The sequence below is a fragment of the Coenobita brevimanus genome, chromosome 62 (genome assembly GCF_032717465.1).
Source record: "Coenobita brevimanus isolate Jiangsu-jjx chromosome 62, ASM3271746v2, whole genome shotgun sequence".
Lineage (NCBI taxonomy): Eukaryota > Metazoa > Arthropoda > Malacostraca > Decapoda > Coenobitidae > Coenobita > Coenobita brevimanus.
The window spans coordinates 114681-186769 of NC_137015.1; the positions used below are offsets into that span (position 1 = coordinate 114681).

The following is a 72089-nucleotide window of genomic DNA, read 5'->3' on the forward strand; positions in this document are numbered from 1 at the left end:
GGGAGGAAGGATGGGGCTGGAGTGTATTGGTGTTGTGATGAGTAGATTGAGATGGTTTGGGAGGAAGGATGGGGCTGGAGTGTATTGGTGCTGTGATGCAGAGAGGTAGTTTGAGATGGTTTGGGAGGAAGGATGGAACTGGAGTGTATTGGTGCTGTGATGAAGAGAGGTAGATTGAGATGGTTTGGGAGGAAGGATGGGGCTGGAGTGTATTGGTGTTGTGATGAGTAGATTGAGATGGTTTGGGAGGAAGGATGGGGGCTGGAGTATATTGGTGCTGTGATGAAGAGAGGGAGATTGAGATGGTTTGGGAGGAAGGATGGGGCTGGAGTGTACTGGTGTTGTGATGAGGAACGGTAGTTTGAGATGGTTTGGGAGGAAGGATGGGGGCTGGAGTGTATTGGTGCTGTGATGAAGAGAGGTAGATTGAGATGGTTTGAGAGGAAGGATGGGGCTGGAGTGTACTGGTGTTGTGATGAGGAGCGGTAGATTGAGATGGTTTGGGCATGTGGAGAGGCTGGAGGATGACAGCTGGGTGCGGAAAGTGAAAAGTGTAAAGGTCGGGGGCAGGCAGACCGAAAAAGACCTGGGACGAGGTCATAGAGGCTGCCAGAGATCGAGCAACGTGAAGAGCGTGGGTGACCAAGGCCGACACATGCAAGCATACTGGAGCCTTTATAAACGATACGGTATGAACGATACAATAAGAAATATCTCATGGAATTGATGGATTTAACCTAATTATACGTATAACTTGTGTGTTTTCATCTGACGGGACTGGGTAACCCGCCACACCTTTAATACTAAGTGGTGGTTGCAGGATATACGATGAGTAGTGGTTATGAGGGACAGGTGACTGTCCTTGATTACTATAGTCTATTTGATTGACCTGTGCACTTGAGATGTATGGGGCAAGTAGGGTGTTTTTGTTTCGCGCCTGCAGATTGGCCGCAGATGATGTCACCGAAGTAAATGCATTCATGTATTGTAGTGCAACATGCGGACGTGGGTGTACACCTTGGGTGGATATTATAGTGCAACATGCGGACGTGGATGTACACCTTGGGTGGATATTATAGTGCAACGGACGGCTCAGTCTCATCCGATGGCTCAGCGGGGGCGGCTTTTGCTTTGACTTTTCCTTTTGGACCATACACTGAATCCTGGCGCATCTCCACGGGGGTCTCAGCCTTCCAGGCGGAGCTGGTGGCTCTTCTCGGTGCCTTGCGTCATGCTTACCGGCATCAGGATCAGCGAGTCGTTCTGCACACTGACTCACTCTCTGCCCTTCAGTGTCTGGAGTCTCTCGCGCTTACATCTCACCGTTTCCTACTAACGGCTATATATACTGTTGCGTCTTTCATTGAGCAGCGTGGTGGCTCAGTGATTTTTCACTGGGTCCCTGGACATGTTGGCGTTTGGGGGAATGAACTGGCAGATACAACTGCACGTGCGGCTTGCACCCTCCCTGCTGTCACATTTCCGCTTCGCCCCTGTGCCACCCGTGTCCTCTCAGAGGTGTATGCCACTATCTACAGGCGTACCAGGGATGAGCATGAACTCTGTATTGCCGAGGGATCACGCTCGGCTGCCTGGTATGCGGCGGCCACATCTTATTCACCTCTTCCAATACCAACTGGATTACCCAACTTTATTCTAGTTAGGATTAGGCGTCTCCGCTTAGGTTTCCTGTGCTACCGCCAGGTTGCCGGCTTGGAGCCTGACCCGTGCCCCCATTGCTATGCATGGTCCGCCGATCCTTTATCCCATTACTTACTAGACTGTCCGGCCACAGCGCTGCTTCTTGTAGGTCCTGGCGGAGGCTTCCCTCGTACTGGGGATGATGTCTTTGATGCAGCTAGGGTTTTTGGCAATGCATCTTTTCAGAGAATTTTGCGCACTGTGCGGGACTACCCTCCTCCTCGGTAATTCTCTCAGGCCACGTTGAGTACACCGCTTCCCGTCCGATCAGCGAAGTTAAGCAACGTTGGGTCTGGTTAGTACTTGGATGGGTGACCGCCTGGGAGCACCAGATGCTGTTGGCATCCCTACGTCAAGTGGGGTTGGTGGAGGATTAGTGCCCCTCCCTGTAAAACAATTAACTCTTAAGCCCTTGGCCACCCTGTCTGGGATACATGGCGTCTGGCAATGAATGAATGAAAAAATTGATCCTGCTTTTTTTTTTTTTTTTTTTTTTTTTTTTTTTTTAAGGCTTTTCTCTGACGGGCTCTTAGTTTGCCCGTGCCCCACCAAGTGTGGGTAAATATCAAACAACAACAATAGTGCAACATGCGGACGTAGGTGTACCCCTTGTGGATATTATAGTGCAACATGCGGACGTAGATGTACACCATGGTTGGATGCAGTGCAACTTCGGACGTGGGTGTAGGCCGTGGGTAGATATTTTGATTCAAACATCACTCATCGTTTTATAAAACTTTATAATCAAATTTAATTTTCTTTGACAACAGCAAATACGAATGTATGTGAGCGAGGTGGACGGGGAGACCAAGAATGAGATGGAGGGATTGAGTGGCGAGAATGGAGAGTGAGAGACTAACTAGGAGTGTATGTGAATGTGGTGGAGGGGGAGACCAGGGATGAGATTGTAAATATTTGCCCCACAACAGAGGTGGGGACACGGGCAAACATGAGAGCCCGTCAGAGAAATGGGCAGGAAAACTAAGCTCCCGAATGAGAGCAAAACACGGGCGACAGTGGCGGACGAGGAAGAGCGGTGATGGCAGGAGAAAGATCGTAAGGCAGCTGCTGAATAAAGGGTGTAAGGGGCAACTAGCGCGAGGACATTGATTCATCATCGACAGTCTTCTCCCAGCACTTGCAGCAGTAACATCTCTTCCCCAGTCCCCTGGTAGTCAAACTTGGAATCACATCTCCCAAGCCTTTCGCGCTATCTAGGCGAACTTGCAGTTAACTTCAGTCATATGCCTAACCCTATCAATGAGTATTCTACCATATATTTTACCAGTCACACTAAGAAGGCAAATACCCCTATGGTTACCACATACTTCTCTCTCCCCTTTTCCTTTGTATAAAGGAACAATTATACCTGATTTCCAGTCCTCTGGAACCCTTCCCTATTCCCAAGCCAATCTACACAACTTGCATATCCATTCCACAACAATCTCACCCCCATACCTCAGCATTTCACCACACACTTCATCAATCCCTGGGGCCTTTCCCATCTTGATCTTCTTCATTGCTTCCACTACTTCCGCCCTACTGATCTCTTCCTCCCTCCTCTCCTCTCTCCTTCTCCCAGCCATTCCCCAACCACTTATACTCGCACTGTTGTCACCCTTTACATTCAACAAATCCTCAAAGTGCTCCTTCCATCTCCTCACTGTAGTGGCAGGGTAATGTAATGTGTGTGTGTGTGTGTCTGTGTGTCTGTGTATGTGTGTGTGTGTGTCTGTGTATGTGTGTGTGTGTGTCTGTGTATGTGTGTGGGAGAGAGAAAGAGAGAGGTGGGGGAGTTGATGAAATGATGTGGAAAAATACTACATGTCTTGTAATCACTCACCTGCATTGCCAAAATTCTGGTGTGCATCTCCCCCTGCCTTCGACCTCCATTTTTCTAACGCTGTGTGTCCAGGTACAGCATGGTCTTGACGTTGGCTTGCTTGTTTGACTATCTTGCGTTTGTGTTCAGCCTTTGGTTCCTTTTCTCTGAAAAATGAAATAGTGTTAGTATATTGTATTGCTAGCACTTACTGTTAGGAATTTGGCGGAGAGGAACACGCAGAGAACATCAGGAAAATGGTAATGAAAATAAAAAAGATAAGAAAACTGTATAAATAAATGAGGGAAACCTGTCATAGAGGTATCCAGGAAAAATGGCCTTGGGTTCATTCTTCCTTGCATAAAAAAAAAATACACAGAAATAATACAGACTCCTCAATACTTCGTCTTAATTTAGTTCTTAATCTTAAAACTATGAGACCAAAGGAGAATTAAAGACTTCAGTTTTTGACGGTCACTAATGTAAGACTAGCAGGGATCAGATTTATTAGCCTGCATGCCACATTTTGAGTTCCTAATTAAGATATCATACAGGTAAAATCATCAAATCAATCTATCTATCTATCTATATACCTAGGCTGCTTCCCCCAAGGAAAGGGAGGTAGCCGAGACAGGACGACACACTCCCCATTTACTCATCCATCAGTACAGGTGCATAATATCAGTGATGGTTTTATGTGAAAATTTTTTACTCATTCAACATCATGACACCTTCTTCTTCTTCTTCTTCTTCTTATTATTATTATTATTTAACTGGTACAACCTGATGATTATAATTGGGTCAGGTGTGAACTTTGCAGGTAACTGGTTTGTCAACAGTCTCCTCTACTCCTGCCAGCGTCTAGAGATTTCTCCTGAGATGGGTGAAGCTCTACTGAAGGGAAGAGGCTGTGTGTGTGTGTGTGTGTGTGTGTGTGTGTGTGTGTGTGTGTGTGTGTGTGTGTGTGTGTGTGTGTGTGTGTGTGTGTGTGTGTGTGTGTGTGTGTGTGTGTGTGTGTGTGTGTGTGTGTGGAGGTGTGGCTGTGTATGAAGGTGTGCCTGTGTATGGAGGTGTGGCTGTGTGTCTCTGTAGGATATTACACAAACCATCTCCATAACATGGTGTCTAAATATGTATATCAACATTTCGTAAAGCCTCTTATTTCCTAAGTACAGAATCACCCACCGTCTATCAATAAAGATAATATATACTTACATATATTCACACCATATTACTTCTACCAATGACATACACACACTCTGACACATAAACATAACCAATACTTTACAACATTTCCACTTTCAAAAACATCACACTCCCTACACACCCATCCCATTCCAAGATGTACTTTGCCAGCATGTGGTAGTTAATTCTGCCTTTCACTCTCCCTCATATTTCTCCACTTTCATATGCATCATCCCTCCTACGGACACCCATCTCCCACTGGCACCTCGTCAGCATGGGAGTTAATTCTGGCTATCACTCTCCCTCCGACTGTAAGGTCCGACCCTACACTGAATGTAGCATAGATTAATAAAGATATATATTCAAGCAAAAACTCCAGGATTATGTTAAGCTGAGAGAAGACCTTACAGAGCAACAGAAAAGAAAAATCAATTGACTCGCTACTATGGATGTATTTATATCTCGGTGCTCTTTCTTATATCTAAAACTAATCTCTGGAGGGGTGACCACAAACAAACCGCCTCCATGTTACCCTGTCATGCATCATCAGGCTGCCTCTCCTTCAACTCACACCAGCATCGTTCATATACCTCTCCACCGCATCGCTCCATCTCATTATTCTCGGTCTCCCACTACTCGTCTCTCCACCTAACTCACATACACTCTCTTATACTCCTTTCACTCTAACTTGTCCTAATATTACTGTCTCTGTCTTCAGTTCTGAGCTGTAGCAATACGAATACCAGAATACGACGCGTAAAATAAATAAATAAATAACAAGCATCATGGTAGGTGGTGGTAGGTGGTGGCGACCATCATCCACTCACTTGATGTAGTGCTGCCTACTTCTTCCTTAGCCTTTATCATTCTTTTTCTGTGCCTCCCCTCCTCTCTTCCTATTTCTCGCATCTTTCCTGTCACTTCTTATTGCTTTTCTTTCCTTTACAGGTGGCTTTACATTGAGTGACAAGCCAAATGGTTTCCTGTAAGCCAAGAAACCATTTACAACGCTGGGTGGTAACCATATAACCAAACCATACGTGCTCCCTACGTATCAACAAGTGGGTTGGTGGAGGGTTAGTGCCCCTCCCCGTAAAACAAATAACTCAAAGTCAAATGGCCACCCATTACGGGATTATGGCGTCTGGCAATAGATAGATAGATAGATCATGGTAGGAACGTACGTAGAACCGTAGTACTGTATTATATTTTCCTGCCACTGAGCTACATGAAATAAGCTACAAAGGGACGAAAACCTGGGCCAAGTTAAGGTGGAAGAACTATAGGTAATCTCTCAGTCTTCATTGCACATGGCCAAACCATCTCAAGTTACCTCTCCCAACACCCTCCAACGCATCCACATCAACACCACAGCGCATCTTTACTTTTTCAGATTAATACACGATTTGGCGCAGCGGAGAGAACTCGTAGCTATCAAAGAACGAATGAACAGTATCCTCGCTTACCCTTCTGTACCTCAAGAAGACGGGGAAGCTGTTTGCACACTATAATTCTATCACTGAGTTAATATACACACAGCACCTGCGACCTCCCCCTTTCTCGGTTAGAGGGTGACTGATGGGATTCGGAGCTTCAAGGGTTCACAGAGTTCCAGTTGTAGATAAGAGTTGCCTCTAAAAGTTCCTCCTAGGAGGACTCTTAGTAGTAATTTCGCTCCTACCATGAAGTGTTACCAACACAAAGAATCTATCTATCTATCTATTGCCAGACGCCTCAATCCCATTTGGGGTGGCCACAAACAAATCGCCTCCAAGTCGCCCTGTCCCCCACCATTTCACTGCCCTGCTCCCAACTCACACACCCCTCTCTCATATACCTCTCCATCCCATCCCTCCATCTCATCCTCGGCCTCCCCCTCCCTCTTCCCCCATCCATCCCACTCACATACATTCTCTTCGTCAGTCTTTCACCCTCCATTCTCTCCACATGGCCAAACCACCTCAGTGTGTTCCTCATAACGCTTCCTATCACATCCACATCCACACCACAACGCTCCTTTATATCCTCATTCGTCAGCCTGTGTCTCCATGTGACATCACAGGCACCTCTTAAATAACTCATTTCCACTGCTCTCACACTTGACTTGTGTCCTTCCAACAACATCAAAGCTTCACTTGCATACGTTAGAGTTGGTATCACAATACTGTCATGTAGTAACTTTTTCACTTCCATGCTCACTTCCCTGTTTCTTATCACTGCTTTCAAAGAACCAGCAACCTTCCTTCCCTGCTGTACCCTTTCAAGCACTTCACCCTCCAAACCTCCATCCTTACTCATCACACTACCCACGTACTTAAACGTACTAACATTTTCCAATTCCTCTGTAAAAGGGAGACTGATCAGAGCTGACCTCATTAAATGCTGGAAAATCTTCCATCGTCAGTCCCCAATTGCACCGCCTGAGCTTTTTTCTCTTCCTTCGTTAACTCACACCAGGGGCCATAGATTCAAGGCGGCCAAGCCCCGCACTTCAGCCGAGTGTAGACGCAGGTTTTTCAGCATCAGATGTATAGACCTCTGGAACTCTCTTTCAGATGATGCTGTTAGCGCTGACTCAGTTGCATCATTTAAAAAGTCCCTCCACTCACAACTAGGTCACATCCTGTTCGACTATATTGAATAACTACGACTCTAATTCGAAGTCCTTCAAATAATGCAACTACCGTACATATGGCACAAAACTCAGCCTCTGATCAATAGTCTATTCTGATGATGATGTATATAGGAAACGGGGCTGGCGTGCCAACAGGTATGGGCTGCCCTACTTTTTGAAAAGCAGATTCCTACCGAGCCATACTGTTAATTGTAGTAGGGTAGCCAACCAGGTGAGTAAACCAGGTGAGTAAATCCAACCTCGCTGTACCAGGTGAGTAAATCCAACCTCGCTGTACATTCAGTGACTTCACCTCTCTCAAAGAATCTGTTAATATATTTAATGAATTACCATTAGAAAGCCTTAGAGTATCAGTATGTAGTTTAAAAATGAAAAACTACTTTATATATATATAGAAACAACATCTATTTGATCATATATTATGATTCTTTACGAATGTCGATAAAATGGATAAAATGTAAACACATCGTGTTGCTATCTAAGCGTCGTAAACAGAACCTACCCAGCTGGTGGGACAGGGAAGTAGAACTAGCAATTGAAGACAGGAAGAGGGAAAACAGGGAACAGAGAAAATGGGGAAAAATGATAAAAAAACATGGAGAACAATATAGACAGGACTGGGAAAGAGCATGGAAAAGATACACAGAGGCAAAACAGACAGCAAAGATAATAATCAGTAGAAAAATAGGAAAGTGGGAAGAAGAACAAGCTCAAAAACTAAATGATATGCCCCAAAGGGAAAGAGAAAGAGAAGGGTGGAAAAGGTTGAAGAGAAACCTTGGAGAAAGAGATGCAGAACAGCATATTAAGTTAAAAATAAAGGGTAAAGAAACAGAAAATGAGGAAGAAATTAGGTCCATTGTAGAAGGATACTGGAAGAAAGTAATGCTAAAAGACAATGAGGAAGAATCCACAGAGAATATTTGGATATATAGTGATAGCAAAGAAATGGGGAATGTAAGGATAGAAAGGAAAGATGTAGAAAAGGCTATTACAGCAATCAAGAATGGAAAGACAGGAGGAACAGATGGAATAATAGGTGAACTTATTAAATATGGTGGGGAAAAATTGACAAAGGCATTGACAAATCTGTTTAATAGTATCCTGGCGGAAGGGGAGGTACCACAGGACTGGAAAAGAAGTAGGGTGACACTTATACATAAGGGTGGAGGAAAAGCTAAGGAGGAAATTGGAAACTATAGGCCCATTAGTGTCATGAATGTATTAGCTAAGGTGTTTGGGATAATAATAAATGAAAAACTAATATCATGGGCAGAACAGTACAAAATATGGGGCGAGGAACAGAGTGGGTTCAGGAAGGGTAGGGGAGGCCTTGAAAATGTTTTTGTAATGAAAGAAATCGTAGAGAGGAACAAGGAGCAAGGAAAAGAGTTATACCTAGTATTTCTAGACTTTGAAAAAGCTTACGATACAGTTGATAGATGTAAATTGTTGAAACTATTGAGACATATTGGGGTGGATGGCAAGATAGTGGAAATAATAAAGAGATGGCATGAAGAAAATAAGGTGAAATTCTCAATAGGAAATATAAGCACAGGGTGGGTTAACAATAACATTGGGGTGCGTCAAGGCTGTGTGTTGTCCCCTACGTTGTTGAACATTTACTTGGAAGAACTTTTAGTAAGAATCAGGAAATCAGGCAAAGGAGGGAGGATTGGAGATTGGAAATTAGGATGCCTGGCTTATGCAGATGATGTAGTACTCATGGCAGAAAACAGGAAAGACACGGAAGATCTTATGGAAATAGCTGACAGATTTGGAAGGGAATGGAACCTAAGATTCAGTGCAGGAAAATGCAAGGTGATGGAATTTAATAACAGGGAGAAGAACCAGTGGGTGATGGGGAACAATGTAATGGAAATAGTAGATAAATATACGTACTTAGGTATAGAAGTGAGTAAGGAAGGAATAGGAGGGGATAAACAAAGAAAGATTAATGAAGGGAAAGCTCGGAAGATGGCAGGCATGATTATAAATGGAGGGTGTAGAGTGATTAACAAGTATAACGTGGGTAAGAGTCTGTGGAAAGGAATAGCAGTGCCTTATTGTCTCTATGGATCGGAAATAACAAACTACCGAGATGGAGATATCATGAAATTGGAATAAGTACAAAACATAGTGGGTAGATGTACGGCAGTAGAAGCCATAAGGGGAGACATGGGCTGGAGCACATTCAAGGAAAGAATTGTGAAAGGAAATTTGGGGTTCACAAAGAAAATAGAAAAACTCAATGAGGAAAGGTGGGCTAAGAGGGTGCTGGAGGAAAGAGGGGCAAGATCATCATGGGGGAGAGAAATTAACAGATGGAAGAGGAGAGAAAACCTGGCAGAGGTTTGGAGTCATATAGAAGGCAAACAAAATAAGAAAAAGATTGAAGAGAACGGATTGAACAGATGGAAAGTGGGGTTAACAGGAAAGGTGACTCTGAAATGGTATAAAAGAAAGCAAAAACCAGAAGGGCTAAACTGGCATGTAGGAGACTGGGGAAGTAGACTGTTAGTTAAAGCTAGGACAGGTACTCTGGAAGTGAATGGTAGAAATAGAGAGGAACAGGACAAGAACTGCAAATTTTGTGAGGGGATAAAAGAAACAATAGAGCACCTAATTGTTGAATGCAACAACTACAAAGAGCATAGGGAGAAGTTAATAGCATCAGTAGTAGCGGTGATAGGAATGGAGGAATGGCAGAGAAGACTTGAGGAAGAAGATGGGGGGATTTGTACAGTACTGGGACTATATGGGGATAAGGAAGAAACAGGGAGAATAATGAAGTTTGCTAAAATATTTCTAACACAATGCTGGAAGAAAAGGCAACAGCAAGAAGGACAGTAAATAAACATAAATGTTACAAAAATTGAAGTGTGATCAAGAAAAGAGAAGAGGATAAGGAGCAAGAAGAAAAGGAGGACCTACGAAGCGATACAAAGTGACAGAGGTCACAAGAAGAAGAAGAAGAAGAAGGGCGGCTCTCCACGCTGCACGATCCATTGCAGCCTCCCTGAAATACCGTGAATGCTGTTTCATTTCGTCCACTTTCTTGCCAAATTCGGGCATCATGTGTTGATCCAGGCCACCTTGCAACCACATCCAGTATTTTATATTCACTCTCAATCGCCAACTGAATGTTCATGCTGTGGTAATTTTTCCTATTCACATACACTTCTTGGTAAATTTTTAGAAGTAACCAACGTTTTCTTTTATTATTATTTTCATGGTTTCCAATGCAAAATACCGTGTTTTAATTAGTTTTGACCTTCATTTTAGGGGGAAAATCCCCCTTTTGTAATTTTGAGTAAGATTTCTACCCTCATCTGTCCTGAGAGACTATAGTTGTAGTAGTAAAGGAAAGGTCTGTATGGCTGAGCAGACCCATCAGCCACAGGCAAGCAGTTGCTTCTGCAGGACCACCATGAACCAGTGTTCCCTAGAAGTGCCTTGCCACAGCAAGGTGCAGTGAAGAGTGTGGAGGTTTTGTTCTTTAATGGACATTGCTTTTATCTCTCTCCATCCAATGTACAGGGGCACCGTCACCATGTTATTTGCTTACCGTATATGGTTACCACCCAATGTTGTGAAATAGGCAGGACTGCATGATTGGGTGATGGTTGCCATGCTTACCACAGGATGCCAGTAATATAAAGGTTTCCACCATCAACAGGCATCTTTATAAAGTATCCCTGGCTGATATGGAAGACTACTGTATTTCATTTTCCATATGCTTAATCCATAAGGTTTTATCAAGAGGCTGCAACGGATGTACAGTAAAACTTCTTATGCTGCTCCCCCCCTCCCCCCCCTTTTTTTTTTTCCATAGTAAATATTGGAAAGATTGCCGGCTAATGTTCTGTAGCTCAGAATGTAGCTGATGTAGCATTGTCACCCAGATAGCAGTACCATACTACCATTGATAGGGAATTAGTCAATACTTCAGAACTCTAACACCAGCGTATATAATATGGATTTACAGTCAAGTACTCACCCCATCCCACTCCTCCGAATTTAAAAATTGCTGTGTTTTTTTCCTGTATATTTTTTTATGTATTAGTAGACTTGGTCTTGTTTATGATGAAACGTAACTTGGACTCTGATGTTCTTCATGACTAATTTTCCTCAAATCTTTCAGGTATAGATGTGACTAAGAAGCCAAAGACCATTATCGTGTCCCAGTTCCATCAGTGAATGTGGTAAAGTGAAAAGCATTGCAAGAAGGAATAAGGAGAGATAGCCTAACCTAAGCCACTATATGACGACCCCTGGAAAATTAGCTCCCCCAACTCAAACTAGCCTTAAAAGGTAAGTCTTGGTTAGAATAGTTCAGGGACATAATATAATGAAAATCGGTAACGTTGGTTACTTCTAAAGTTATACCCACTTCTTCGTACTGGTTTGGTGCCACAATTCGTATGTGAGTCCCATCAATCACACCAGCTACCCCAGGAAAGCCAGCAATTCGCCTGAATTTTCTTTCAGTTCTTTGTAGTTCAGGGATTGTATGGGGGAACTTCACAAACCTCTTAACAATGTGTGGAGCAGTTAGAGCACAGAGTATTTCCGTTATCACATTGCTCACTGATGGCTGCGATGGTCCAAAGTCGTCACAGTTACACTGCTGCATTTTTCCAGTTGCAAGGAACCTTAATAGTATCAACACTTTCGTCTCGGGTGTGAGAGGATGGTTTCGATCTGTGGGCCTTTCCAGTACATCTCTTACTAATCAATCAATCAATCAATCATTTCCTGTGGCACCCCACGAGATGCATAGGGCCTCAGTGAACTCTCTCCACCAGTATTTGTCTCTTGCCATCTCCTTCAGGTCCCACCAACACTCCTCTCCTGTTTCTTTTTTCATTGTCCTCAACCAGGTTTCCCTCGGCCTACCTCTACCTCTTCTTCCTCTAGCAGTCCACTCTGGCACATCCTGTATTAAACTACCTTCTTTTCTGTATATTTGCCCCAGCCACTTCCAGCGAGACAGTCTCACATATTCATAAACTGGTTCCACTCTCGTAATATCCCTTACTCTTGCATTTGTAACTGTGTCTTGTCACTTTACCCCAGGAATCCTTCTCAGTATTTTATTCTCAAATCCTAATACAGTACTTTCTGATCTGTTGCAATTGTACTGTGCCATGACTCATGCCCATAAATTAAAATTGGTCTAACCATGGAATGGTAAATTTTCACTTTAGTATGTACCGAAAGCATATTATTATTCCAAGCAGATTTCAACATTCCAACAGCTCGCCAAGCCTGTCTAATCCTCTCCTCAATTTTGTAATAAACAGAATGCCCTCACGATCGAAACGGTACGGTACCTTCGTACAAGTTCTTGATCATCATATTCCATGAATGCATTCTTCCAAGCTCGAAAATTTCTGCATGGTGGGTGGTGTTGGTCAGCCATGGTCTATGTTGTCTTGTCTCTTGGTGTTTGAGGGACGCAGCTACTGTGTTTACTGACACTAAAAGCCCTCCTATCTCCTTAAAAGTCCTTGTGGAGGACTTTTACTTTTTAGCGATTTTATGAGTAAACTTAGGAGTTGAAAGTAACTTTTAGGGGTACTTCTAGAAGCTAGGAGCCAAATATCACTTTGAGAGGAACTTTTTACTCCTAGGAATTTTTATTAATACGGGCACTAATATTCATTCTTAGATCTTTAGTGGAAACGTTTCTAGAGAAGGGAAAGAAGTTGTATGCGGCTTTCATGGATTTGGAGAAAGCATATGACAGGGTGGATAGGCAAGGATTGTGGAAAGTATTAAGTTATACGAGCAAGAAGATATGAAATGCATCACAGAAGTGGAGGGGTTATATATTCTCATATAATTACAAGTGCTTTGCCAATTTTATGTGTATTCAGTGCTATATGGTGCTGTTCAAAGAGTTATAGCAATGTTAATGAAATTTTTCTTTGACCAGAAGTTCTTTCAGCTAGTGTTTGAAAATAATTATTGAATATTTGTGTGTGTCAGTATCTGGTCTGCATATTAAAGTTGAAGGTCTGTACAGTATTGAGATGTACCAATATATTAATATTACATGTGTTTTTACCCTTACTGCTACAGTAGTAGGCACTTCATTCATGTAAGTTTAACTTTTCCCATGATATACAGTATATTTGTGTGTATGCACTTGTCTGCAGGATATAAAGGGCTTGCTGCATGTAGCGTAGGGATTTCAGTTAGTAGATGGAGGCATATATATCTGAATATATGATGTATACATTTTAGTATCTTGTCATAACCACGTCACATCACTGTTCCTGACAACAGCAAGAGAAGATCCTTGATGGGTGACTTTCCATGCATCTCAGCAGACAGCTCCTTCCTGGATGACACTGGCTCCACCCCCAGCAGAATCTCATCAAGGTCAGTACAGCTCCAGTCTCATTAGTCATGGTCTTATTGAGGGAATGAGGCTGTGGAGCTTTTCTCAGCCTTGAGTTTCCACCAAAATCAAGCCCAAATGAACCCCAAAACAAGTTTAAAGCCAATCTAAATGGCCTAATGGCTGTCAAGGAAGGTAACTTAAGACTAATACCTGTAAATAACTCACTAAAGCCAACAACAAAAATCAGAAAATTGTCAAATATAAGTCTGGAAAAAATCAAGCTTAGTAAACTGTACCCCAGAATGACAATGTTCATCCCTCCTATGGCTAAAACATATTAATCTAAGTCTAAAAACAGTTTATAAATCAACATAAACACACAATTTTAGTCTTAAATATCATCAAATTCGATAAAAAAAATCAAAGCCCATTGTTAAATGGGGGTTTGGCCATCGTTAGGCAGGGTATGGTGGTATTTCTACCCCCATCGTTAAGCCGGGGTATAGCATCTAGGGGTATCGTATATCAAGGTATTACTGTAATAGCTGTAATGAGTGGATTTCCGTCATGAAAAGGGGGCCGGTGTGACTAGGGTGTGAGGCCGCAATGACTAGAGCTGGTAAATTAGGGCCTGGAGTGACTTGAAGCTGATCAAGCATTGTGGAGAGCCACCATTAGCTGACCAAGGCCGATCCATGCAAGGATGTTGGTGCCTTTGATACGATGATACAGATTAAATTATAAAAATCCATCATCCACTCACTTGATGTAAAGCTGCCTACTTCTTCCTTAGCCTCTGTCATTCTTTTTCTGTGCCTGTCCTCTTCTCTTCATATTTCTCCCATCTTTCCTGTCACTTCTTATTGCTTTTCTTTCCTTTACAGGTGGCATTTACATTGAGTGACAAGCCAAATGGTTTCCTGTAAGCCAAGAAACCATTTACTACGCTGGGTGGTAACCATATAACCAAACCATACGTGCTCCCTAAGTGTCAACAAGTGGGTTGATGGAGGATTAGTGCCCTTCCCCATAAAACAAATAACTCAAAGTCAAATGGCCACCCCTTACGGGATTGTGGCGTCTGGCAAGAGATAGATAGATAGATTTCGTATAGAAAGTCTTGTCTAGCATTGACCCCTTGTCCCTCTTCTGTTAATTTACAGCCAGGTGTAGTAAGATTGGGTGGGTAATTTTGACTAGTAACCAAGGAGAAACATTCCTTACTTATGAGTCAAGATTCCATGCAACAACTTGGTACAGATCCCTAGCTCCTTTTCACATAGTTGATGGCCAAGTGTAGTCAGATTGGGAGGGTTATTTTGACTATAGGTCTGTTACAATAACTAGGTCCATATTTTTCATTTGTGGGTTATTTCACATAGCTCATTGGTAGAAAGACAGTGGTTTGGCTCTACATTCATCCCATAGCACTTCGTGACCAGCCTTATAATTTTGATATTTGTCTAGTATTACAGTTTAGCATTTAAGATGGAGGGATGGCAAATTTAGACCAAGTTACCTGCCCTTGGATGGGAAAGGAGGTCCGGATGATCGATGATGATAGAGTGATATGAATAAGGTTTGTCAAAGTCCATGCAACCACATCTTCATGTTAGTCATGGGAATGACCCTTTATTAGAAAACTTGCTATAGGAGCAAGAATATGTGGCTGATGTGTTACTGGGATCATCCACACCTTTCTCACCCCAAGGTAGGGTCCAGAGAGGCAGAAAAAAACTTGATAGAATGAGATACTAACCAGTGTTCATCCAGTTGAATGAGCCACATGGCCATTCTCACCATTCAGGCCCCTGGAATCCTGGCATCAAGGGGCTAAAATGTTTGCTGAGCCATTGACCATGATGAAGCAGTCTACTGTAAATGGCAGTATACAGGTTTTACTCTAACCTGGCCTAAAATTCTCTTTCCAGCCATATTCCTGAGCTGTAACAAGAGTTTAATTCATCATTCATAACAAGAGTAATTCTAGACTATAATGTTAGTCCTGAAGTGTTATGGGTAAGATGTAGATGTCGTATTGTCTTTCTGCCTTTGTGCTACCAAAAAAGCTGCAAAAGGACAAATTTAGGCCTACCTATAATCTCCAGTCTTTCAAACGCAGTGTGTCCAGGTATCTCGAAATGAACGGATCTTGAATTTGGCTCTCTTTTGTATTGTTTTTGCATTTTTTTTTCTTGGAAGGAATGGTGTGTGGGCTCCTTGCCTATGGTTTCTTCTTCCTTGCATAAAAAAAAGAAAAAAGCAGCCATACTCTTTTCTTGAACTTGGCCTCAACTGCCCCTCATCTTGATAATGATCTTGTAAGAATAAACATTAGAATATATTATACTCATTTCACTTTAATTTGGTCTAAAAGTGACAACTCCCAGTCTTGAAAACTGAGCTGTAAGAAAAGCCTATTGAAATATTGCCATTCTCTTCATTTTGGTTTAAAAATTCTCAGCATCTTGAATTTTTTGAGTTTGACCAATAGTTAAACACTAGAATATGATGCTCATCACAAAGAAGTGCTGTGGAAAGGATAACTAGCTGTAGCATTGTCTTGTTCTGCCACTGAACTGTGTATGAAATGGCTCACTGAAGACAGTGTTGGGCAAGTTGAGGTACATGAAAGTAGCAGTTAGAGTAGTAGTAGTAATAGTAGTAGTAGTAGCAGTAGTAGTAGTAGTAGTAGTGTAATCTGGTGTATTTCTGCTGTATGTTTATGCTAAATGTAAATAATGTGTAATACAGTATATTCCCTCTTCTGTTGTTCTTTACTTCGTTCTTTCCTCTTCCTTCTGCCTATGGGTGACTCTACACTGTGACAAGCCAAGCAGTTTTCTGTACACCAGGAAGCCATTTACTATGCTGGGTGGTAACCATATAACCAGATTATGGAGCCTGGTGCTTTACTGGGTGATCAAGGCATTCCAATCGGATTGAGCCTGCTTAGGTTTATATCCAAGGGATGGTTGTGGGTTACTGTTCATGTAATGCCACTCAGGGATGAGTGAGGCTTGTCACTGTCATCTTAAATGTCAGGACCAACTTGCCTAGGCCCAGGCTTCTATGCTTCTCATGGGGCAACATAGGATTATATGATGGATGGAATAAATTTTTCGAAAAATTTTCCTAAAAATCCCGGAAAAAAATCCCGAAGTTGTAAAATGTCATCTAATGGAAACCCACTCTTGGTATGACGCACTACGGTCATGTTTTAGCCTGTGAGGGCCCATAGTGGCTTCCAGTCTGAAAATTGACACATAAGATGAAAAATTCCCTCTAATGGTGACCGAATCCCGGTATATCCCAGCTTCCTCCACGATTGTGTCATGTTTGGTCAGAGTTGCCTGCACAAATTTTCTGACTCTGATAGTGATTAATTTTGCATACAGTAGTGCTCAACAGTAGTGATTAAGGCCAGTGTAAAGTGTATGTATAGTGTAATAGTGTTCTTAAGGCCTGTATATAAAGTGTAAGGTAGTGCAATTGTGATTATGGTTAGAAAATGTTGCACAGAAGTGATCTTGTGCTCCCTTAACATCTCTGTATCTTACCAAAAGGCCCCTCCTCCTTATGCTTGGATTACACCCTCTGCAAACATGATAAGGAATTTTTTTTCTGGTTAGTCAGGAGGCCTCACACTTTCCATAAGTTAGGAATTCAGTGAACTCAAAATGGCCTCAGCCCCTATTATTCCAACTTAGAGGTTTTACTGTATATAAAATCTATATTTATATATACAGCTTCTTTGTTGTCATTTCAGCTTTGTTGGTGTGTTACTAAAAATTACACTACTGTATCAGAACTGTATAGGAAAAGTGTTATTTCAAAAGTCTTACCTTTCATTGAAAGTATTGTTTCAACGATGTTATTAATTAGAATTTGTTGTGTGCACTTGATGGGAAGAGATGGAAGGAGGCAGGGAAGGCCAAGATGATGGCTGGAAATGGTGAAGGAATGTGTGAGAAAATGAGGTGTGGAAGTTAAGGAAGTAAGAGATGATTAAGATAGAAGGACAAAATGTGAAAGGAGATGCATAAGACATTTATGGCACATTTTGTTTTTTAGCAAGGGAGTCCATGGGAATACTTTGTGTCACAGGTGCACACATAACTGCATGTAAACAGGAAAAGTACAAGTGAAGTTTATATGGATAGTTTTGCACCTGTGAAGCTGAGCCAAGATTTTGAAGGCTTGAATTGTGTGTGAAAGATTGTGCTGCCCATTTCACTGGATGCTCTGTTTATTAGTTCTATTGTGTGCTTCCTCTTTCCTCTTTTTGGATGATTCTTATCCCATTTTGTGATGGGAAGCTTGGTTGGAAGTGATGATGATAGGGTGAGGGGTGTTTAAGTCATCCTATGACTTTCTAGGATAGATGTGTTTGTCTCATTTATTCTTGCCATTAAAATTCTGTATCACATAATCATGCTAAGGTTTTAATTAAAACTGTGTGTAATTTGATGAAAATGGATATGTCTCATTTTCTTAGTGCATACAGGTGTTTGTTTATGGAGTCTTGCTTTCACTGTGGTATGTGGGAGTTGTCTTGCAAAGGCTGGTGTTTTCTTTTATCTGTATTGTTTTCTTGTTAGGTCCAAGGTTATACTGTATCTTGCTTTTCACCTTTAGTTATATTTTTTTGCAACAGTTATAGAATTGCTTACCTTGTATCAGAGTATTGACTTTTTATTATTTTATAGATAAGTGTGACAGGGTTTAACAATGAATGCCCTCAACTTTTCTTTCATTGATAAAGACAAAATCTGCTTAGGTATATTTTCATTTTAACCTGTATAAAGTGAAATAATGTTAATATGTTTCGCTGTTGGGTATGTTAAAAATATTAGAGAATAGATTTAAAGAACCATCTGTAACCATTTCTTTATTTCAATCATCAGATGCAGGACAAGGTGTGGCCACCAGTGCCTCCTTATGGTGGCTGTGGCAGCAAGAGGTCTTGACACTGTTCATTTAGACAAGAAGGACCCATTTACCAGAATAGCATCTCTGTTGTTCCATCATACGGTAAGCAGTAATCTGTACAGCATGTAATAACTACACTTTTGTACCCCATGCTAACTTGTTGGCCACCACTTGATGACATTACCAGTGCAGTAAGCATACACTGCAGTAAACCTTCTGTATTGACTCTATCGGATACATTTATGTGAAGCTACAGAGTGTGGCGAATTTTTTTGGCGTTGCAGATAGACCCAGGATTCCAAGGGTTTGAATGATGAGTGAATGGAAGCGTGACCCACTGGACTGGGCAAACTTGGGCTGTCTGGATGTTGCTACCCCTCACCCTGCCCTAGGGTGGGAAAGAAGGTGCTGCTGCTGCTGCTGCTGCTGCTGATGATGATGATAACAGGCCAACTGGGGACAACATTGAGCCAATAATCATTTGGCTGGGGCAGGGTGTTTTTAACCCACATTGCTGGTGCAGCACATATGGGTAAAATGGGGTGTTTTTTAAGGTGTTTTGACCCACTTATATTTAACCTAACATGTTTAAATATCAGTCAAACAAACTTCAGTATTTCCTCTAACCTCGGAAAGAAACTGGTTCTGTAAGTGGTACATGATTGGAGGAGGAGTGAGTTGAATAGGAGGTGTTCTGTGTGGCTGGTGAGTGCAGGTCTCAAAGGCAGATGCAAGGCAGCATCCTGAAATTAAGTAAGGAAATGGTCAAGTGGGAATAAATATCAGTCAGGTGCGTGGGTTAATGGCCTTCACATTTATTTATCTACCATTCAAACCTCTGAAATTTGAAGACTTGTTTAATGAGTGTTATAACATCTACAACAGAGGTCATGTGCATTTTGATGCAGCATTTATTTCTGTTCATCACCTTTTAATTCTTCAGCATCAGTACCTGTTTTATTATATATATATATTTTTTTTTAATTTATTCTTTTAATGCTTTCACTTACTAAATACTGTAATGGAATAAGTTATTATGTACTTAGTTCTTCTGTATTTACTTCACTTAAGTATACTGTTTACTTACTGTAAAGGCCAGACTCAGCAGTTGAAGAGATGTTTTATTTCATGAAAATTTTTCACTGTAAAACTTTAACTCAGACAGCATGTTCTGTTTAACAGAATGGGAGGTATGGTGAATTACCCATTACAGTGATCGATGTTTATTATTTTCTAACATGCACTTCTTTCTTTATTTATATCTATATAATGGCAATAGCATATATTTGTATAACTAATACACAAGTAAGAGCTTAATTTGGTTACCCATTTTCTTGCTGTTGTGCTAATGAGGGACTTCCAGAGTGTCTTCTGCTACCTAGCTGGCCAGCCTAACTCAGTCATGGGTCAAAATTGTAACATAACCATCGTGGCTATTCTACACATGATAAAATAACTAAAAAGAGAAGGTAGACTCTTGCGCACGTATGGTGGAAAGCTCCGCCCATTGTTTGGCGTTCCCCGCCACCCTGCTCCCTTGTGACGTCACCAGGAGCACCAAATTGGCTCTGTCAAACCAGACCAAAATTTGTATCTTCTGTTCTTTTGCTGCAGACATCACACTAATGATATGTATATGCATATACAGTACATGTCAATATAATATGAGGTTATCAGCTGAATTTTGACAGTCATTTTAGTTGCGGGGATAACTTTCCCTTTCATATAAGAACTACGTTAGCAGTTTTACCATATGTTAACTCACCATCACGGTAGAATAATGAGACGTTTCCCATGCTCACCATGGTTTTGGCCAGCTGTTTTATTATGTGGAGTGTGACGACAATAACACTATTACAGTACTTATTGCTTGATTTATTTTTATGGAACCTTAGTCCAAGTAACATAATAATGCTTTCATTTTGGCAACTTCATCATAATTGACAGAATGTAGCATGGTTACATAACCTAAAAATGGATTGTAGTTTCTTAAAATGACCATTCGATTAGGTTATACATTTGGCAGAAAATTACTTTGTATTTTCCTTTAATGATTTTGTACCTTATTTCTGCTTACTTGCCTAAGAACCAAACCTTCACTTGTAGTAATACTTTGCAGAGGTTGTATAAAAGACATAACTAAATACATACACAACTATAAGCTTTATTTTTTTTTAATAAATTGCATATATGAAATAACAGATTATCACATAATACTGCCCACAGCTTATGGGTAGAGAGCATACAAAAGTTTGTAAGGAAGTAAGTCCCTGTACATTACATAACTACATACTTAACCCTAAACTTTGGATGTGTATAGTAGCACACTTAGTATTACACAGCAGGTACAAAGCTGAAATATTAATTGCACACACACCATATTTAATGCTGGACGGATTATCCTGGTACTATTCCTGCACTGCTCATTATTAAAACATGTGACATTCTTTAATATCGGTTCTATTCTTTGGTTCAGTATACTGTATATGCATGCAAGGGAAATATTTAAAACACCTGATATCAAAGTGGATTGTCATACTGTTGTGTATTGCTTAACATGGGTTATAGTAATGATATGCATATGTAATATGGGATGAAACTTCAATAAATACTTAAATGTAAACTTTGTTTCAGAAATGCATCGCATAAATGTCAGAAATCACAGAGGATAATCACACAATATTATTAAGAGTTTGTGAGCAAAGAGCATACTTGAACATTACATAACTACATACTTAACTTTGAAATTCTGATTAGCAAGTTAGCACACTTGGCAACACACTTCAGGTACAAAACTGAATAATACATTGTATAAGTGTCTAAAATCACGGAGGATTATCACATAATACTGCTAAGAGCTTATGATTAAAGAACATACAAAGGATTTATAAGGAATTTAGTACCTGTACATGACTGCATACTTATCTTTGGTGAGTATGTTAGCACACTTGGTATCAAACTTTAAGTAAAAAAGGAATTATACATTGCATAAATGTCTAAAATCACAGATGATTATCACATTATACTTGTAAGAGCTTATGAGTAAAGAGCATACACAGTATGGAAATTTGGCTTACAAGAGATTTCTAGTTATTTTACAATGATAGCCTCAAGAGGTTGTACTGTATAAGGAATTAGCCTATACCTGTTCATTACATAACTCATTATTATAACATGTGACATTCTGTAACAATGAATTGAGTATGACATTTAACTACACTCCATATTTAAGCCTACCTATTATTATTTGACTGTTTTTGTAATTTTCTTAAACTTTTTTCGCATGTTACCGAGACTCACTTCCTTATTCAGTTTCCGTATACGAAACTGTAATCTGCAGCGCAGATAGAATTCTATGACATCTTTAGGAATTTCAAGGATGATATTAGTTGCCTTGTTGACCATTGACCCAAGTGAGTTGCTCCCTGCTCTTAACCTGTCTCCATGCTCTTCTTAGAAAACCTTTTCAACCATCATAAATTTTGTAGCATATTGCTGCATCATGCGGTTAAGACCTCCATTACTTTTTAAACTTATCCGGTCAGAAGAGGCATCAGCTACTCCACCAAGGAAGGGATATCTTTTTTTAAACTTGTTGACAATATATCCTAAAACATAAGCATACCCTTCAGTTTCATTTTCTGGTATACAATGTTGATCAACCAAGATGGTTTCATCCATAGTGTCATCATTTACCAAGTCTTCAACCACAATATCTCTACATAAATCTGCACTAATACAGAGGTTGTCTAAGATGTTTGCTGAATTCTTTTTAATAGGTGAACTACAAGCTTTAAAATTTTGTAATCCTTTTGCAATACTTGGATCATCTCCATCAAATTCAGTATTTGCTTTTAAAGATAGAAGAACTTGTTTATGACCTACCGGTAGTATATATCTCTTGATTCTCTGTTTGAAAGTAACTGGACAAGGGTGGTCGTAAAAACTACCCATCTGACGAATCACCCCAAAGAAATTTTCTAAAACATCCTGATTCAAGCGTCTGGTGAATAAGTAAGTGAATCCAAATCTTTTATGCAAATCATCATACATGGAAACAAGTGATTTATATGTAATGACAATTCCATTCTGAAAAGGATACACTTTGTTTGATACTTTTGATAATCAAAGAGATCATTTTATTAATTAAGTCCATTTGGTAAGAGGAATGGCAAAATGGCTCTCTCTCCTTCTTATCCTCTGCACCACTGGAATTCAGTACATCAAACCACTGGTCAACAATAAGAATGAAATCAGCTGTTGCCCTCCAGTTGCCACTTTTCAAAACTTGATTTTTCCCCAGCTGTTTAATAGCTTTGCCCACTGAAGATGAGAGGAGATGTGCTGCACTTCTGACCTTTTGCCGTTCTGAACCAGTAACCAGTAGAGATTGTTTGCTAATTTTGTATGCCATTTTAAAGTCACCACATTCATAATCAACCAATTCAAACAAGGGTATTTTACTGACTGGTCCTAAGGGTGTTTCTGTTCCATGATCAAGGAGATTGTTTCGAATTAACATTAACAGATATGGAGCATCAGCAAATACATAGACACATCTACTTTCATCAGCTGGATTTCTGAAAGATGTGGTGTCCTGGCTTATCCCTAAAGTAGAGAACAAGCCTCTGTTGGAACCACTCATATCACATACTGTACCCCACACCTCAAAACCTACTTCTTCAACACTGTTAATAATGGAAAATAACAGTTCCTTGGTCATTTTTGTGTCAAAATTATAATAAACAGGTTGCTTCCAATTGCCAATAATGCCTGTAGCCATAACAACTTGAACATATTCATGGCTACAATAAAGCTTGTCTGCAGTTCTGTCATACACATAACACCTGTCAACTTTCATTTCATCAAACGATATCATGCAAGCTTTTTCGCCATTGGTCATGGATTGTCCTTTTGCCTTCATCATTCTTAATACTGAGTTTAGAATACCTGGTTCAAAATTAATATCTTTAACCCATTTATTCAAAGTCGAAATTGAAGGAAGAGGCAGTTTCCAGTGCTTTCGCATCCATCTGTAGCATTTGGCACTCACACTTCTAACAGTCAGAGCAAAGGCAATGTCATCTTTAGTCCAATGTCTTGCTGATCTTTTGGGTATTAGACATTTGATCTGAGTATCAGTGAAGTATGGTTTCAGATATTCCTCAACAGCCTTTCTGTATTATTTTTCATACACTGCTTTGCATCGTTAATGGCAAAAATTATTATTTTTTTGTCAACTTTTAACATTTTATTTTTATATCTCAACTTTAAATTTTCTTTTTTTAATCTTTCAGTATCACTCTGTTGTTTCTCCAACTGCAATTGTAAAAAATTTTCATCAACCAGTGTCAGTGGCAAATTAGAGGAGGCTTTTGACATACTGCTGATGTTGGCTGAAGGAATGGCAAGGGCTGACGGCAGGAGGTCAGCGCCGGTTGTAGGCATGGCAGAGGCTGATGATAGGTGGTCAGCGCTTCTTGTAGGCATGGCAGAGGCTGACGGCAGGTGCTCAGCGCTGGTTGTAGGCATGGAAGGAGCTGGTGGCAGGTGCTCAGAGCTGGTTGTAGGCATGGTAGGAACTGATGGCAGGTGCTCAGTGCTGGTTGTAGGCATGGTAGGAGCTGATGGCAGGTGCTCAGCACTGGTTGTAGGCATGGTAGGAGCTGATTGTGGATGACCAGTATTTCTAGGAGGAACAGTATCCTCTTTAGTAACAGCACCTGAAATAAGTATATTATGGTATAAAGACTGAAGGAGAAAGAGAAGAATATAAGAGAGCAGTGGAAGAGCGATTAGACAGGTACGAATGGGAACAGATGAGCAATGTGGAAGAAATGAACAAGATATTTGTGGAGGAAATATGTGCAGCATGTGAGGAAGTATGTGGAGTGAGGAGGAGATGCAAGGGAGAGCAAGGAACAGCATGGTGATGTGATGAGGTGAAAGTGGCTCTGGCACAAAAGAAGAAAGTGTATAAGAAATGGATGAGAAGTAAAGGGCAAGGAGAAATAGAGAGAAGGAAGCAGGAAATATATGTAGGAGAGAGGTAAAATTGATAGTAAGAGAGGTTAGGAGGAGGAACTTGAGTGAGAAGTGGAAGGAATCAAAGAAATTGTTCTTGAAGGAGGTGCAAATAGTGCAATAGGGTAATAAGGGAAGTGTTAGTAAAACTTAGTAAAGGGAAGTAATAAGGGCATGTTAGGCAAGGTTACATAATAGCGTACGACATATTGTGATGGCATGTTACAAGTTCATACTTCCTCCTTTATATATTACAGCTCCTCAGCATACATCACTATGTAGTCAAAAGGGGTTAAAAATTATATATTAGGGTTGAACTCAAACCTCAGTGTTCATATTTTGAAGGCCAGGTATGAGCACTAGCTAAATCTGATTTACTTTAAATGAAGCATAACCATACCTGTGAAAGTTAATGATTTAGTGTTTTTTCAATGGGGTGATAATGAACCTTATGAAAAAAAAAAAAACATTCACTCCAATATATGGTACCCAAACTATATTGTAATTGGATCCAAAATATGAATTATTGCTCAATCAATAAACCTGTCCATTTTTTTGTAAAGTTTAAATCACTTACAGGTACCAGCAATATGAAAAAAGCAATGTGTAAAAATCTTGCTAACTTTACTTCTTAATTAATGCCAATGGGCAAAAATTCTTATTGACATTTCTGCATACAAAATGTTGTTGCTAGTTTTGGTTAGACCCAGTCCTGCCAGGCCAGCAGGCCCATCTGCAGCTGGTTTGCAACTGCCCCTGTAATTTGTAATACAGTAATATACAGCTACTGTACCTTTTAAGAGGAAATTCAGTGTACACCAGACTATCATTTTCAGGGGATGGTTGAATTGTAGTTGAACCACTTGAGTTCCACACCAATTCTGCAGCAAGCTTCCTGCTATTCCTTTCAGTAAACCGCTTCTGCCTTTTGGTTGTGGATGATTCTGTAAATGATGATAGAGCCTGGATTATAGTTCCAAAACATGAACAGCACCTTGGTAAAATAACTCTAACATGACCTCATTTGACACCCTGGTATTTAGGTATTTTACAGGTTGGCAATGTGCAGTTCAGGTTAGGTTATGTGAATTATTTTGGTTATTATTTCCAACTGGGATTATGGGAGTTCACTGATCCTGAGGGAGTACTGTATACTATACACATATAATATTCCTGAACTGTTTATTGCCTGCTTGTAAAAACTTGCCAGTATTTATACAGCCTTATGCAAATAGATGTAACTTAACAAGTATCCTAACGTTACTGTGGGTAATCCTAACATTACAAAAATAATCATATCTCTCTATGTCTGCAGAGGATGATTAATTAAAAGTAAATGTTCTACATTACCATATTGGAAGCTGCCTCATAACTCATTTACTGTAAATTGTCTCAAGACCACGCCACTGAAGTTTAAATTTTCCATAGTCCATGAAAATATGTTTAAAAATTCTGCTAGATATTTGCTCTGATCAACACAATCGTTAACAGTTATTTTAGATGACTTCCATCACCATGTATGTGCAAGCCATTTTACCTACGGTACCTGCCTTCATTTTCATGTGTTCTTTGGCAGATTTATGTCTGGAACTGCATCAGGTTTCAGTAGGCGAACCTTAGCAGGTGGTTCCCTGGACAGAAGTTCGTATTTCAAATGTCTGGCATACTGGGACTGGCTAAAATGATAAGAGCAGACTCGGCCAGCATCTGGAGAAAATGTGTCTGCTCTTCTGCACAAACTTATCCATTTTTTTCTGATTTCACAGTTTTTTGGGAATCTATGGAGTTTATAAACAGTTCCCTTACTCCTCCCGCTACACCCATAGATGCTACAGCAGCCCATTTGTATTAAAAGTACTAATTAAAGCAAAAAAACAAATAAGTGAATCACCACCATGGTTTAGTGTATCACCAGACAAAAACAGAATCATAGCGCCAGCCTACGTCATAATGGCGCTCAGCCAATGAAATGCGAGATGCGCAGAACACCAAAAAAATGGTGATCTTATAAGTCTACCTTCTCTTTTTAGTTATTTTATCATGATTCTACATGTCTTGGTAAACTTATGAGATTTGCCAAGAGCAGAGACCACTCATCACTGAAATGCTCATTAACAAAAAACATCACCACATGAAAGAATATTTTTGACAGGCTGGTTTGCATTTGCATAAATTGGTCTTCCGTCCAGCAGTCCCTTACACACGTTCAATTCACTAATGAGTTCAGTGGAGTTGGCGTCCATATCTCCGTTAGTATCGTATTTCTGAGAAAGTAGTGCTTTATTGAAGCCTGTCATTGCCTTAGTTGTCTGGAATTTAATCTTTACCAAATACCGCTCTATCGGGTACGTTTATGTGAAGCTACAGAACGTGGTGAATATTTTTGGCGTATCTGATAGAGCCTGGATTCCAGGGGCTTGAATGATGAGTGAATGGAAGCATGGCCCACTGGACTGGGCAAATCTGGGCTGTCTGGACATTGCTACTCCTCACCCTGCCCTAGGGTTGGAAAGGAGGTCCCGATGATGATGATGATGATGACCAAATACTGCCACTTGACATTTGTTTGCACATTTTGTGGGGACCGTCCCAAAGTTAGAATAATACATAACTCACTCTTCACTTATTCTTGGTGTGGGTGGATGTGCATAGGGTTCATTAAGTGGCCAGTGATCACAGCTTTGAGGTCCAATATTTGTTTGATTCTTATGATGTACCTTTATGTATATCCTGTATTATTATTATTATTATTATTATTATTATTACTACTATTATTATTATTATTATTATTATTCTCACTCTCATCTTAATTGTCAGGACCAACTTGCTTAGCCCCAGGCTCCTACGTTCCTCATGGGACAACGTATGATTGGACGATGGATGGATGGATTATTATTATTATTATTATTATTATTATTATTATTATGGTGATGATTATTATTGTTGTTATTAATATTATCATGTCTCTCTGTTTTACAGTGTGGTGGGCCTGGCTTGCAGCTCCTATAAACACTTTTGGAGAATGGCCTGGTATCTCCACACTCAGTCTGCTATATATTGTGTCAGGTATGTCTCTATCTGATCACTTTATCTATTTTTCTATCTATCTGTGTCTATCTGTCTGTTGCAAGGCACCTTATTCTCTCATATCTCTCTCCATCCCATCCCTCCATCTTATCCTTGGCCTCCCCCACCACCTCACTCATGTGCACTCTTCCTGTCAGTCTCTCATTCCCCATCCTCTCCAGTCCATCCTTCCATCTCATCCTTGGTCTCCCCTCCCATCTCACTCATATGCACTCTTCTAGTCAGTCTCTCATTGTCCATCCTCTCCATTTCATATCATCCTTGGTCTCCCCCTCCACCCCACTCACATGCACTCTTCTAGTTAGTCTCTTATTCTGCATCCTCTCCACTCCATCCCTCTCCTCATCCCCTCCACCTCACTCACAAACTCTTCTAGTCAGTCTCTCATTCTCCATCCTCACCACATAGCCAAACCATCTCAGAGTATTTCTCTTAACACTCAACCACATCAACACCACAATGCTCCTTTACTTCCTCATTTGTCAGTCTGTCTCTTTGTCTACTTATCTATCTATCTATCTATTGCCAGACGCTCCAGTCCCTCAAGGGGTGGCTACAAACAAATCACCTCCATGTCACCCTGTCCCCCTCCATTTCACTGTCCTGCTCCCAGCTCACACCCCCCTCTCACATATACCTCTCCACTCCATTCCTCCATCTCATCCTTGGCCTCCCCCTCCCTCTTCCCCTTTATGCAAATAATAATGAAGAAAATGATGCAGGAGAATACTGAGTTGCAAAAAGGAAGATAAATCACTAACAAAATGGAGCTACAGTGCCTGCCACACAACTTATAATGTGGCCTCTTGTATTTTGTGCCATCCACTCGTGTGATATTTTCTTTGCTATTTACATCTTACGCTTATAGATCAGTTACTTACAGGAGCAGCCTAGCATTGACCAACCTACCTTAAATTTTACCTTCATATGCATGTTTGTTGTTGTCTGTCTATCTGTCTATTGCCAGACACCTTAATCCCATAAGGGGTGGCCACAAACAAATCGCCTCCATGCCCCCCTGTCCTCCTGCCATTTCATTGCCCTGCTTCCAGCTTACACAATCTTTTGCAGTTAAATTTGTATGTTCATAGTTACGTTCTTTGTTCTTCCAGGTTTTTGTAGCTACACTTTCATGTTCTTTATGTGCTGTGTTCTGTCAGTGTCATATTCTGTGTATATGTGCTTTTGTCTGCCAACCTTCTTCAGTTATCCTCTGTTATATTCTTCTCTTGACTCAGTGCTTAGCCAGTTTTATAAATCCTTCAGCATTTAGCTTCATGTATTGTTTTCACTTCACTCAGCTAGATATGAACTCAGGGAACTGGTGGTCAGCATCCCCTGAAAGGAGGATGGTGATCTGCTGCTGAGCACTTAACAAAATGCTCCTGTAGACAAGAATACAGGATAATTGATCAGGTAAACGAGAGAGCCTTCGTTAGTAGTGGACAGTGGTGTTTAGCACAGAAGGCATTTTAGCACCTGAGTCCTAGTGATGTGTTTTGCTGACCTTACACAACTCTTCTCTTACTGCTGTATGAATGGTGGCAATTTGTTTGTGATCATAAACAAGGGAACATTGATATCTATCTATTGCCAGACGCCATAATCCCGTAAGGGGTGGCTATTTGACTTTGAGTTATTTGTTTTACAGGGAGGGGCACTAACCCTCCACCAACCCACTTGTTGACATGTAGGGAGCATGTATGGTTTGGTTATATGGTTACCACCCAGCATTGTAAATGGTTTCTTGGCTTACAGGAAATCATTTGGCTTGTCACTCAATGTAAAGCCACCTGTAAAGGAAAGAAAAGCAATAAGAAGTGACAGGAAAGATGGGAGAAATAGGAAGAGAGGAGGGGAGGCACAGAAAAGAATGATAAAGGCTATGGAGGAAGTAGGCAGCAATACATCAAGTGAGTGGATGATAGTCGCCACCACCTACCACGATACAGAAATAAACTGGTAAGAAAGGTGCCTGGGTGCTTCCCCAGCCAGTGGGATTATGACTTTCTTTTATTTAGTCACACTTGTGTAGGAGCTGACTAGCGTGGGCCAGCTGGTCTATTGTAATATAGTACTGGTATTTCTTTGATGGGTGACGGGAGGTTGGGAAACTACAAAATATAAAGGTGGAACCGGCAAAGGCCTGAGGTAAGTGAATATGGAGGTAACTGGAGTGAGGTAAGTTGCCTAAAGAATTTAATAATGCTGATCCAAGAGTAGCCCCATACAGCAAGAGAATTGGGCACTACTTGAAAAGTATAACTAAAGAAGGTTTAAGGTGTTGCAAACACCATATAAAAGAAGGAAAAGAGGAGACATGATTATACTGTATATTATACACAGTATACTATATAAATGCATATCAGGGAAGGAGAAAATAGACAAATGAGTATATAACCTATGGGGATGCAGCAGTAAGAGGACACTGCAAAAAACTGCATAAAAAGAGAGGCAATAAAGACGTAAGGAAATTTAGTTTCCCAAATAGGGCAATTGGTCAGTGGAATTCACTATCGGATGAAAGTGTGTGCCAAAACAATTCATAAATTTAAGGATATGTATGATAAAAATGGTTTAAGACACGGGACAGTACGACTCATTCCTGTAAAGATACAATTAGGTAAGAACACACACACACACAAACAAACACACACACACACACACACACACACACACACACACACGACCCGGTGAATTACACACACACACACACACACACACACGACCCGGTGAATTACACACACACACACACACACACGACCCGGTGAATTACACACACACACACACACACACGACCCGGTGAATTACACACACACACACACACATACATACACACATACACACACACACACACACACACACACACACACACAAATGAAGACATGCTGAGAAGGATAATAACATCATTCATTAGACCAACCCTGGAATATGCATCAGTAGTCTGGAGTCCTCATCTAAAAAAGCACATAGACAAGATTGAAAAAGTTCAAAAGGCCGCTACAAGATGGATACCAAGCTTAAGGGACCTAAGCTACGAAGAAAGACTAAATAAACTGAATCTACCAACACTACAGGAGAGAAGGAAAAGAGGTGACATGATAATGCTATATAAATGCATGTCAGGAAAGGAGAAAATAGACAGAAATGATTACTTAACATATGGAGAAGCATCAGCAAGAGGACACTGCAAAAAATTGCATAAGAAGAGAGGTGATAAAGACGTAAGGAAATTCAGTTTCCCAAACAGAGCAATTGATCAATGGAATGCACTACCGAATGAAATAGTGTGTGCCAAAACAATTCACAAATTTAAGGATATGTACGATATATATGGTTTTAGACACGGGACAGTACGAGCTTGACTCATTCTTGTAAAGATACAATTAGGTAAGAACGAAGTTATACGTGTACACAGAACAGGCGAAACTTGGAATGTGACATCCGTAGGCTTTCAGGCAGCAAAATTTTTTTGTTAGCGAATATATAGCCGATCGAAAGTTAGGTTAGGTCACTTTGGGCAGGGTTTGGTCTGATTAGGTAATTTTTGGTTGGGTTGGCTTCAGTTCGACTAGATATAGACGGATTAGGTTAGATTGCTTTAGAATACGTCGGTTTGGATAGGTTTTGGGATGGGTTTTATTTGGTTGGGTTAGGTTCGGTTGGATTAGGTCATTTTAGGCTTGACTGGTTGGGTTAGGTCGGTTATGGTATGGTTAAGTGAGACTGGGTAGGATTAGGTAGGGTTAGATGCGGTTAGGCTGCTTCAAAATAGGTTATGTTAAGTATGGGGAGGTTACGTGAGATTGTGAGGTTAAATACAATCAGACTGGGTTAGGTGAGATTAAGCTAGATTAGGTTGGGTTGATTTAGCTAGGATGTGAGGCCTGGGGGGCTGGTTTATGACTGAAGAGTTGAGAGAAAGGCTGGGACTGAAGTGTATTGATGTTGTGGTGATGAGGGGTAGATTGAGATGGTTTGGGCATGTGGAGAGGGTGGAGGATGACAGTTGGGTGTGGAAAGTGAGAAGTGTGAACGTCGGGGGGTAGGGTTGTGAGAGGCAGACTGTCACATTTATAATAGCACTTAAGTTAACTGAGGAGGGAAATACCACTCCTGAATGTGTGCTGCTTTTTTTTTTTTTTTTTCTAACCTGAAGGACCTGTACTGATGCTGTATTACTTGATATATTGTATGTCAGCATCTGTTGTGCACTAGTTTAAACCTGAGTATAATCATGTAGTGTTTGCCTAAATATAACTTTTAGATGGATCAGTTACAGAGAAAGAGTTTATTTCTAGTTAGTTTTCATGAGCCTGTGACTGCTAGTAACTGTCATAGTTTTATTAAATACTTTGGTGTTAGCTTGAATAAAAACTGTGTGCATCAGGTCCAGTCAAAGGGTTAAATGGTGTAGGGAGCATAGGTGGCCTGATAGCAGCCCTTCCTTAACAACCTATCTATCCATCTGTCTATCTGTTGCCAGACGCCTTAATCCCATAAGGGATTGCCACAAACAAATCGCCTCCATGTTGCCCTGTCCCCCATCATTTCACTATTGTGTTCCCAGTTCACATGCCCCTCTCCTGTATACAACCCTCTCTCATAACAACCCTTTTTGTATATTACACCTCAGCATTATGCACTGTTATTTATGGTGCTTGTACAGTGACAGTGTTGGCATCAGTAATATACAAAAGCACACTGAGATGAAATGTGCACAGTGAATGGCTCAGAAAGAGGTGCTGAGATATATCCAAATCCACCAAGAATACAACTGTAAATGGCAATGTTGTACTGATTATGATAATTGATTTTGCAGGATGAAGGAAGCAGAAGAGAAAAAGATGACCAAAGAGAAGAAAGATGTGGCTAAGGTGATGAAAGAAGCTGGTGGTCTGAGGAGTAAATTGAAGAACAAGTTGAAGCTGGTGCAGAGAGGGAGCCAGGATACAAAAAGCCATCGTTACAAGTAAGGCACATTACTGTATTTGGAATGATCAGTCAAAGGTCACAGTCACAGGGCAAGGGCTTGGTGATTGAAGGGTTTAGGTGTTGTGTTCTCAAAGTACTCCATGTCTTGGTGGTTTCATTGTTAAATTGATGGTGACTTAACTGTTTACTTAAAAGATGCTCATGGTTCATTATAAAGCTGCATTGAATTTTTAAAATATAGGATGGTTGGATAAAATGATTATGTCCTTCACTTTCTTGTCATATCCTCTTCCTTGCCTTCTAGATCCCACCTAACCCCACTTGCAGGTGGGGAAAAAAGACACGATGATGATGATAATCCTGGTGGTGGTGGTGGTGGATAACATTTTGCAGATACCAGTCTCTAATCTGCTGCCATTCCCAACAGAACCTGAGCATAATAGATGAGAAATGAACCCATGTTGATGCAGCGATTCTTAACTCAAAATTGTCCCAAGAACAACTTGCTGAAGTTTGTCAGACATTTCATGCAACACGCTGTATGGGAAATTTGGATAAAATATTGGTGATATTATTCCCTAACTATGTACCGTTCCCAACAGAACCTGAGCAGTCTAATGAGTCCGTGCCAGATGTTCTTGCCAAGCACTCCTGGCGGTTCCTCCTGCAGTCATGGGCGCTAGCGCTTGAGGGAGACGGTGCAACACCTGGCGCAGGACGACTTGCCATCCACCCTGCCCACTGCACCACCTGCAAAATGTGGTAGGTAATGTTAGACCACCCCTGCATCTACAGTACTATGACATATGTTAGGCTACTCCGTCATGTACTTAAGTAGGCACTGTAATGTTAGACTACTACTACTGTATAATCTACAATACTCTGGCTTATATTAAACTGCACCTGTATATATTAAGTAGGTAAAAAGTAGACTACTGCTACATCTACAGTATTCTGGCTAATGTATTGAGTGAGGTGGAGGGGGAAACAGGGAGGGGGAGGCCGAGGATGAGATGGAGGGATGGGATGGAGAGGTGTATGAGAGAGGGGGGTGTGAGCTGGGAGCAGGGGAGTGAAATGGCGGGGGACAGGGCGACTTGGAGGCGATTTGTTTGTGGCCACCCCAAATGGGATTGAGGCGTCTGGCAATAGATAGATAGACTTCCCTCTCCTTCGCCCTCTTCCCCCACTTTATCTTTTTCCTCCTCATCCTCATCCTTTTCATCATTTCCTTTTCCTCCTCCTCCTCCTCCTCCTCCTCCTTTTCATCATTTCCTCTTTCTCCTCATTCTCTCTCTCTCTCTCTCGCAATCAACTAAACTATATCATGAAGTACTGGTAGCTGTGGCTTTGTTAGGTAATTTTCTCCTGCCTTTTTTGTGTGATGTATTGTTTTTTTGTTTGAAATGACCAGTTTTTGAAATCCCTCCCCCCCCCCTGAGCAGAGTAAATTACAGGACAGTTTAGGTATAGTAATTAATTAGCATGTTAAAGTGATGCAGAGGCATATACAAGGAAGTAGAGAAGCTTTGTGGTGTTGGTGTGCATGTGACTGAAACTGTTAAGAGAAATGCAGTACAGTACTTTGAAATGGTTTGGCCATGTGGAGAGGATGGAGAATGAGAGACTGACTAGAAGAGTGTATGCAACTGAAAGTGTTAAGAGAAATACTTTGAAATGGTTTGGCCATGTGGAGAGGCCAGGAGAGTGTATGTGAGTGGGGATGCATAGCAACTGATATTAATAATTTCATTTGCCCACGGATCTGTGTCAGTACAGTGATCTGCTACCTAAGTCTCAAGGGATTAACAACCAAGGAGATTCCTAAGGACATGGTGGCTACACTAGGGGATGATACCTCTTGACAGTGAGGTAGTGCATCGCTACATAATGGCTGATATTTTGTATTTTCATAGCATCTGCAGGTTAGTCTCTAACAGAAAAATAAATCAGTATCTTTAAATTATCTGTGCAGTCATTCACCAAGATGAACTGGACTCACATTCAGTGAAAACTGTACTGTATAGCTCATCTCCTTCTGCCTCAGGCCATGAACTTGTCAGTCCCCTCTCATGTAGTTTGCAGTAGTTTTTTTTTTTTTTTTTTTTTTTTAAACCTGAAGTACCTGTACTGATGCTGTATTACTTGATATATTGTATGTCAGCATCTGTTGTTTCATTCATTCATTGCCAGACGCCATGTATCCCAAATAGGGTGGTCAAGGGCTCAGAGTTAATTGTTTTGCAGGGAGGGGCACTAATCCTACTTCAGGTTAAAAAAAAAAAAAAAAAAAAGCAGCACACATTCAGGAGTGGTATTTCCCTCCTCAGTTAACTTAAGTGCTATTATAAATGTGACAGTCTGCCTCTCACAGCCCTACCCCCGACGTTCACACTTCACACTTTCCACACCCAACTGTCATCCTCCACCCTCTCCACATGCCCACCAACCCCACTTGACACGTTTATATTACAACTCGTTACATCAAGGACATATCAGTCACATGAAACATAATGGCTAACATACAAAGCGGATAAGTTATAACAAGACAGTGTCGCAACACAGCTGGGGATGAGGAACACATTCTCATAATAATAATTGTGTTACACATAATAAACTAATGTCTGTTGCAATAGATCACAATATCAAATGAACAATGTTATTTATGAAAAGAGTACATAAAAATCCTCATAAATAAAGTACTCACACCATTGCCTCCCAAATGATGACTGGTAAATAGTAAGAAATGGGTGCTCTCCAAATCCAAACAGTAACTTAACAGCACTGATCTAAGACTGCCCCAGACACCACTCAAATCAAATCAAAGAGCAGGAAGTAGTACCCATAATGCCCAAGACACAATGAAGACACAAAAAGCATATACACCACTTATATACAGCAATTTATATATGCACAGTGCATACTCTGGTATATAATGCATATGATACTTTACAATGATGTACTGTTGTGCACTAGTTTAAACCTGAGTATAATCATGTAGTGTTTGCCTAAATATAACTTTTAGATGGATCAGTTACAGAGAAAGAGTTTATTTCTAGTTAGTTTTCATGAGCCTGTGACTGCTAGTAACTGTCATAGTTTTATAAAATACTTTGGTGTTAGCTTGAATAAAAACTGTGTGCATCAGGTCCAGTCAAAGGGTTAAATGGTGTAGGGAGCATAGGTGGCTTGATAGCAGCCCTTCCTTAACAACCTATCTATCCATCTGTCTATCTGTTGCCAGACGCCTTAATCCCATAAGGGGTTGCCACAAACAAATCGCCTCCATGTTGCCCTGTCCCCCATCATTTCACTATTGTGTTCCCAGTTCCCACGCCCCTCTCTTGTATACAACCCTCTCTCATAACAACCCTTTTTGTATATTACACCTCAGCATTATGCACTGTTATTTATGGTGCTTGTACAGTGACAGTGTTCGCATCAGTAATATACAAAAGCACACTGAGATGAAATGTGCACAGTGAATGGCTCAGAAAGAGGTGCTGAGATATATCCAAATCCACCAAGAATACAACTGTAAATGGCAATGTTGTACTGATTATGATAATTGATTTTGCAGGATGAAGGAAGCAGAAGAGAAAAAGATGACCAAAGAGAAGAAAGATGTGGCTAAGATGATGAAAGAAGCTGGTGGTCTGAGGAGTAAATTGAAGAACAAGTTGAAGCTGGTGCAGAGAGGGAGCCAGGATACAAAAAGCCATCGTTACAAGTAAGGCACATTACTGTATTTGGAATGATCAGTCAAAGGTCACAGTCACAGGGCAAGGGCTTGGTGATTGAAGGGTTTAGGTGTTGTGTTCTCAAAGTACTCCATGTCTTGGTGGTTTCATTGTTAAATTGATGGTGACTTAACTGTTTACTTAAAAGATACTCATGGTTCATTATAAAGCTGCATTGAATTTTTAAAATATAGGAAGGTTGGATAAAATGATTATGTCCATCACTATCTTGTTACTTCCTCTTCCTTGCCTTCTGGACCCCACCTAACCCCACTTGCAGGTGGGGAAAAAAGACATGATGATGATGATAATCCTGGTGGTGGTGGTGGATAACATTTTGCAGACACCAGTCTCTAATCTGCTGCCATTCCCAACAGAACCTGAGCATAATAGATGAGAAATGAACCCATGTTGATGCAGCAATTTTTAACTCAAAATTGTCTCAAGAACAACTTGCTGAAGTTTGTCAGACATTTCATGCAACATGCTGTATGGGAAATTTGGATAAAATCTATCTATCTATCTATTGCCAGACGCCTCAATCCCATTTGGGGTGGCCACAAACAAATCGCCTCCAAGTCCGAGGCTTACTTGTTTGGCCATGTTACAATTAGGATTTTCTTCCTCTAGGCAGTAGAATTCGTAACATATGGGGGCCCGACCGGGATAATTCTGAAGCCTTGAGTGAAGCTTTTCTTCGTTTTGCCAGACGTTTTAATTCCGAGTAATGGTGGTTTGAAGAGTCTTCTCTTTCTTTTAATTGTTTTGATTTTGATTTACTTTGGCATTTCTATAAGTTATTATGGCAGTATTTGATTTAGCTGAATTTGTTGCTGACCCTTCATTGCCATTATTACAGGATGTAGTTTTGAAAAAAAGTGATTGGGTTTCGCTTGCTACTTATTATGAAATACCATTTGACAGTAAAATAAGAAAAGAAGAACTCAAAAGGATAGTAATTCAAACATTAGTGTCTAGCAATATACTTCCTAGTTCTGCTTTAACTTTGTGTGATACAAATCCTGTGGGTGAAGGTGGCAGCCATGTTTCAGAACTGATTGCTTTGAGGAAGTTGGAATTGGTTGAGGCTGCTAAACAGAGGGAAGCTTCACAGCGACAGAGGGAACATGAGAGAGAACAAAGGGAGCATGACCTTAAGAAGTTACAACTAGAGTTAGAATTAAAAAGGGAAGGTAATATTTAGGTTCAGTTTGATATCAGTAAGCATGCCAAGTTAATTTCGTCATTTGATGAGCGTGATCCTGAAGAGTTTTTTTTGGCAATTTGAAAAGATTGCAAATAGTTTAAAGTGGCCAAAGGAGAACTGGTCAATTCTGGTTCAGACGGTATTGGTCGGAAAAGCAAAGACTATTTTTATTAGCCTTTCAGAAGAAACATGCAAAGATTACACCAAGGTTAAGGAGGCAGTGCTTAAAGCTTACGATTTAGTTCCGGAAGCTTATAGACAAAGGTTTCGGAACTTAAGAAAGACAGAGTCAGAAACGTATGTTGAGTTTGCAGCAGAGAAAGAGAGGTTATTTCAGCGATGGATTAGGTCTAGAAATGTAAAAAATTATGATGACTTAAAAGAACTATTCCTGTTAGAAGAATTTAAACGTTCAGTGGCTTCTGACATCAGGCTGTACTTGGATGAACGTGAGGTGACCACTTTGAGTAAAGCTGCAACATTAGCAGATAATTATGCCTTAACACATCGTACTAAGCTTAAACCTCAGAACCGCTATGGACAAGTTGGCAGGAGGCTGGGGGGTTGTGAGGAGTCAAGTGATCAGGGTGATAAGCTTAAAGAATCTCAGTCTTGTTAGCAAGGTCTTCGTCAATTTGTCTAAGAATGCTAAGAGTTCAGGATCAAGAAAAGAACCAACTGCATTAGGATCAGTTAATGCTTGTTATTACTGTAAACAACCAGGACATGTCATTGCTAATTTTCCAAAGCTGGCAAAAAAGAATGCAGCTAAATCAGAATCTTCCCTTGTGTTAAGCACAGTGGAGGAAAATGTCACTGCCGTAGCCTCCTCAAGTGATAAGACTGGCTCATTTGGTCCATTCATGTTTAAGGGATAAGTTTCAAGTGATAGCTCATTAGAAATTTCTTACCCAGTTCAGATATTAAGGGATACCGGTGCATCACACAGTGTGGTAGTTAAGAGTGCTGTTCCATTTATGGAAAACTCTTATACTGGTGAGCACGTGGTTCTGAGGGGTGTTGGTGGAGTTGTCACTGTTCCTTTAGCATGAATTTATATAGAGTCAGATCTTGTGCAGCAATATATCACTGTAGGAGTTAAGGATTCTCCCCTTCCAGTTGATGGCATGACATTTTTGTTGGGTAATGACATAGCTGGTGATTTTCTGGTACCTGATCCTGTAGTAACCCTTGTACCCTGTAGTTACAATCCAACAGAACAATTAGAAAATGAAAACCTGTATCTTTTTCCTAGTTGTGCCATGACTAGAAGTATGACTACACACAGAGTATATACAGGTGAGTCCTTTCCTGAGGATGAGGCTGTAGAAAATGAAGATGATCTTGGACTTGACCTTAGTAATTTGTTTAAACAAACAGGTATTAATGACAGTGATAAGATAAAGAATTTGCCTATCACTAAAGAAATGCTTATTAGAGCACAACAAGAAGATCCCAACCTGCTAAAATATTTTCGTTAGTCATATGATGAGGTAGACTCCTCTTCAAGTACCTGTTACTTCACTCGTTCTAACATACTTATGAGAAAGTATAGACCAACAGATGTACCTGCTAATGATCAGACTTCCGTTTTGTACCAAGTTGTAGTTCCAACTGTCTACCGTCAGGATTTAATAAGTTTAGCTCATGATGGTCTAGGTGGACACTTAGGAGTTCGTAAGACTTGTAGCAAGTTAATGAGACATTTCTTTTGGCCAAAGATGAAATGGGACGTCTCAGAGTATTGCCAGACATACCACACTTGCCAACTGGTAGGGAGGCCTAACAGTGTTATTCCACCAGCATCTCTCAAGCCCATTGAGGTTGTGAAAGAGCCATTTTGTCATATTATAATTGACTGTGTAGGTCCATTGCCAAAAACTAAGAGTGGAAACCAGTACATTTTTACAATTATGTGTGCTACCACTCGGTATCCTGAATGTATTCCTTTGAGGAAAATTTCTGCTAAATTAATTGTTAAAGCACTGACCAAATTCTTTACTCAGTATGGTATACCCAGATCCATTCAGTCAGACCAAGGCTCGAATTTTTCAAGTGGTCTCTTTCAACAAGTGATGCATGAGTTGTCTATTAAGCAGTACTTTGCTACAGCTTACCATCCTGAGTCACAGGGCGCTTTAGAGCGTTTTCATCAGACTTATAAGCAAATGCTGAGAAAGTATTGTCTGGAAGCAGGGAAAGAGTGGGATGAAGGGATACATCTGTTTCTGTTTGCCATTAGAGAGAGTAAGCAGGAATCTCTTGGTTATGCCCCATTCGAGCTCGTGTATGGACATGAGGTTAGGGGACCACTCAAATTAGTCAAAGAAAGTTGGGTATCAGAGGATAACACTATGCCTCTTTTACAATATGTGCAAAAGTTCAGAGACAGGTTAAATCATATCAGAAATTTTGCCAGAGAAAATTTGAAGGGTGCACAGGAACCCATGAAGGAGACTTTTGACAGGAAAGCAGTGGAAAGAAACTTTAATCCCGGTGATTTAGTACTAGCTTTTCTTCCTTTAGCTAAGAATGCTCTTCAGGCAAAGTATTTTGGACCATACAGAGTCAAAGAAAAGGTTGACTCTGTGAACTATGTAATAGAGACTCCTGATCGTGGAAGAAAGGAACGTCGGGTACATATAAACGTACTGAAGCCATACTACTGTAGAGGAGGAGGACAAATCATGGTACAGCACGAAGTGGAAGTTGAAGATCCAGAATTCTTTGAAGCTGATCCCCTTAAGCTATGTAACATTGAGCTTTTGTCTAATTTTGGTCCTAAATTGCAGCACCTCTCACTTCGGCAGTCAACAGATCTGGTGAATCTGATGAGGGAATTCAGAGGGATCTGCGGTGACGTTCCTAGGCCATGTCGTGATGTGATGCATGACATCATCCTACTGGACCACACCAAGCCAATCAAGCAAGCCTCTTACCGAGCCAACCCTTCCCAGAGAAAGAAGCTTCAAGAGGAGGTATCGTTTTTGATTTCCCATGATCTGGCGGAACCTAGCGACAGTGAGTGGGCTTCGCCATGCTTCCTTGTTCCAAAGGCAGATGAAAGTATGAGACTGTGCACCGACTACCATCGCGTGAATGCTGTTACTCTGCCAGATTCATTTCCTTTACCCCGTCTGGATGATGTGATTGATGGAATTGGAAAAGCAGAGTTCATTACTAAATTGGATTTATTGAAGGGCTACTATCAAGTTGCACTGACAGAGAGGGCTAAGAGGATTTCTGCCTTCATCACGGCAGATGGCTTGTATCAGTATAAGGTCATGAGTTTTGGCTTGAGGAACGCACCTGCCACCTTCCAACGTTTGGTAAACAACGTCATCAGAGGACTGGAGGGAGTGCAGGCTTATCTGGATGATTTGGTGGTGGGTTCTTCTACTTGGGAAGAACACATTGAACGACTCAGGGTGCTGTTTACTAGACTGGCTGAGGCGGATCTTACCCTAAATCTTGCAAAGAACGAGTTTGGACATGCTACAGTAGTATTCCTGGGTCGTGTGGTTGGGAAAGATCATATTAAACCATTCGACGCTAAAATAGACGCCATTCAGAACTTTCCACCACCTTCCGACCGCAAGTCCTTGTTACGTTTCCTGGGGATGGCTGGATATTATAGAAGATTTTGTCCAAATTTTTCTCAGGTTGCTGCTCCGTTAACTGACCTCTCTAGTCCAAAGAAGATTTTCAAGTGGACAGCTGAATGTCAAACATCATTTGAAAACATCCGAGCCTTGTTGTCCACTGCTCCAGTGCTGAGATCTCCAGACTTTGAGAAACCCTTCAGTCTACATGTGGATGCCAGTGATTCAGGAGCGGGTGCTGTTTTACTTCAGTTTGGAAAAGATGAAGTTTTGCATCCTGTGTGTTATATGTCAACCAAGTTTAAGAAGTATCAAAGAAACTATGCTACCATTGAAAAGGAGCTCTTGGCATTGATATTAGCTTTAGAGAAATTTCATGTTTATGTAAGTAATGCAAGGTATCCAGTGATTGTTTACAGCGATCATAATCCACTGAAGTTTCTAAACAGAATGAAAAACAGAAATAGAGACTAATGAGGTGGTCATTGTTGATTCAGCCATACAATTTAGAAATAAGGCATATCAAGGGGCAAGAGAATATCCTGGCTGATACCCTTTCTCGTGTTTAATACACTGAACTGTAAAGCTATATTCATAGGTACTAGGTTCATCTGGACTATGATAAAATTTACCAGTAAATTTTATCTTAGGGGGAAGGTGTCATGGACATCTATCTATCTATCTATTGCCAGACGCCACAATCCCGTAAGGGGTGGCCATTTGACTTTGAGTTATTTGTTTTATGGGGAGGGGCACTAATCCTCCACCAACCCACTTGTTGACACTTAGGGAGCACGTATGGTTTGGTTATATGGTTACCACCCAGCATAGTAAATGGTTTCTTGGCTTACAGGAAACCATTTGGCTTGTCACTCAATGTAGAAGCCACCTGTAAAGGAAAGAAAAGCAATAAGAAGTGACAGGAAAGATGGGAGAAATATGAAGAGAGGAGGACAGGCACAGAAAAAGAATAATAAAGGCTAAGGAAGAAGTAGGCAGCTCTACATCAAGTGGGTGGATGATGGATTTTTATAATTTAATTTGTATCATCATATCAAAGGCACCAACATCCTTGCATGGATCGGCCTTGGTCAGCTAATGGTGGCTCTCCACAATGCTTGATCAGCTTCAAGTCACTCCAGGCCCTAATTTACCAGCTCTAGTCATTGCGGCCTCACACCCTAGTCACACCGGCCCCCTTTTCATGACGGAAATCCACTCATTACAGCTATTACAGTAATACCTCGATATACGATACCCCTTAGATGCTATACCCCGGCTTAACGATGGGGGTAGAAATACCACCATACCCTGCCTAACTATGGCTAAACCCCCATTTAACAATGTCATGGACATGCTTACTAATTTTTGTGTGAGCTCTGCGCTTGGTAGGGTTCAGTTGTTTTGTGTTTTAATTGTGTAATAAGTATTCATTATGAACTCATTTATGAATTTAGTAATTCTCCAGTTTTGTGTTTATAATTATATTAACTTTAGTATATTTTGTAGTAAGGTTGAAATTTTATATAATACAGTAGTTTGCAACATCTTAAAAGACCAATTGGTAACCTTGGGTAACTGATGGAGTCGAGGGAGGAAGCTGTTCGTCTGTGACTCACTCCTTGACTGATCTGTGTGGTGTTACCAACCTCTGAGACGAACAGCTCCTGCCTTCTGTTTCCTCGATTGTGTACAAGTGGTCCAGAGGTTTACTTTAGTTCATGTGGTCACCTTACAGCTAAGTTTATTGCTTAACCTTACCTTTTAATATTTATGTATTAGGGTATTACTGTTCTGCTTAATCAGTTAGGTTTTGACGAATTAGAGAAAAGCGAAGTTTCTCTCATTATTCCTGCATGCTTGTTTGGCAGTGTTAACCTTGGTGAGACTATTTAATGATTGTATAATGTGTAGTATATATCAAACTTTTTGCTCAGTTTTATATTCCTAATATGATTCGTTCACTTTTTACGGGTTACTTGTTTGGCCATGTTACAATTAGAATTTTCTTTCTCTAGACAGTAGAATTCGTAACACTCTTAACATTGGTCCATGCAGTGGTCTTGTCTCGTGTTGATTATTGTAATTCACTGTGGGTTGGTCTTCCAAATAATATACTAACAAAGGTTCAGTCTGTGTTGAACAGGGCGGCACGGCTTATCTTTGGTCTCCCCCCAAGAACCTCAACTAGCCCGTTTCTGATTGAGTTGCATTGGTTACCAGTAAAAGCTAGAATTGAATTTAAACTGTGTCTTATTACATTCAAGGTTCTTAAGTTTGGTGAACCGAAGTATCTTGCTGAATTGTTAAAACTCCCATTGACACGCCCGGTTGTGATGTTACGCAGTGAAGATGATTCCTTGCGTCTTGATGAGCAAGGAGCCATTCACCAGTCATCTTTCTCTGATCGTTCTTTTGTGTATAGAGCCCCTAGATTATATAATAGATTGCTATTGTCCATGAGACAACTCTCTTCTGCTGAATCCTTTAAGAGACAGCTAAAAGCCTTTCTTTTTTAAAAATTCTACGTCCTGAAGAGAGGTATATGACAGATGATTGTAGGGTTTAATTATTGCCCCTTTCTTTTCCTCTTCTTTTTTTTTTTTTTTTTTTTTACTGATGAAGTTTGTATTGTATATGAGAGATGTCACAATTCTTGTAACTGTAATAATAATGTATACGTGTTTCCAGAGCTAGAGAATTCCTTATGGAAGGACTGGTGCTTTTGAGAAACAAAAGACCAGATTATTACTGTATTATTATTATTGGTATTATTATTATTATTATTATTATTATTATTATTATTATTAATTTGGGAGACATGTTATGTACTGGAGCTGAGGCTGGAGCATCTCTTTGGCCAAAGTAAGGAGTGGTTTGAAGAAGTTCAGGGAGCTGTTGCCTCTCCTGACATTGAGAGGGCTCTCCTTCCATGCTAAGGGATCTTTGTAGGCGACATGTGTTAGGAATGTAATGCTGTATGGTAGTGAGACCTGGGCAGTAAAGGAAGAGGATGCTGTATTTGTTGGCTCAAACATATAGAACTGACAGTGATTAGATGGATGTGTAGTGCATCCTTGAACGCAAGGCATGGGGGGGCTAGGTTTACAACTAAAGTATTTAGAGGAAGGATGGGACTAGAGATGTATTGGTGTTGTGATGAGAGGGGTAGACTGAGATGATAAGGGCTTGTGGAGGGGATGGAGAATGACAGTTTGGTGCTAAAAGTAAGAAAAGTGAACTTCGAGGGTAGGGTTGCGAGAGGCAGACTGAAAAAGACCTGGGACAGGGTCATAGTGTGACCTCAGGGATAAGGGACTGAACAGGAAGGCTGCCAGAGATCAAGCAGGATGGAGAGCTGCCAATAGGTGATCAAGGCCAATGTATGCAAGCATGCTGGAACCTCTATAAATGATATGGTATGTTATGAATCTCATTATGCCTTTACTTTCTCCACCTCACAGGTAACAACGCCTGAGAATACATAGCAGAATTATCCACCAGACAGACCTAATGGCCATCGACGAGACTCATCAGAAAATATGACTGGAGAAGGTAAGAGTTTTAAGATGTAGTTTTTCATTGTCTTGTTTGCACAGTCTTATGGTTCTAGGTTAACAAATACATCCTGTAGTTTTCCTATAGTTTTTGTCTATTGATGTTATGATTACTGGTATATTTTCAGCATATTCTGTCTATCTATCTATCTATTGCCAGACGCCTCAATCCCGTTTGGGGTGGCCACAAACAAATCGCCTCCAAGTCGCCCTGTCCCCCGCCATTTCACTCCCCTGCTCCCAACTCACACCCCCCTCTCTCATATACCTCTCCACCCCATCTCTCCATCTCATCTTCGGCCTCCCCCTCCCTCTTTCCCCCTCCACCTCACTCACATACACTCTCTTCGTCAGTCTTTCACCCTCCATCCTCTCCACATGTGGCAAACTGCTTTGTACATTCTCTAAATCATCCAAAGGAAGTTTTGGGTATGGGGAAGTTCACCTTACATATAATCGTCTTCCCATCCCTATTCTCCATTACAGGCATGTGGGTAGCATCGTGAAATTAAGTAAGAAAATGGTCAAGTAGGAATAAAAATCACTTAGGTGCATGGGTTATTGGCCTTCACATTTATTTATCCACCATTCAGTACTCTGAAATGTGAAGACTTGTTTCATGAGTTGTATAACATCTACAACTGAGGTCATGCCCATTGTGATGCTGCATTTATGTCTGTTCATCACATTTTAATTCATCAGCATTAGTACCTGTTTTATTATATATTTTTTGATTTATTATTTTAATACTTTCATTTGCTAAATAATGGTATAAGTTATTACCTTCTTTATTCTTCCATATTTCATCATCATCATTATCATCATCATCATCCAGACCTCCTATCCCACCCTAGGGTGGGGTGAGGAGTAGCAGCGTCCAGACAGCCAGAGTCATTCTTGGTCTCCCCCTCCCCCTCTTCCTTTCCACCTCACTGGTAAACTCTTCTGGTCAGTCTCTCATTCTCCATCCTTTCCACATAGCCAGACCATCTCAGAGTATTTCTCTTAACATTTTCAACCACATCAACACCACAATACTCCTTTACTTCCTCATTTGTCAGTCTGTCTGTTTGTCTACTTAACACAACATAAAATAACCATCTCTCCATCTTGACTCCTGAGATATACAGGATATTAATGCCAGAATATGAAGCATTTAAGTGAGGATATTTATGAGGTGGAGTCAGGATTCCAGGGGCTGGAATGGTGAGGGAGTGAGTGTGTACTTATAACTTGCCTTCCTATAATTTGGGGCACCTGCAGTCCACTCACACTGTGATTCTACCCCGACTGACAAACCAAGTGGTTTTTTGTAGTCCAGGAACCATTTACTATGCCAGGGTAGTTGATATTAATACCTAGCATTAGTAATGACATGCTGCTCCATAACTGCCATCTTGACAATGCACGGTGGTGGTGCCATGGACAGCTGCCATCAGGTGAAAGGACCTACACATGCTATAGCATCATAATTGTTCTCTAAATATGTTAACTTATAAATAACATGCCCTTATTAAAGCACCAACTTAATGTCACTGGGTTAATATAGAAATTAATAAATATATCATTTATAAACTTGGCAATGACATGCAGTACCACTGTGGAAGATGTCTTAACCCTCTGAGTATGAAAGGTGCCTCCATGTTACCAAATAGTGGCAACAGGAGACACAAATGCATAGGTTTTTATGAAGCTAAAAACCCATTTTACCTCTGCTGAAAGCACCTTAGGACAGGAGGGTCATCCTTCACCATGCCCACTGCACAAGCATTGGTTGCTGGAGTGATGGTGTCATGACAGGAGACTAAGTACAGCATTTGTAAAATTGTTCCTAGCTGTGCCATTTTCCTGTGCTCACCATCCACTCACTCAGTGTAGTGCTGCTTTGGGTGTCTATCCTTTTCCTCTCTTCTGTCCTTCCTCTTTCACTTTTTCTGGCCCCATTCATGCCATTATGCTTTTTGTGTCAGTCTCTGCTCTCTTTAACTCATTCTCTGTTCTTTTTGCTTTTACTCTCGGCTCCTTTTCTCTTATCCAGCCTCTTTTTCTCTCGTTTTCCTGCCACGGTCCGCCAGTTACAATATTTCACGGTTTATTACGCAGATACGAGGCTGTAAGTAATGACCAGGCAAGATGATATATTGTAGCCGTGGCGAATCAGGCAGACATATATGGTGAAAGGTCAGACATAGACTTACATATGCACTTGAAATATGAACTAGAGTAAAAGAGAGAGAGTTGGAGAGAGAGAGAGAAAGAGAGCTGTGTGTATATGTGTGTGTGTGTGTGTGTGTGTGTGTGTGTTTGCATAATTATACTTGCATGCTGAAGTCTTGTATGTGTTCAAGTGGGATCAAAGAGACCCATCATCCCACACCTTCAACTGAAGCGCATGTAATTCTCTTCCATGATTCTTCTGTGAGTTAGAATTACACACACACACACACACACACACACACACACACACACACACACACACATAAATGATTACTTAACATATGGAGAAGCATCAGCAAGAGGACACTGCAAAAAACTGCATAAGAAGAGAGGTGATAAAGACGTAAGGAAATTCAGTTTCCCAAACAGAGCAATTGATCAATGGAATGCACTACCGAATGAAATAGTGTGCCAAAACAATTCACAAATTTAAGGATATGTACGATTAATATGGTTTAAGACACGAGACAGTACGAGCTTGACTCATTCCTGTAAAGATACAATTAGGTAAGAACACAAACTTGTAACCAGAACAGGCGAAACTTGGAATGTGACATCCGTAGACTTTCAGGCAGCAGCAAAATTTTCTTAGCGAATATATAGCCGATCGAAAGTTAGGTTAGGTCACTTTGGGCAGGGTTTGGTCTGATTAGGTGATTTTTGGTCGGGTTGGGTTCAGTTTGACTAGATATAGACGGATTAGGTTAGATTGCTTTAGAATACGTCGGTTTTGATAGATTTTGGGTTGGGTTTTATTTGGTTGGGTTAGGCTGGGTTAGGTTCGGTTGGATTAGGTCATTTTAGGCTTGACTGGTTGGGTTAGGTCGGGTATGGTATGGTTAAGTGAGACTGGGTAGGATTAGGTAGGGTTAGATGCAGTTAGGCTGCGTCAGAATTGGTTAGGTTAGGTATAGGGAGGTTACGTGAGATTGTGAGGTTAAATACAATTAGACTGGGTTAGGTGAGGTTAAGCTAGATTAGGTTGGGTTGATTTAAGTTGGATTAGGTCATTCGAGGTTAAATTGATTTATGCATTACGGTCTTTTGTTGGTAGGTCCTTCCAAAGTCAAACATCACAGGAGGTGAACGTGATTTTGTGTGTGTGTGTGTGTGTGTGTGTGTGTGTGTTTACATAATTATACTTGCATGCTGAAGTCTTGTATGTGTTCAAGTGGGATCAAAGAGACCCATCATCCCACACCTTCAACTGAAGCGCATGTAATTCTCTTCCACGATTCTTCTGTGAGTTAGAATTACACACACACACACACACACACATTTACTAACATGCGTACAAAAACCTCTGTTCACACAGGCTTAATATGAACTCAGCCATCCCTCCACACTCAGTATCCCTGCCTGACGCAAACACAGGCTCTCCTGCGTACACACACGACTCAACACCAGGGTTGCCAAGGTCGCGGTTTTCCCGCCAAATTGGGCTCGTTTTGAAGCTCTTCCGCGGGCAGATTTTACCGGTCGCGGGTTGCGGTTTTTTGGGCTGGTTTGAAAACTGTCGCGGTTGTTTGGGCTAGTATGGAGTTAAACCACATCACGACAATATACTGAGAGAGAGAGAGAGAGTTTAAACATATGGCGGAGAGAGACCCCCTAATACTCCCACAGGGACCAGTGGATGCAGCCAGTGCGGAGACTCCGGAGAGAGTTTTGTTTTATCCCAATTATCGTTGCCAGCAAGCACTGCTGCAGTAGAGAGGATTTTCTTTCAGTATAATTTAGTGAAAAGTAAATGAAGAAACAGACAGCAACATGAAACAGTTGAAAACACTCTTCATGTTAGAGCAATATGCGGACATAAAATCTGTTGTAATGATTTCACAAACAAAATTATGTTAGCAAATTTCACATATGACGTATACAGCAACGAAACACAGTGATGATGATCATATAGATTTTTGAATAATATAAGTGTGATGGAAAGTTGACTCAGAGGGAGAGAAAATACCTTCACTTGCATGTTGTATTACCTAGTGTAATATAGGTATATTTCAACAGAATCAATGTTGTTTTATGGGCAATAGTGTTTTTATGGGAAATAGGGAAAGTTTAAGTGAATTAAGTGATCATTTCAGGCATTAATAGGGACCTATATATGAATTATTAATATAAAACACTAATTTCGCATAAATAGAGGATTTTTAAAATAATTATTGGTGTTGGGCTACTTTTGGGCTGGTTTTCAGTTGGGTTTCCGCGGGCAGAGCAGTGTGCGACTTGGCAACCCTGGACTCAACACACACAGACAGACGGACAGACAGACAGACAGACACACACACACACACACACACACACACACACACACACACACACACACACCTCAAGGCTCAGTGTTGGAGCCAGTAATGTTCCTATCTATCTATCTATTGCCAGACGCCTCAATCCCGTTTGGGGTGGCCACAAACAAATCGCCTCCAAGTCGCCCTGTCCCCCGCCATTTCACTGCCCTGCTCCCAACTCACACCCCCCTCTCTCATATACCTCTCCACCCCATCTCTCCATCTCATCCTCGGCCTCCCCCTCCCTCTTTCCCCCTCCACCTCACTCACATACACTCTCTTCGTCAGTCTTTCACCCTCCATCCTCTCCACATGGCCAAACCACCTCAGTGTGTTCCTCATAACGCTTCCTATCACATCCACATCAACACCACAACGCTCCATTATATCCTCATTCGTCAGCCTGTCTCTCCATGTGACTCCACAGGCTCCTCTTAAATAACTCATTTCCACGGCTCTCACTCTTGACTTGTGTTCCTGATTTAGGTAAATGATATGGTAGATGGAGTGAACAGTTATGCAAGTCTGTTTGCTGATGATGTAAAGATCTTGAGGAAGATAGAGGTTGAGGAGGATTGTTAAATACTGCAGGAGGATTTGGATAGGATACACAACGCAAGTTGGTCCAGACATTAAAGATGAGAGTGACCAGCCTCACTCATCCCTGAGTGGCATTACATGAGCAATAAACCCCAACCACCCCTTGGATATAAACCTACATTGGCTTAATCTGGCAGGAGTGCCTTAGTTACCCACTAAACCACCAGGTGCCATAATTTGGTTATGTGGTTATCACCCAGCGTAGTAAATGGTTTCCTGATGTACAGGAGACCATTTGCCATGTCAGTCAGTGGAGAGTCACCTGTAGACAGAAGGAAGAAGAAAGAAAGAAAGAAAGAAGAGGAAGGAAGGAAAGAAGAAAGGAAGAGAGGAGAGGACAGTCACCTGAGAGCAGCACTACGTCGAGTGAGTGGATGGTGAGCGCCCCCACCTACCACTAATAGATGTTAATTCATCAGCAGCAGAATAATGAAACAGCTTTTAAAGTGAAACAGCTCTAACCTATTAAAGTAGAGTGATATTTTCTATTTTATTCTCTCATGATACAGTTTTATTCAGCATAAGAGAGACTTTGAAGTAGAGAGGTTAGAAATACCCTCCATCAACCCCATCACCATAGAAAGTCTTCCAAAGGAAAATGAAATAATCTGGTAGTTATGAAAATACAGTTGATTAATACATCGTTGGATTCATGCTATTAATTTAGGCCAAATTGTAACTCCCTTTTTTTTGACAGGCAGAGGTTTGTGTGTGGGCTGAAGCAGACAACCAAGTTATTGGGCAAGATGTCATGCATCATTATGGCACCAAATATACAGAAGTGCTATGAACCAGGTAACAACATATTTGCATGTTTGTTTTAACCCGGCTCAGATCCTAACCTCTTTCAGCTCAGTTGATGGCCAAATGTAGTTGGATTAGAGTCAGTTTGACAAGCAACCAAGGAGATTCCTACCTCATAATGAAGGCTTACAGAATTTCATATGCCCTTGACTTGGTATTCAAGGTGTGGAAGTGGCCCAGCTTTGTCAGCTGAAAATTAACCAACAATAGTGTGTCAGCTGTTATTATGTTACTGTATCCCTTTTCTATGTGCTTAATTGAGTGAAGTAAGCGGTGATTGATTATTTGTTATTTCATGTCATTGTTTGGTCCAATAAATTTTGGGTTAAGAGTGAATGCGTGAGAATGTTGTACAGTATGGTACAGTACAGTACAGGTACTGTAAGTAGTGTTATAAACAGTAATGTAGTAGTAACCACAACCCTAGGCTTATCCGAATGTGAACCCAGTGGATTACAGGCCAGAGATGCCATCTTCTTGTAGCTCACCATTCTCCTTTTGGAGGAGAGGGAGAGAGTTGAGGGAAGTATGTATAACTGGGCAGGGGAGCAGCTCAGTTATATCAGTGCATCCAAATGTAGGTGTCCTTTTCTAGCTCCATTGTTTTGTTTAATTTTTGAAGGCTCTGTGCATCGGTCTTGGTCACCTAATGGCAGCTCTCCATGCTGCTCGATCTGTGGCAGCTTCCCTATTCAGTCCCTCATCCCTGAGGTCACACTGAATGACATCGTCCCAGGTGTTTTTCGGTCTACCTCTCGCAACCCTACCCCTAACATTAACACTTCTCACTTTCAGCACCCATTTATCATCATTCATCCCCTCCACATGCCCAAACTATCTCAGTCTGCCTCTCCTCATCACAGCACCAATACAGTCCAGTCCCAACCTACTCCTCAACTCTTCCATCATAAACCTAGCTCCCCCAGGCCTCACACTCGGGGATGCACTGCACATCCACTTAATCATTGTCATTTCTGTACATTTGAGCTTGCGAATATCCTCTTCCTTTACTGCCAGGTCTCACTACCATACAGCATTACACTCCTAACAAAAGCTGTATACAGAGATCCTTTACCACAGAGGGAGAACCCTCTCAATGTCAGGAGAGGCAACAGCTCCCTGAACTTCTTCCAACCACTCCTTGCACTAGCCACAGAGCTAGCTCCAGCCCTGCCACAAGCACATAACATGTCTCCCAAATAACAAAATTCTTCCACACACTCAAGAGATCCACCAGCAAGTTCAATCTTTTCACGCCTGTCAATTTCCACCTGCTCTCTCTGACACACCGTACACATGAAATCAGCGTTATCTCGCAGTCTACCTCTAATACCACTACATCTCTTATGCACCCAATTATTACAGACACTGCACAAGATGGAATTACTTCCTATGCCCTTGTGGCAAATCGCACATAGCCATTCTCCTTCTTCTTTGACAGTACTGCCCCTAGCCCTGGATACCATCACTTTTGTTTTTTCTTCATTTACTCCTAAGCCCTTGTGCCCCATGCCATCTCTCCACTTCCTAAATAATGTAAAATGTACCCAATACAGTACTGGTATTTGTCCCTCAGCATCGTTTTAAGTGTGTTTAATGATGGAAAGGGTCGATTGTAGCCAACCAGTTTTTAAAAAATAATTTCTGAAATTTGATTAAAGTAAAACCTGTATGGTCTCTGTGTATTTTTACTGACTGCACTCTGTTGTGTGTAGCCTTTGGTAATCTATACATTTCAGTTCAGTTCCCTGTACAGCATCCCTTCACATACACTGTACCATTCACCTCATATGCTTTATACCTCTTAGGGGTCCCACCCAAAAATCCGAAAAATCTGATAATCCGAATGATTCTCGGTCCACAGCCATTCGGATTGATGGACTTTTATTGTACAGCTTATTAATTTTAGACATCTCAAACTTTAATAATTATTTTGGGTATCAGTGTCCCCATCCTGCACAGTAATTTATCATGTATGCCATCTCTGTACTGACCCTTTTCCTAGTCTGAAGTGCTGCTTTATACTTGGTACTCATTTTATCTTAACTTGGCCCAGAGTTTTGTAATTTCTAGCTCAGTGGCTGAAAAATACAATGCCCTGTACTCTGGCTGTATATTCTCTTCATAGCACCTCTTCTTGACTACTATTTTTTTTTTTACTATAACCTGACATAAAATTGCCATCTCTCTATTGTAAATGCTGAGTTGTAACAACAGATTAGCACTAGAATATAATGCTAGTAAAAAAAAAAAAAAATCCTGTGGAGGGAATATTAGAGCCACAGCATTGCCTTTTTCTGTCACTGGACTATGTGAAATAAGTGGCAACAGGAAAAAAAATCTGGACCTTGTTAATGTAAAAGAAGCCTAGTATAACCTTCTAGTGTTTATCTTTTGCAACACCTCAGCATTCAAGATGAAGAGCTGACAGTTTTAGGCCAAACAGAAGCAAGAGTAATATAAGGCACTCTTCCCCTGCAGGAGGTCTAGATGATGCTGTGGAAAAGACACTACAACAAGCAAAACTGCAAGAGGTGCCGGTTGTATTTGCACTGTCGCTGAAGAAACTAGGAGGCCTTACCCACATCAAGCAAAACATTTCCTGTGTTGGCATCATTAATTATCAGGGAGCTCATGTGCAGTCACTTATGTTTGAATTCATGTGATGTTTGTGCTGGTTTTGTTGGCTATTTTGTGGAAGTAGTGTGTGGTGAGTAAGGATGGAAGCAGTATGATGAGTAAGGATGGAGGCTTTGTGATGAGTAGTATGGAAGCAGTGTGATGAGTAATGATGGAAGCAGTTTGACGAGTAAGGATGGAAGTTTAATAGAGTGCAGGAAAAAAAAAATGGTACAATGAGATACACACACAAAAAAAAAAAAAAAAAAAAAAAAATCCCCTAGGCTCAGTAGCTTAAGGCAAGGATAATTTTTTTTTTTTTTTTTTAAATGGTAACGACCTAAAATTGCCATCTTGTCATTGTGACTGCTAGGCTGTAACAGTAGATGAACACTAGAATATGGTACTTGTTGCAAAGAAGTTTGTGGAAAGTACAGTACTGTGCGTTGAGCTGTAGCATTGTCTTTTTCTGCCATTCAGCCACCTGTAGTAATCTGCAAAAGGACAAACATCTGGGCCAGGCTGAGGTAAAAAAGGTATTGCTCCATGTCTGCAGGTAGCATTATGTGAGCAGGTGGTGAATCAGTAGAGAGGTGATCCACTATCCCAATGGACACAGATTTGAATCCCGGCTGGGGCATGGAATGGTTTAAGGGATTTGAATTTGACATGCCATAAAAACACCCCCACTAATACCATTACACCAGTCCTGTATGAGACACCCCTAGTATGTATTCAGTATGGGTGGCAGGTGTTAGTGCTGAAGTGGTGACATGTGGAGGTCTATGGTTTGTAGAACTGCTGGGCCTCAGGGAAAGGACTGTTAAGCATATGTCCAGAGTCAGATACATTAAAAGAAAAAAGTATGAAGTAAAATGACGGTTTTGCATTTAAGCCATAATTGTCAGAGTAACATTTCACTATAGTCCTTTTGCCTTAACTTGGCCCAGGTTGTGATCCTTTTGCTGCCTATTTCACGTATCTCAGTGGCAGAATGAGACAGTACTTTGGCTCAACATGATATCCATAGTACTTCATTTCTAGCATTATATTCTAGTGCTATTCTCATGTTACAACTCAGCAGTGAAGGTGGAGAGATGTCAGTTTTATACCAAGTTACAGTAGAAAGGGTAAAGTAGGGTGATGATGATGATGATGATGATGGTGATACTTAGATCCTACCTCAACCTTGCTTTATGTGGGAATAAGGGTCTGGATGGTGATGATGATGTTGATGATAATGATGACTATGATGATTATTATTATTGTTATGACAATGATGATAGTGATGACAGCAATATGAGATTGATAATGCTGTAGCGGCTGATGATGATGATTTGGATTGGCTTATTTTCAGGACTCCTTCCACAAATTGATGGCTCTGATACCAGCTGCGAAGGAGAAGTACCAGGCTTTGGTCAGGAGTCGCCAGCAGGCCATCCTTCCCCTATCCACACCTCCTCTCCCTGCTCCTCCCCCTTCGTCACTTCCTGACCTCACCCCTTCCCCCTCCTCGTCACCTTCCCCATCCTCCACACCCCCTCACATCACCCCTCCTGCTTCCTCACTCCCTGAACCCACCCTTTCCCCCTCCACCACACTGCCTCACCCCTATCCTCCTCCCTCCTCCATCCCTCCCACCACCGCTAACTCAACACACATCATTCCTGTATCCTCTACAAAGGAATCCACTAATTGATATTCGAGTTCAGTTTATATTTGTGCACTGTTTTCTCTATTGTAAGGTTTGCTTGTGATTGTTTGTAAAGCATGGGAGTGTTGAAATGCAGTCCATCCAAATATAAATTGCTGTATATAATCTTTGTACTCTAACTTGGTCCAGATTTTCATTCTTTTGCAGCTTATTTTACATAGCTCAGTGGCAGAAAAAGACAATACTTCAGCTCTTCATCCTTTCCATGTAGCATTTCTTCATGACTAGCATCATATTCTAATGCTAATGTATTGTAAATCAGGATTCATGATGGAGTGATGGCAATTTTATGCCAAGTTAGTGTAAAAAGAGTATAATGACGGGTGATGGAGTTAGAGTGATGTAATAATTAGAAGCAGTTGTAACCTCAGGATTATCAGACTGTGAACCCAGTGGACTGCAGGGTGAAGTTGCCACTCTCCTGCAGCCCATCATCCTCCATTTGAGGGGTAGGGAGGGCATTGAAGATGTTTGTATAACCAGGTAGCTTCACCACCTAGCTACATCAGTGCCACCACATGAAGGCATCCCTTTTCAGGATGAAAATGTTGTAATGCTGTCAATCCAAATATGAATGATAATTACGGATGTTAGGGTTCGAATGAAGGACTGTGGGACAGGTGTGGAAGGGTTTAAGTCATGGCTGAGTGTAATTTGTACTGGATTATTGGTTGTTATTCAGACCTCCCACCAAATGGTGCTTTCCAAGGAGGAATATTACTATACTCTTTTGACTTTAACTTGGCCCAGATTATTGTCCTTTTGCTGTTTATTTCACATAGCGCGTTGATAGAAAAAGACAACAGTATGGCTCCACCTCCTTTACCAAGCACTTTTCATACTGGCGCCCTATTTTAGTGTTAGTCTTATGTTACAACTAAGCATTCAAGAAGGAGAGATGGCAATTTTAGGCCAAGTTAGAGAAAAAAGAAAATAAGCTAAAAAGGGAAATCTTTTAAACCCCTGAATTATAAGTCGTGTGTTATTTTATTTATTTATTTACTTACAGTAAACCCTCATTTTACAATGCCTCATTGTACGATATTTCGCTTATACAGTGTCAAAATTTTTGTACCCTATGCCCACTATACAATAGGAATGATTTGCAACAATGATGGATCATCCACGGCTCAGTGAACAGTGAATGTGCAAACGCAACAAAAACGTCCTCACACTGTCGGCATTAGACCACACACACTTGTCCACCGGTCCAGCCTCATTAGCTAGCCCTGCCCAGCCAGCTAGCCCAGTCTTATCGATTGGTCCAGCACCATCAGCCAGCACCACCCAGCCAACTGGCCCAGTCTCATCTGCCAGTCCAGACTCATCAGCCAGCCCCGTGCAGCCAGCCAGCCCTGCCCAGTCAGTCAGTTCTGCCAGTGATGAGTGAGGGCTCTGAGGCCCTAACTGTCCCTTAGCCTTGGAGGGGACATCAACAATCCTATTTACTTAAGTAATAGTAAGAACTACTGTATACTGTTATTTTCATGTTTTTCCCCTCTATTCATTATTAATGTGTTACTTTACATGTTTAAACATAAGGATATTTCATGTATGTGAGTGTTAAGGTGTGTGAATGTGCGAGTTTAGGCAGGTCTGGGAACGTGTCCCCATTGACTACATGTTATAACAGGTTCACTATACAATGGATTGCTATACGATGGGGTTTTCAGGAACGGAACCCCATCGTATAATGAGGGTTTACTGCGTGAAAAAATATAATGGAAATTGGCTGTTTGGGTTTGGTAATGTGTACTGTATTGTAAATGAGCTTTTTCTCCTGTAGAACAGTAATGCCACTCAGGGATGTGTGAGGCTGGTCACTCTCATCTTAAATGTTAGGACCAACTTGCCTAGCCCCAGGGTCCTACGCTTCTCATGGGGCAAAGTAGGACTGGATGATGAATGAATGAATGAGAACAGTAATGATTGGATGAGAATGAATGAATGAATGAAAGAACAGTAATGAGAAGCTACACAGTCTGTTGTGTAACACAAGCACAGTGGCTGCCCTGGATGCTGATACTTTCAGCTGGATGTGGGTCTTCCAGTCTGCCTGCATGTTTTTCGTTAAAGTGTGTGTATGTGTGTGTGTGCTCTTACCTGATTGTATATTTACAGGAATGAGTCAGGCTCATACTGTCTTGTGTTTTAAACCATTTTTATCATACATATCCTTAAATTTGTGAATAGTTTTGGCACACGCTATTTCATTCAGTAGTACATTCCACTGATCAATTTGGGAAACTAAATTTCCTTGTGTCTTTATCACTTCTCTTTTTACATATGTGTAGCTTTTTGCAGTGTCCTCTTTGCTGATGCTTCCCCATAGGTTATATATTCATGTATGTCTATTTTCTCTTTCCCTGAGATGCATTTATATAGCATAATCATGTCTCCTCTCTTCCGTCTCTCCTGTAGTGTTGGTAGATTCAGTTTTTCTAGTCTTTCTTCGTAGCTTAGATCCCTTAAGCTTGGTACCCATCTTGTAGCTGCCCTTTTTACTTTTTCAGTCTTATCTATGTGTTTATTGAGATGAGGATTCCAGACTACTGATGCATATTTCAGGGTTGGTCTGATGAATGATGTTATTATCTTTCTCAGTGTGTCTTCATTTATATATGTGAATGCTGTTCTCATATTAGTAAGCAGTGTATACATGTTATGTAGCTTCTCACTGATGTGATCATCTGGAGATAGTTTGTTACTGATAATCACTCTTAGGTCCTTCTCCCTTTCTGATATGTGTAGGGTTGACCTTCCTACTGTAACTTATAATCCCAATCTAATCTTTTCTCACTTTTGCCACACTTAATTACATGACACTTGCCCACATTAAATTCCATTTGCCATTTATTGCTCCACTGTGTGTGTGTGTGGGGGGGGGGAGGGAGAAGAAACCAGAGGCCAGTGACTCTCTATGTTGTAGGAATGGCTCTGTTCCATTGGCTGAAATCTATGTAATATTAACTCAGCATTTTCCACCTACAGAAGTTCAGGCCCCTGGATCTGCAGCCCAAGAAGACCCATGCCATCTGATGCAGCCTGACGGTGGCAGATGAAGCTCCTCACACCTAAGATATGAAGAGGCAAATTTCCCACCCTGCAGAGATGCCGTCAAGGCATAAATAAACGGCATGAATGTTTATTTTTTATCCCCCAATGAATTGTATTTTATTCCCCTTGAAGAGTTAGATGATTGCAATTGTGTATGTATGTTAGATAACTGCAACTGTGTGAGAATTTTAGATGTCTGAGCAATTGTGTGAGAATGTCAGTTGACTGCAGTTGTGTAAGAATGGTGGGGAATGTTTAATTATGTGTGTCTCTTGTAATTTTTTATCCCACAGTGAAAAATAAATTTTCCATAATATGCAACATGTTTTAGTACCCACAGCCATACCGCAAGCGGCTTTTGCAGACTTAACACATCCCTGTGATTCATTCTCATTGCATCTCAGCATCCTTTTGTGTGCACCTAATAATGAATACAGTGATGTAGGAGGATACTGAGTAGCAAAAAGGAAGCCAAATCACTAACAAAAAGGAGCTTCGTGCCTACCATACAACTTATAATGTGGCCTCATGTAGGTTGTGCCATCCACTCGTGCAATAGTCAATTTCTTGCAGTTGTCCTTTCATGTTTTTTGTTTATGTTTTGTTCAGCCAGTCTTCTGCAGTTAAACTTGCATGTTCATGGTTACGTTCTTTGTTCTTCCAGGTTTTTGTCGCTACACTTTCATGTTCTTTATGTGCTGTGTTCTGTCATTGTCATATTGTGTGTTTATGTGCATTTTTCTGCCTATCTTATACTGTTGTGTTCTTTATGTGCTTTGCTCTGTGTTTTTGTCTGCCAGCCTTCTTCAGTTATCCTCAGCTATGTTCTTCTCTTGACTCAGTGCTTAGCCAGAGTTTTAAATCATGGCATACACTCTAGGCAGTTAAGGCAGCTCCCTAACACCTCTTCCCAAGCATTTCCATTTTTCTCTTCCTCCTCTTTCTCCTCCAAGTCCTCCTATTCCTGTTCTTTTTCTTCCAGTTCCTCTTCTCTTTCCTCTTCCTCATTTTCTTCTTTTCTTTCATATCTCCTTTTTCCTCTTCCTCTTTCTGTACCTCCCTTTCCTCTTCTCTCTTGTCATCATGTTCTTCCTCTTGTCCTTTCTTTTCTTCTTCCTCTTCTTATTCCTCTTTCCCTTTCCCCTTTTCTTTCTCCTCCTCTTCCTCCTTTTTCAGTTCATCCTTTTCCACTTTTCCTCCTCCTCTTCTCTTGTTCTTCCTGTTCCTTCTCTTCCTCTTTTCCCTCTTCTTCCTCTTCCTCTTCCCATTTTTCCTCTTCCTCTTCCTCTATTCCCTCTTCTTCATCTGCCTTTTCTCTTTCCCTCCTTCGTCTTCCTCTTCCCCTTCTTCCTATACCTCTTCCTCTTCTTCCTCATTCTTTCTCCTCTTCCTCTTTCTCTTGTCCTTACCCATCCTTCCTCCTCTGCCTCCTTCTCCTCCTCCTCTTCTTCTTTCTCCTCTTCCTCTTCTTCCTCCTTCCTCTTCTTTCTTTCTTTTTTCATTTTCTATTTTCGTCTTTCTGCTTTCTTCTGTTTTATTCTTTCTCCTTTCTTTCTTCCATTTCCTCTTTCTCCTTTCTTCTATTTTCTCATCTTCTTTCCCCCTTCGCCTTTCTTTTTTCTTCTTTGTCTCATTTCTTCGTTCTTTCTCCTTTCTTCCGATTCTTTCTTCCATTTCTTTTTCTCCTTCCATTTCCTTTTTCTCCTTTCTTCCATGACTTTTTCTCCTACTTTCTTTCTCATTATTTTCTTCATTTCTTCCATTTCTTTCTTTCTCCTTTCATCTTTATTTCATTTCTTCTTTTATTTTCATGTTTCTTCTTTCTTTGTCATTTCTTCTTCCTCCTCTCTTCTTTCTCTTGCATTTCTTCTTTCTTGAAGTACAAAGTTTAGTATGAATGAATTTAACTCCGAGGGGTAGGATTATGCACCGATGTTCGTGGCTATTGTGGCATAGCCTCCTGCTAAGTAGTAGAGGCATTGCAACACCTCTTCCATGACAATTTAGTTCCTACATTAATCCTGCAGAACATCTTGCATATTACTGATCAACAACCACCACATCCAAACCACTTCTACCTTCTTCATTCCCTACCACTGCCATCTACAACTACACACACACACACACACACACACACACACACACACACAAAACATTCCTTTTACACAACCACCACATCCCAAACCACTTCTACCTTCTTCATTCCCTACCACTGTCATCTACAGGGATGTGTGCTTAGTACTACTCTTTTTATCCCTGCAGTAAATGATATCGTTTCATCTCTCCCGGATGGTGTTTGTGCTTCATTATACGTAGATGATTTTGCTATAAATTATATGCAGCTGGAGCGGATGTCTATGCCTTACAAGCCCTACTTCAATCAGTTATAAATGCCGCTGCAGGGTGGGCCACGGATCATGGCTTTAAATTCTCCCTCACGAAATCCTGTGCTATAACTTTTACTAGCCGTCATTCAATCCCTCAACCCCCTCTTACACTATATGGTACTCCCCTGCCATATCGATTATCAGCCCCTTTCCTTTGCCATATCCTTGATTCGCGACTGACTTGGTCCCCGCATCACACTTACCTTTAAACCTCTGGTTCCCTCAGACTTCGGTTTTTACAAACTCTCAGCCATATGTCCTGGGGTGCAGACCGTACAACTCTACTCCTTCTCCATACTGTCTTAGTTTTGTCGAAGATTGATTTTGGCTGTCAGGTTTATGCATCTGCCTCATCTGCCTCCCTTCGGCGCCTAGATTCTGTTCACCATCATGGGTTACGTCTGGCGTTGGGTGCTTTTCGCTCCACCCCGGTTACGAGCCTTTATGTCGAGTCGGGTATGTCCGCTCTATCCTCCAGACGTGACAAGCTGACTCTCCGTTACCACATTCGCCTTCTTCTGCAGGTTTCCCTTCCTCTGTTACGCACCTGTCCCCTCCATTTCCGCCCTCGTTAGCTTCATCTTTTCCTTGTAGGGTCTCCCATTTATTTGCATCCCCTTTTTTCCCTAATATTTCAGTTCTCCCTCTGCGAGATTCTATGTTCCCACCTTGGCTTCTTCCTCGCCCAACTGTCCGTGATGGCCTGTTCTCTTGTCCAAAGTCTTCTTCCACCTCACAGGAATTCTATCATCTTTTTATGGATCATATGCATTGTCACTCCTCAGCGACCCCAGTGTACACAGACGGCTCTAAGTCTTCTGTAGGCTCGGGTTTTGCTGCTCTTTTCCCAGACCATACCTATCAGATCCGCCTTCCACCAGTCGCAAGTATTTTCACTGCTGAACTGCTGGCCATTTTACTGGCCCTTCGTGTTATATACCGATCAAGGTTACACAACTTTGTTATTTTCACAGATTCACTTAGTGCACTACAGTCTACATAGTATTCAGTCTCTCCCGGCCAGCAACCCGCTAGTGCTGAAGATACAGGAATGGTTGTTCCACATTAACACCAGACTGAAGTCTGTCTCCTTCTGTTGGGTCCCAAGCCATGCTGGGATACCGGATAATGAGAGGGTTGACAGCCTGGCACGTACAGCTGTCACCTCTCGCTCTGTCACACCTCATCCTATCCCGGGAACTGATTATTTCTCAATTGTTACCCGTCTCCTTGGCCAGCGGTGGCAAGCAGAATGGACGTCTACAACTGACAACAAACTCCGTTACATCACACATACTGTCACTCCCTGTCAGTCGTCCTCCCATCGCAACAGGCGTTGGGAAACAGCCCTGGCCCGTCTGCGCCTCGGCCACACGCGGATCACATGGCTTTCTGATGTCAGGAGGCATTCCTCCGACTTGTCATTGTTGCCAGGCTCCACTCACGGTCCACCATCTTTTGCTTGACTGCCCTTTGTTCCACGTCGTGCGCAGACGGACTCTCCCGTTCCTTTACTCCCTTGGACGTCCCCCTACCTTAGCCGATCTTCTTGGTGAATCCCCTGTGTTTTCCATCACACACCTCATGCGCTTCCTATCTCAAACCCGTATCTTGCCTCACATTTAGTGTCTTCCCCGTCTTCCCCTCTACCTTTATTCCACCACAGCATACCCGTCATTTTTACACAGCGGTTTTAGTGCCATATAGATCTCTTGGGCTTGGTGCCAGTCCTTATTACTTACTTACTGTCATCTACAACTACACACACACACACACACACACACACACACACACACACACACACAAGATTCCTTTTACACAACCACCACATCCAACGGCACTTCTACCTTCTTCATTCCCTACCACTGTCATCTACAACTACACACACACACACACACACACACACACACACACACACACACACACACACACACAAGATTCCTTTTACACAACCACCACATCCAACGCCACTTCTACCTTCTTCATTCCCTACCACTGTCATCTACAACTACACACACACACACACACACACACACACACACACACACACACACAAGATTCCTTTTACACAACCACCACATCCAACGCCACTTCTATCTTCTTCATTCCCTACCACTGCCATCTACAACTACACACACACACACACACACACACACACACACACACACACACACACACACACACAAGTCATTTCCTGTGATGTAGTTTAGTGCTGCTGCCCTAGGTCATTCTGGAATGTTTCCAGGCTGCCCGAATATTCTCCCAATCCTCATGGTATACAGTTGAACAGTCGGGGGCCCTGTACTGCTATAGCTGGGAGTATGGAGGGTGAGAGACTAACTAGGAGAGTGTACGTGAATGAGGTGGAGGGTGGAGAGGGAGGCGGAGACCGGAAGAGATGGTGGAATGGAGGAGAGCGGTAGGATAGGGCCTATAAGAGAGAGCGGGGGATGTAACTTGGGAGTATGGAGGGTGAGAGACTAACTAGGAGTATATTTGAGTGAGATGGAGGGGGGAGAGGGAGGGGGAGACCAAAGAAGAGATGGAGGGATGGAGTAGAGAGGTACATAAACGGGGGGGTGTAAGATGGGGGGAGGGTAGCGACATGGCAGGGGACAGGGTGACATGGAGACGATTTGTATGTGGCCACTCCTTACGCAAATGAAGGCGTTTGACTATAGATGGATGTATAGATTGGAATAATACTAAAGGTAAACGTTAATCAGCATAATAAAAACAAGTATTTTATCTCGACCTAGAGAAGCTTCGAATCCCGTCAGTCACCCTCTAACCGTGAGAGGGGAAGGACGCTCGAGCTGTGTGTCTATTCTCAGTGTTGATAGTGTTTCAACAGCTTGCCCATCTTGCCGAAATGAACAAAGGTGAGGCAGGATATTGTTCATCAGTTCTTTGATACTGCCTGTTCTTTCAGTTGAACCATCTGTCAATCTACAGTATTGCCACACGCCTTAATTACGTAAGGGGTGGCCACAACCTAATCGCCTCCTTGTCGATCTGTCCCCCACCGGTTCACTGCCCTGCTCCGAGCTCACACCGCCCTCTCTCATATACCTCTCCACTCTATCGGAGAGCGACAAACCATGGAAGTGTGTGGACGTCCAGATCCCGTTCCTGCTGCAACCTCTCCTGCTGTTGCTCACGACCCGTTGAGGGGGGCAGACAGCAGGCCTCGGCCTTCTACGACCCAGATGAAGATCAGAGGTGCTGTGGTTTGGTTTAACGTTCGGGCGGGATACGGTTTTATCAAACGCCACGATGCTGGTGTTGATATTTTCGTGCACCGTCAGGCGATTGCTAAACCAAATCCACGGCATCTCCCTCGCTCCCTAGGCGATGGCGAGACGGTGGAGTTTGTCCTCTTTGGAACGCCCAAGGGTCCTGAGGCTAGGGACGTCACCGGACCGGGAGGGGCTGCCGTGCAGGGCTCTGCCTATGCCGGCGGCGTCCCACGGTTTGGCGGCACCAGCCCAGGGATCAGGGATGTTCAGGGGAGGTAAGCACCGTCGTCGAGATGTGCATCGCGACGGTGAAGGCTTTTTGTGGGGGTGATAAGGGGGCTTTGCGTGTTCTTCCTTGCATTGAAAAAAAAAAAGAGAGGAGCATGTGGAGTTACATGGAGAGACAGACTGACAAATGAGGAAGTGAAGGAGCATTGTGGTGTGGATGTGGATGTGATAGGAAGCGTTAAGAGAAACACACTGAGGTGGTTTGGCCATGTAGATAGGATGGAGAGTGAGAGACTGACGAGGAGAGTGTATATGAGTGAAGTGGAGGGGGAGAGAGGGAGGGGGAGGCCAAGGATGAGATGAAAGGATAGAGTGGAGAGGTATATGAGAGAGGGGGATGTGAGCTGGGAGCAGGGCAGTGAAATGGCGGGGGACAGGACGACATGGAGGCGATTTGTTTATGGCCACTCCTTGCAGGATTGAGGCGTCAGGCAATAGATAGATAGATAGACAGTTATTCGTCCTATCTATCTATCGCCAGTCTCCAGAATCCTGTATCTATCCATCTATCTGTCTATCTATCTCTAGACGCCATAATCTCATATCCATCCATCTTTCTATCTATCTATCGCCAGACGCCATAATTCATTACCTATCAGTCTATCGCCAGACGCCATAATCCCGTATCTATCCATCTATCTATCTATCTATCTATCTACCTATCACCAGACGCCAAAATCCCCTATCTATCCATCTGTCTATCTATCGCCAGACGCCATAATCCCATATCTATCTATATATCTATCTATCGCCAGACGGTATAATCCCTCATCTATCTATATATTTATCTATCGCCAGACGCCTTAATCCCGTACCTATCTATCTATCTATCGCCAGACGCCATAATCCGGCAAGGGGTGGCCGTTTGTCTCTTGAGTTAGCTGTTTTACGGGGAGGGGCACTAACCCTCCGCCAACCCACTTGTTGACACTTAAGGAACACGTATGGGTTGGTTATATGGTTACCACCCAGCGTTGTAAATGGTTTCCTGGCTTACAGGAAACCATTAGGCTTGCCACTCAATGTAAAGCCACCTGAAAAGGAAAGAGGAGTAACAAAAAGGGACAGGAAAGATGGGAGAAATAGGAAGAGAGGAGGACAGACACAGAAAAAGAATGATAAAGGTGAAGGAAGAAGTAGGCAGCACTACATCAAGTGAGTGGATGCTGGTGAGAAATAGAAAGGGAGGAGAGCAGACACAGAAAAAGAATGATAGAGGTAAAGGAAGAAGTAGGCAGTACTACATCAAGTGAGTGGATGATGGTCGCCACCTTGGAATCATATCCATTAATCCTTGAAGTAGTCGGCCACCTCCGATATTTTGCTCAGTTGCCGCTGTGTTGGTCTCTTCATTACCGTATGTGTTGTGTCTTTGGCCTTCTCATGTTTACATTGAGTGCGGTAGGTTCCTCGTACTCCATCACCTGTATGGTTTTGCTGAGTGACATGTCTTGGTGGTGTGGGGTACAAGTGCCATGTCCAGGCCAGTTGTATGGTACTATCATCGCTTCGTTTTTCGTCTCGTTTCGTTTATAAACACTCCAACCTGTTTGCATGCATTGCCTTAGTCACCTACTGGCGGCTCTCCATGACGCTCGATCTCTGGCAGCCTCCCTATTCAGTCCCTTATCCATGAGGTCGCACCCAATGACTTCGCCCCGGGTTTTTTTTTTTTTTTTTCCGGTCTGCTTCTCGCATCCCTAACTCTAATGTTCACATTTCTCACTTTCTGCACCCAACTGTCATCCCCCATCCTCTCCACATGCCCAAACCATCTCAATATACCCTTCTTCATCACATCAATACACTCCAGTCCCATCCATTCTCCCAAACCATCTTAATCTATCCCTCCTCATCATCACACCAATAAACTCCACTCCCATCCTTCCTACCAAACCATCTCAATCTACCCCTCCTCATCACACCACCAGTACACTCCAGTCCAATCCTACCTCTCAACTCTTCCGTCACAAACTTAGCCCCCCCTCCTCCCCCAGGCCTCACACTCAGGGACGCACTGCACATCCACCTAATCATTGTCATTTCTGTACGTTTGAGTCTGTGAATATCCTCTCTCTTTATTGCCCAGGTCTCACTACCATACAGCATTACACTCCTAACACGTGCCACATACAAAGACCCCTTAGCACGTAGGGAGAGCCCTCTCAGTGTCAGGAGAGGCAACAGCTTCCTGAACTTCTTCCAACTACTGCTCACTCTAGCCACAGAGCTGCTCCAACCCCACCTCCAGCACATAACATGTGTCCCAGATAACAAACTCCTCCACACACTCAAAAGACTCACCAGAAAGTTCAGTCCTTTCACGCCTCACAATCTCCACATAGGAGATCATTATCATCATCATTATCATTATCATCATCATCATCATCCAGACCTACTTTACCACCTTTACGGCAGGGTGAGAAGTAGCAACGTCCAGACAACCTAAGTTTGCCTAGTACGCTACCATTCACTTATTAGTCAAGCCCCCGGAATCCTGGCTCCATCAGGTAAACCAAAAAAACTTTCACCACGTTCTGTAGCTTCTCATATACCTATCTGATACAATGAATTAGAACGCTGTCACGTTAAAATGGGGTGCCAAATTCCTGGTTATGCACTTCTCACAACATTCATCCAGCCAGGCTCACCGACTTCCATACCTCTCATCCCAGCACACTCATCCACCATATCTCTCCACCTTCTCCTTGGCCTACCTCTCCTCCTCCCTCCTTCAAATTAGCTCAGATATACCTTTTTCACCACTCTATTGTTATCCATTCTCTCCACATGACGATACCATCTCAGTACACTCTCTTCGATTCTGGTGTCCACCGACTTCCTCACTCCACATCTTCCGCGAATCATTATTTCGTATCCTATCCACTCTCTGTACTCCACATACATTCCTCAGCAGTCCCATCTCCACTGCTCTCAGTCTTGACTTTTCATTTTCATGCCACACCATGCATCATCAGCATACAACAAATTTGAGATATTCCATCCATCACCATTCATTACCAACGCCATCCTTGTTCCCACTACTCGTGTTTTCACTTCTCTCATCACCCCATCCATATATATGTATTGAACAACCATAGGGACATCACACAACCTTGTCGCACGCCCACACTGATCGTGAACCATTCGCTTAGATCCCCATTAACCCTTACACATGCTTCACTACCATCATCATCATCATCATCATCATCATAATGCTGCTGATAATGATTATGGTGCTGCTGCCGCTGATGATGATGATGATGATGATGATGATGATTTTTTTTTTTTGTCGAAAGATAGGCGTACGGAACTCTGAAAGAATTCCACAGCAAGCCATGAGGAAAGCAAGAGGAGAACCAGTCAGCCAGCCAGTCAGTATGCCAGTCAGCCATCACTTACCTGCGTTAAAAGCTAAGTAATATTTCGCCTGTTAGATTAGATAGATAGCTAGATTGATAGATAGATGGATAGATAGATGGATGAATAGAGTGATAGGTAGATGGATAAATAGATAGATGGATGGAGGGATGAGTGGATAGATAGATGGACAGATAGATAGATAGATAGACAGATAGATGGATGGATGGATAGATAGATAGACACGCTACTTCACACTGCCACACTACAGTCAACACACATACTACACTTAACACACACACACACACACACACACACACACACACACACACACACACACACACACACACACACACACACACACACACACACACACACACACACACACACACACACACACACACACACACACACACACACACACATACTACACTTAACACACACACACACACATACTACACTTAACACACACACACACACACACACACACACACACACACACACACACACACACACACACACACACACAAACTACACTTAACACACACACACACACACACATACTACACTTAACACACACACACACACACACACACACACACACACACACACACACACCGGTAATGCTTACCTAATGAATGTGAGATTAACAAGGAGAGTCATATGGGTGAGGTGGAGGAGGGGAGAGGAAGGGGGAGACCGAGGATTAGATGGAGAGGTGGAGTAGAAAGGCATATGAGAGAGGGCGGGTGTAAGTTGGGGGGAGGGCAGTGAAATGGCCGGGGACAGGGCGACATGGAGGTGATTTGTTTGTGGCCACCCCTTACGGGATGAAGGCGTGTGGCTAGGGAGAGAGAGAGAGAGAGAGAGACGCCAAAAGACCTGTGTGTATCAGAGTTCATAATCAAAATATCATCCACGTCTATCTATCTATTTATCTAACTGTAAGCTTACCTAAATCTACCAGACCAAAACTAATCTACGTTTACTGACTACCCTTCCCTACACTACCGTACACTACCCTACCCTACCCTACCCTATCCTACCTTACCCTAGACTACCCTACCATACATTACCCTACCCTACCCTACAGTACTCCACCCTGCCCAACCCTACACTACCCTACCGTACTCCTCCCTGTCCTACCCCAAGGTCTAGTGATGTCACGCGGCACCTGAGCCCACCACTCCAGCAGGGTTAAGATTTATGCCCCAGGGTGAAACGTCCAATAGATCGGGGTCTCATTTACAACTTGCAACCTGGGGGTGGGATAGGTAGAATAGGACTGACAAACAACAGCTTGCAAACTACATCCGTTTTTCGTTCCTACACACACACACACACACACACACACACACACACACACACACACACACACACACACACACACACACACACACACACACACACACACACACACACACACACACACACACACACACACACACACACACACACACACACACACACACACACACACACACACACACACACACACACACACACACACACACACACACACACACACACACACACACAGTGAACACGAAAGCAATGGACGTGCACGAACTGGACACTGGACACGCAAACACTACACACACCCACTGAACACGCGCACATTGAACACGCAGACATTGAACACGCACACACTGAACACACACACACTGAATACGCATACAGTTAACTAATACACTGAGCACGCACACAGTGAGCACGTACACACTTAACAGGCACACATTAGGTAACCACACACACTAAACGAACACACTGAACGTGTAGAAACTCAGCACATAAACACTGATGCACGCACACACCAATGCACGCACACACCGATGAACGCACACGCTGCGGCATGTACGTATTATACACGCGCACACGGAGCAGGCACACACTACTGCACGCACATATTCATTCACGCAAACACTAATACAAGCATTGATCAGCGCATGCACGCACACTAATACACGCAGGCACTAATAGGCACTGATACACGCAGGCACTGATACACACAGGCACTGATACACACAGGCACTGATACACACAGGCACTGATACACACAGGCACTGATACACACAGGCACTGATACACGCAGGCACTGATACACACAGGCACTGATACACACAGGCACTGATACACACAGGCACTGATACACACAGGCACTGATACATACAGTTACTGATACACACAGGCACCGATACACACAGGCACCGATACACACAGGCACTGATACACACAGGCACTGATACACACAGGCACTGATACACGCAGGCACTGATACACACAGTTACTGATACACACAGGCACTGATACACACAGGCACTGATACACACAGGCACTGATACACACAGTTACTGATACACACAGGCACTGATACACACAGGCACTGATACACACAGGCATTGATACACGCACACTCAGATACGAGCACACATATACACACGCAGAATGATGCACACACACACACACACACACACACACACACACACACAGGTGAATGGACTCAGTGATGCTCGGAAAGATTAATGCACGCAAGCATTTACGTATGTGGACATGTAATTTCTCTCTCTCTCTCTCTCCCTCTCTCTCTCTCTCTATGACGCACCCCCCCACACACACACACACAGACCTGCACATAGCTGCACTTCCACACAGCCACACCTTACAATGTCTCCAAAGTCACATGCAGTACAACATGGCATAGAAGACCCCGGTTGTGATATGATTACCCCAGTGAATCCTACATCATACTTTTTTTTATTTTATTCTTACTGTCTCAAGACGATTTTATTTAATACTAAAGATCTGTGGCAGTGAAGGTTAACTAAGATATTATTCCTTTCGCAGGGGTGACGAACGGCCAGTAACAGGAGCAGCCAACAGAGAGCTATGTGGCATTTCTTTACTGCAGTGTGTCACCATATCCCGCCCCACACCACCACACATCCCCGCCAGTCCCTCTCTACTCACCAGTCTTCGAAACTACCTAACATTATCTTTCCAAAGCCACGAAGTGTAGATGTTGATACAAATAAACGTGAAATACAATTATGTCTGAGTTTCTCTCCTCATCAGAGCATGCCATCAAAAAAATAACTGGTATCTTGTGTAATTACCTTTTTTTAATATTAACTAACAGGAAACTCCAAGCCCAAAAGCAGTCAAGATAGAGGGTTCCCAGCCCCTACATCAGTTCAAGATCTCTGTACCTAAATTCTCGAGGCCAATGACGTGCATAATTTTCGCATAATAATCTGTACGTAGAGCGAATAACTTGCTAGTTTATGGAATACAGGAGTCTGCCACAACTCTCCATTTGGGGAAAAGAATGGTTAAAAGAAAATACATAGACAGAGGAGAATGGGAGAAGGCTGTCGTATTAGACTGTTGGGGGGTACCATCGATATTTTCACTGCATTTTTCTCTCATACAAAATATAATTAAAGCTTTATTAATCCCCCAATACGCACATCATTGTTGACTAATGTGATCCGGTACGAGTAAGGCTGGAAAAAAAAAAAAAGGGCTGCTAGACGGTGTTATTACAACCAACCGATAAAGAGCGATGAAGCTATGTGTTTGGCCCGGTTTATATATCTGTCTATCAGTCTGTCTGATTGCCTGCCTGCCCATCTGTCTGCCTGTCTGTTAGCAAGATTATAGGAAAAAGTCAGCAGATTATCTTATTTCTTTATTTAGATTTTGAATTTACCATTCTGCACAAGCCCTTACTAACTTGGGAACGTTGTCGCTGGAATCCAAGCAGGAAGAGTCAGCGGACAGTGACTAATTTTTCTCAGTTACCCATCCATTTTACTGCTTTCGCTGAATAGGAAGCCCACCCCGACTTAATCAGTGGTGTCACAAAAGGTGCGCGGGGAGGTCAAGCGAGCAGATCATCTCTGCCATTGGACACTGAATTAGGTTAGGATGAAGTAATTCGTTTTTCTTATAGCATTCAGTAAAAGATCAGGGGTACAAGACAAGGATAAAGGTTCAGTCAGTCGTCATGTCCGAGTGAGAGGCTCATCAATTTCGAAGCATTGTGATGAACAAGCAATAAACAGAACGTCAGAAGCAGACTCCGTGGAGAGAGTGCATCAGTAGGCTACATAACGTCTACGCGATTATTTTATTTTCTGTTATCATACTTCAGAACCACAGGTATTTAGTGATAAAGTGGACGGGTGTTTCAACCGATTGTGTGGCGCGAGTGTTGTTGGCATCACTTCATAAGCTGGTGGTTAGATTTTGCTGGATATTTCCGCCATTGTCCTCCTGCCTGTGATCTGCTGCCTTGTTCCCACTGCACCCACCAAAGGTATGCTGTTTGACTTTATTAATTCTGTACCCATTTTACTCAAACTTGGCCTAAAATTTTCATCTCTCCAACTTGAATACTGAGTTGCAGCAATAGATTAATACTAGAATATGTAAGTCACAAAAAAGTGCCATTGAAGAGGAGCCGTAGCGCTGCCCTTTTCTGCCAATGGCCCATGTGAAGTAAGCGGCAAAAGGACGAAAATCTGGGTCAAGTTACCCTGAAAAAAAAGTAGTATAATGCAGGATACTATGATATTCTAGGAAGTTGTCGACAGTTGAGAGTTGTTTGTGGTTTGCAGTAGCGAGACAGGCAGAAAGAAAGACACACAGACAGAAGACAGACAGACGCATGACAAGGAGACAGGAAAGGGGAGAAGAAGCGTGACGTTATTTTGAGTGAAGTTGACA

At 41.9% G+C, this 72089-nt stretch overlaps 1 long non-coding RNA gene and 2 pseudogenes across 1 annotated transcript; all 3 read left to right on the top strand.

Moving 5' to 3' along the window:
- The first annotated feature begins 1930 nt into the window (after nucleotides 1-1930).
- LOC145404181 (5S ribosomal RNA) lies at nucleotides 1931-2045 on the top strand (annotated as a pseudogene).
- Nucleotides 2046-13640: 11595 nt separating this feature from the next.
- LOC145403924 (uncharacterized) lies at nucleotides 13641-21276 on the top strand. Its single transcript, XR_013898103.1, has 3 exons — nucleotides 13641-13733; nucleotides 18603-18729; nucleotides 21262-21276. It is a non-coding gene; the product is annotated as an uncharacterized LOC145403924 (long non-coding RNA).
- A 42299-nt stretch (nucleotides 21277-63575) lies between these two features.
- LOC145403925 (Y-box-binding protein 2-B pseudogene) lies at nucleotides 63576-63992 on the top strand (annotated as a pseudogene).
- The last annotated feature ends 8097 nt before the right edge of the window (nucleotides 63993-72089 follow it).